The 72,089-nt window shown below is 34.0% G+C and overlaps 3 protein-coding genes across 4 annotated transcripts; 1 reads left to right on the plus strand and 2 right to left on the minus strand.

The window, feature by feature from the left end:
• Nucleotides 1-22,276: 22,276 nt before the first annotated feature.
• Nucleotides 22,277-26,171, plus strand: LOC107926092 (E3 ubiquitin-protein ligase RGLG2). 2 transcript variants are annotated; one of them, XM_016856886.2, is made up of 12 exons: nucleotides 22,277-22,598; nucleotides 23,197-23,581; nucleotides 23,749-23,833; nucleotides 23,912-24,052; nucleotides 24,135-24,248; nucleotides 24,331-24,428; nucleotides 24,715-24,794; nucleotides 24,873-24,978; nucleotides 25,097-25,224; nucleotides 25,309-25,546; nucleotides 25,737-25,793; nucleotides 25,902-26,171. In XM_016856886.2, the coding sequence occupies exons 2-12, from the start codon at nucleotides 23,270-23,272 to the stop codon at nucleotides 25,983-25,985; spliced, it is 1,443 nt and encodes a 480-aa protein (XP_016712375.2). In that variant the 5' UTR covers nucleotides 22,277-22,598; nucleotides 23,197-23,269; the 3' UTR covers nucleotides 25,986-26,171. The 2 variants fall into 2 exon arrangements, with proteins under 2 accessions (XP_016712375.2, XP_016712377.2); XM_016856888.2 differs by lacking the exon at nucleotides 22,277-22,598 and adding an exon at nucleotides 22,915-23,021.
• An 878-nt stretch (nucleotides 26,172-27,049) lies between these two features.
• On the minus strand, nucleotides 27,050-29,754 carry LOC107925972 (proteasome subunit beta type-7-B). Its single transcript, XM_016856744.2, has 8 exons — nucleotides 29,259-29,754; nucleotides 28,519-28,660; nucleotides 28,262-28,358; nucleotides 28,102-28,171; nucleotides 27,898-28,002; nucleotides 27,591-27,689; nucleotides 27,410-27,497; nucleotides 27,050-27,318 (listed from the first exon to the last, which is right to left on the minus strand). Exons 1-8 carry the CDS (start codon nucleotides 29,400-29,402, stop codon nucleotides 27,239-27,241), a joined length of 825 nt encoding a protein of 274 aa, XP_016712233.1. The 5' UTR covers nucleotides 29,403-29,754; the 3' UTR covers nucleotides 27,050-27,238.
• Nucleotides 29,755-36,674: 6,920 nt separating this feature from the next.
• Nucleotides 36,675-39,538, minus strand: LOC107926035 (cytochrome P450 724B1). The gene is made up of 9 exons (XM_016856803.2): nucleotides 39,299-39,538; nucleotides 38,833-39,157; nucleotides 38,605-38,757; nucleotides 38,152-38,391; nucleotides 37,961-38,047; nucleotides 37,779-37,857; nucleotides 37,550-37,656; nucleotides 37,211-37,329; nucleotides 36,675-36,922 (listed from the first exon to the last, which is right to left on the minus strand). Exons 1-9 carry the CDS (start codon nucleotides 39,499-39,501, stop codon nucleotides 36,808-36,810), a joined length of 1,428 nt encoding a protein of 475 aa, XP_016712292.1. The 5' UTR covers nucleotides 39,502-39,538; the 3' UTR covers nucleotides 36,675-36,807.
• Nucleotides 39,539-72,089: the final 32,551 nt, after the last annotated feature.

The following is a 72,089-nucleotide window of genomic DNA, read 5'->3' on the forward strand; positions in this document are numbered from 1 at the left end:
AGCCTTATTTCTCACCCAAACTTGTCTTCCACCTACATCAACATTTTAACACATTCATCAACCAATTCAAGACTTTTAAACCAAGCCAAAACCAAGTCTTAATCTTGACATTTTACACATACAACCAATGTATACTTAGGCTCCTCAATAGTCAATTTATTATTATGCCATTCTAAAACTTATACTTACCTAGATACCAAATGCATATATGCATAATCATATTCATATTTCAAACATGATAATACCATATATATATCAAAACATGACCATTATAAGTCATTCCAATGGCTATTTACAACCAAAACATGTGTATGCCAACATTAGACCAATTTAACCTACACATGCCATTATATCCTAATTAAAGTTTGTTATTTATACCAAAAATAGCTGAAGGATAGTATGATCTTGCTCCGACCCGCTCCAACCTTTATGAGCTTCTGAGTATTATAAAATAGATAAAATAAAACAGAGTAAGCATTTAATGCTTAGTAAGTTCGTATAACGGGAAATTAACTTTCCATTCATATCCATTTAAAATAAAAATACAAAGTACATCCAAATCAAATTAATCAATAACCTAATACATATACATCCTTAAGCAAGTCAGTCATATATTTCAAATGTATTTCAAGTAAGTAACAGAGATGAGCTCATCGTATAAACATTTCCATATATTTTCAGATAGATATAATTATTAATTCATTCAGACCTTATCTTATCTTATATCAGAACTTTGCTTGTTGAACCTTATGAAATATCGATGGACATCGGTTAGTACACATGAAGTGTACGAATCTGTAATTCGTCAATTCATATACAGGAGTGTTCATAAGAACACTTAAACGGGAAGCACTCTCTCAAGCCATATAACAAGAAGCTTATGTGAGCCATGTAACAGGAAGCTCATAAGAGTCATATTCAGGAAGCTCATGCGACCCTGTAACACCCCTTACCCGTGTTCCTTGCCGGAAAAGAGTGTGAGGTATTACTAGAACTCAAATACTCATAATTGTTCCAATTGAGATACTTTATTACAATTTTTTTTTAAAATTTCGACAGCATTTCTGCTTATATTTACATAAAACCCCCTGCAAATTTCAAAATTTCAACCAAACCAATCCCAATAATTCAACCAATACATTTATATATTTAAACATAGTTAAATCATTCACAGCATTCTAAGTAACCTTGTTAATAATCTAAAGAAAAACAACCTTTCAATTAATATCCACTAACATTTTAAACCAAATAATAATTAATAGATATATATTATATATCACTTTACATTAAGTCATCTATACATGCCATAATTCAAAAGTATTGGTTACAAAATACCAAAAGATATAGATAGTGTGGATGATATTCCGACTCTGTCCAATTTCCGAGCTGTTTTGATATCACTATAAAATAAAGAAAAGAATAAAGGATAAGCATGTAGCTTAGTAAGTAAGTATATGAAAAATAAACAAATTTCTAACATGATTTCAATGAAACATAATTTTATTCACACATAAATTTCATTGTTTGTTCAATTTCCAACAAGCTATTTTTCTGCGTCACGGTTACTAATTTATTTTTATCTAAAGCTACATTGCTCCAAATTAAGTTCCATAAATTTTTCTTGAAACTAAACTCATCTACCTTTCTACCACAAAATTTTCAAAAGTTTTGGTTTTGCAAATTAGTACAGTTTATTCTTTAAACTTTCCCCTGTTTCACTACTCAATAGCTCTGACCTCTCTTTACTAAAATTTACTTAACTCTCTGTAAAAAATTCAAACGATGTTCTTGTTTGTTTCTCTTGAAAATAAACTCATTTAGGAATTCAAGCATGTAAATTTCAAGCCATAATTATTTTTGTACAATTTTTCTTAATTTTCCAAAGTTGAAACAGGGGATTTCGAAATCAATTCAACCCTGTCTCACTAAAATTCAAATATTTCAAAATATATAACTCTTTTGCTTGCTCTGTTTCTTTCATGTATAATAGACTCATGCAGATTCAATTTCATATATTATTCAACCTCTAATTCAATTTCCACCATTTATGGTTATTTTTGAAAGTTGCTCAACTGTTGTTGTTCAAAACTATTTTATTTCAAAATTTACTCTTTTGTAGTTTTGAAATTTCATACCATCTTCACATGGGTCGACTAAGTATCAAACCCAATATTCCTCACATAATCTTGTCCATTTCGTATATACATTCACCTTTCCAATTCCCTATTGAACACTCGGAATATTATTCGTTACTTGGTGGATTCAGCACTTAGCAACCTCCATAAATTCAGTGATATGGGGAATCAGCACATAGCAACCCCTTTCACAATTAAGGATTCGGTGGAATCAGCACTTAGCAACCACCTTTATATTCAGTGATACGGGGAATCAGCACTTAGCAACCCCTTTCACAATCAAAGATATGGTGGGATCAACACCTAGCAACCACCTTTAGAGTCAATAATTCAGGGAATCAGCACTTAGCAACCCCTTTTTATTCAGTATATTCCGGCCTATTTCGAGTGTTAAACCGAAAACTTTGTTTTTCAACATTTTACCTCCTTTCCCAACTTAACCATATTTTTAGGATCTATATTGAATATTTATTCTATATTCAATCAAATCTTCACAATATATTGAATAACATTAAAATATTGCATTAATTCATATGCATACTTACCTTGGTGCAAAATATTGTAATTTCGTGATTGACTCCACGATCTTTTCCTTTCTTCGTTTGAGATTGTCTTCTCGGATTTCTTGATCTATAATAGCAAATTTAGCTTATTTAATATTCAAATTTATTAAAACAGTCCTCGACTCAACTTTTTGTAAAATTACGATTTTATCCCCAAACTTTTGCATATTTACATTTTTGTCCCAAAGCTCGAAAATTAAATTTAATTCCTTATTATTATGTTTTAGAACATGCTGAACACTTTTTCCTTCTATGACAACATCAAATTCTCACTCTAACATATACTTATGAACATTAAATATTTTTACTAATTATGTTAATTTACCCGTTTTTGCTTAAAATTGCTTAGCAAAAGTTGTTTAACATAATTTATAGCTTCATATTCTACCATAAATCAGAAAAATAAACACATTTTACCTATGGGTATTTTTCCAAATATGAACCCTAACATGAATTAATGGTAGAATAAGCTAAACCGAGCTACTAGGATCCCAAAAATGCAAAAAACATTAAAAACGGGGCTAAGATGCACTTACTATGAGCTTGAGAAAGTGAAGAAACCCTAGCTATGGTGTCTTCCAAAATTCGGCAGCAACTAATGAAGATGGATACCATTTTTCCATCTTTTTCCCATTTTAATTCTTTTTTATTACCAAATGACTAAAACGCCCTTACTTAAAAAAAATCTATTTCACTAATCCTATGCCCATTTTTGTCCATCAATTAACTAATGGTCTAATTACTACATAAGAACCTCAAATTTAAAATTTCATAACAATTGGACACCTCTAACATGTAGAACCCAACTTTTGCACTTTTTACAATTTAGTCCTTTTAACTAAATTGAGTGCCCAAACGTCGAAATTTTCAAACGAAATTTTTATGAAATTTTTCCGTGAAATTTTAGACCATAAAAATATAATAATAATATTTTCCCTCGTCGAATTTGTGTTCTCGAAACCACTGTTCCGACTAGGCCCAAAATCGGGCTGTTATAGATCCAATATCGGGTAGCTCCGAAGAGCCATTAACAGGAAGCTCTGGATAGCTTAATATCGGGAAGTTCAAGCGAGCCTTATCGGGAAGCTCACAAAGAGACATAATCGGGAAGCTCATAAGAGCTGTGGTTTGTCCACAACACATGTGGAATCACAACTAATCGAGGTGCTCCGAAGAGCTATTAACGGGAAGCTCGCAAGAACTATTTAACGGGAAGCTCGAGAGCGCTAATAACGAGACGCTCTTTCGAGTTGTGTTGTGTTCGCAACATATGTAAGACTACAACCAATACGGGAAACTTGTATCCATCAATTTTCATTTGTTCAAACTGGACTTAACATTTATCGGGAATTTTCGGATATTTAATCAATTTCATATACATGACAATTATACAATTCACATATATAACATTTAATTCAAACATATAAATGTACACAATTTAGTTACACGAACTTACCTCGACACATGTTCTTATATGAGAATCTATTAATCCGATACTTTTTGTTTTCCTCGATCCAATTCTGTATTAGGTCTATCCGGATCTATATAAGTAAATTTAACTCAATTTAATACAATTCATATTCAATCAATCCAATTCATATTTTAGGCAAAAGTACCATTTTGCCCCTATATTTGTAATTAATTCTAATTTCGTCTCTAGGCTTGAAAAATGAAATTCATGCAATTTAATCCTTATTCCAAGCCTAGCCGATTTTTTCATATAAGAATATCAGTCCATTTATTTCACAAAAAGTTAAAAAATTTCCATGAATTTTACATCTTTTCAATTTATCCCTAAATCACAATTTTATGAAAATTTCCTTTTACAAAAGTTGTTTATCTATCAACAACCTTTCATTTTCTACCATAAATTTCAAAATTGCAGCATACTCATCCATGGAAAAATTTTAATACTTTGATAACTTTGTAAATTGATCCCCAAAATAACTAGATTAGGTTATTACGATCTTGAAAATATAAAAATTACTAAAAACGAGACAAGATTACTTACCCAATTAAGCTTGCTTGAATTTTTTTCTCTTAGCTAGGGTTTTCATAGAAAATTTGGGAAAGATGATGAAAATAAAATTATTTTATTCATTTAATTAACTTATCATATTTTAATTTTTCAACTTTCCAATTTCATCCTTTTCTTTTCTTCGATTTCCATGGATGAGTCATTATAATTATCTACTAACTCCTCTTAATGGTCTAATTGCCATATACGAACCTCAAATTTTGAATTCCATAGCTATTTGATCCCTCTAGCTACTAGAATTCAACTTTTACATTTCATGCAATTTGGTCATTACTAACAATTAAACATGAAATCGCTAACATTTTCTTAACGAAATTTTCATACGTTATTCCTATCATAATGCAAACCATGCAATACTATTAAAATAATTTTTCTTTCTGACTTGAATTTGTGGTCCCAAAACCACTGTTTCGATTTCACTGAAAACGGGCTGTTACATACTTCCCCCATTTGGTGGCAATGTAAAAAAATAGGCCACCAGAGCTCACCAAGAGGCCCTATTTAATTGCCCCACTACAACCCCATAAGAATTCAAAATTTCCATGAAGAATGGAAGCAAAGGCAGGTGAAAGCCTGCCTCGAATACATATGGTAGTACCAAAAAATATAACAAATTACCTTCCTTCAACCCACCTCACTCAAACAATGATTCCCTCAAGATTGAAAATCTATACCTAAAGTTAGAAAAGCATTCAATCACCTTATATCTCAATAAGTGCCACATCTTCTCCATGGTGGTTGTACATTCAAACTCATCACTTTCAATAAGGACATCCTTGAATCCTTTTGGTGCCATAACTTTTGAAAGATGATCCAAATAGAGCAAAAAGAAAGAACAAGAACCAAAGAAGAAGGATAGCAAAATACAAAGCAAACTTACCAATTTAAACTCTAATTGTTTGAAAGTAAACTTTCCAAAATTTGCAAAAAGTAAGGCATATCAAAAGCAAAGATGAACTTAGATGAATTGGAAAGACTTCAAAAAATTCCTTCAAAGTAAGCATAAAACAACAAGATAAGAGTAAATAAAAACAATCCATAACTCTCTCTATTTATAAAGAAGGGGGCGACCATTCAGTCACACTTAATGAATAACATCCGAGAAAACACGCGCCACCCTCGCGCACAATTCTCAACAAACAAAAGATATTAACCACTTACGATGAGACATGCAATTCGCTTGCATCACCATTACTATTGCCTTAGTTACCAAATACGTGCGTTGCCATTCTAACATATGCCCTCATAACTTCTTCATCGCGCCTAAATTCAGAGCTTGCTTTAAGTGGTAAACTTAAATTTCAAAAATTTAAAATTTTAAAGTCATAAATTTTACAAATAATTCATTTTTAAAATTGCATGAAACTCAGATAAGTCCGAACTAATACCAACGAACCTACCCTTTCAATAGACTTAGCGGACTTTATTTATCAACAAACTTGGGAATGTCACTTTATAACCTTCCTTTGTTTAAGGGAGCATTGTTTTACCACATCTGTAAGTCCCCTACATGTGTCCCTAGTAGGCGAACCTCATATCATACATGTATTGATGTTGTCCCGAGACTAACTAAAAATACGACAAAGGCAAGTGCACCTATCGATAAATAGTATAGCTACGGTGAGCAGAGATATCGTATCCACAATGACTAAAAGTACTAGTAATTACCATTTTCCTATTATTTAGCCAATAAATTGGAGAGATTGGTTTAAACTAAACTTACTAAATTAATCTAACTAAAGAACTCAACAGAGAATAAATCAGGAAAATAATTGAATAATAACCAATGAGAGAAACAATAACCAAGGAAGAATCCTCCTAGACTTCATCTATTATTATGCATTTGAATTAAATGATTTATTCACTTGGTATTTTAATCCGTAGAAATCCCTAAATTATGCTAATATCTCTTCCGAGAGTAAGAACAACTGACTCTAGGTATATTAATTGAAACTTCTTTCTAATTAAAACCCCTATTGTCGCATTAACTCGATCTATGGATTCCCCTATTAGATTTGACTCTAATATGGTAGATTTATGTCATTCTATTTCTAGGATTGCATATAACTCTACTGAATTATGCTAGATCTACTCTTAAACAGGGACTTTTCCTCCTCTGATTTAAGCACATTAAACATGAATTAACATCCCGGAAATATTAAAACAAGAGATAAGCACACATAACTGAGAATAAGAATCAACTATTTATCGCGTAAAATAGAAATCAAATAATAGAATTCATGATAGGGTTCATCTCCCCTAGTTATCTAAGGAATTAGTTCATAATTGTGAATAAAAACATCTTAAGGACAAAATAACCACAGGAAATAAAGAAACTCATAAAAAATTCAAAATAAATTAAAATAAGGTCTTCAATCTTAATGAAAATCTACTTCAGAGTTGGCTCCAATGGTGTTCTTCAAGTTGTTTTCTTTAATATTCTCTGATGACTCCCTATTCTCTTCTTCTATTTCGTATTTATAGACTTTAGAATACCCAGAAAGCCTAAAAATTATGTTTTTCCGCGTGTTTGGGATGCAAATCGCGAAATCGACACGGTCGCTTACACGGCCGTGTGTCCACCCCGTGTGGCTTACATGACCGTGTGTCCAGCCCGTGTGGCTCCTGAAATCTACTTTACTTGTCCAATTTTTGCTCGTTTTTCACTCATTTTGCTCCCAAATGTTGTCCTAAGTATAAAAACATGAATTTAAAGGATTAGAAGCATAAAATTCACTAAATTGCATAAATAATCATCCAAAAAACGCATGAAGAACGAGATTAAAATATGTTGCTTTTATCACTTATCATGTATCCTCATTAGACGAACAAGGGAATGAGATATAGTAATTTAGAGAAATAGTGATTCATAAAGTTACAAAATTTAAACTTAATGGATTAGTTTTGACAACCCAGTTAAAGCTTTTATATATATGTGCTCTGTGATCAGTTATAGTATAAATATAAAAAATAAAAATTATTATTCTATTTTTTAATTTATTATTATTATAAATTGAATATTATGAAAATAACAAATTATTATAACACTAACATAACAAATAGAAGATAGGGAAAATAAGAACCCCCAACCAATTCATATTACTCCAAATCTATTTGTGATACAAAAAACTTTTTAATGAAAAAGCTTTCAAGGCCGCATAATATTTTTCTTTTTCTAAACATTTTTTCGAATATGCTTTTTTGATGTAGAAGTACGTTTGTTTTGGAACCGTCATTCAAAAAAAAGTTATTAAGTGTGATAGTTTGATGTCAAAAACATCTATTTTTTTTAAAACAACATGATCGATATTTTGATGTCATTATTTATCTATTCCTATAGATTTTCTAAATTATAATTATATATATTACGATACAAATTGCATAAAAAATTAATAGAGATGGGAAAATCGCACGTCAAACAAACCTTATGCATCAGACAACATCGTGGTGAACTCTATCTAAGCAATCTCTGCTAGGAGCATATGAAACCTTGGACCTATTGATGGTCGTCTTAAGATATCACATCTTCGACCTAGAAGGTCATATCACCGTCAATTCCAGAAGACAAGAGATGACACAACCGCCAATGAACTCAAGACGCGTAGCATCCTTGTTTCCCACATATAAGCCCACTTATAGCACCGAAAATACCATTAAACACATAGCCAAACACTTAGAACCTTCTTCCTTCATCATTCTCATCCTTTCAATTCCCTTCACCGTCATCGAATCCAGCAACTCTTCACTCCAAACCAAGATGAACCTACATAAGCACAACTATCTACTCATTGTTTTTTTAAACAATCTTATTATGGGTTTTGATCATATCTGCTCTTTTTAACATGATGCCTAAAACTACCCATAGCCCATCCTCAACCTATAAATAGGAGGATAACGCGCTTCAGCACACTCAAAACCATGTCCTCCTGCATTGACAACAATGGCCATGCCAATCGAGTGAAGACTCAATTGACAACTATCTACTCTTTGTTAATTCCACTTGTCAACCGTATTTAATTAAAATATGTTAATTTTTATTTAATTTTGGGTTAAGTATAAAATTGGTATTGGAACTTATCCACTTCTCTCATATTTCTACTTATGGTTTTTTTGTCCCAGATTGGTGCCTGAACTTTTTTTTTTCCGTCAACTAAATTGGTACCCGAGTCTAACGCCGTTAACTTTTTGTTGATGTGGTAGGGTTGGCCAATTGCGCACCACCATGTGGCATCCTTTTGTACCTCTTTTTCTGTTCTTTTTTTTATTTTCCCTCATTTTCTTCCCTTTTCTTTTCTTCTTTTTCTTTTTCTTTTCCTAGCCTTACTTCTACACTTCTTTTTTTTCTTCTTTCTTCCTTCTGTCACCCTCCAAATTTCCCCTCACTTTCTCACCATCCAATCACCACCAAAATCACATCTCTTAATCCTCTTTCATTTTCCTCCCTATTTTTCAGCCACCATCAACAGTGGTAGAGCCAAGGGGGCTGGTAGGGGCCCCGACCCCCTTAAAATGGAAAAATTTTCATTTAGGCCCTTTATAATTTATAAAGTTTTAAATTAATAAAGATAAAATTACACTTTAACCCCCCCAAAATAATAAAAATTTGATTCAATCCTTTAAAAATTATAAAGATATAAACCATTAAAATAGTGAAATTGTATTTTTACTATCGTAAAAAATATACAATTTAATTCCACCCCCACCAACTTCTATTATTGCTCTTGTTTTCCATCCTACTTTCAAGTTTCACCATTAATTACTTTAAACCCAAACCAAAAGTACAGACAAAATCTACTCACAAAATTGATCTGCAAGTAAATTTTTCACCATCTAAAGCCTTTGTTTCATTTTGTTTTTCTTCTAGTTAAAAAATAAAAAGCATTCCAATACATGGAATCTTTAGGGTCAACAACTAAGTTTTCTCCAACATTTTCTTTTCGACCAAGGTTTGTTCAAAGCAACTTTTTGGAGACCACCAGAACCACCACACCCTTCGCTCGTCTACGCCATCATTGGCGGTGGAGCTAGCAACTGCGAGCCACCACTAGTATGTTTGTTGGGGTTTGGAAATTTTCTAGGTTCAATATTCTTAGAGACATTGATGGTTTTTTGTAATGTTAATTTTCTTCCAATTGATGGATTCGATTTTTTAGGGATTTTAGGTTCAAGGATTTTTTTTTGGTTTAATTATTTTGGTTAATAAATAAATTAATGAAAATTTAAAATTTTCATTTGAAAATTGAAGTCGAATTCATTTAAAATTTGCAAAAAAATTAAAGTTTCAAACATGAACATAAATGTGAATGATAATACAATATATGATTTTAGTGGATTTGGCCAACCATAGAACTTAAATGTTTTTATCGTGTAACTTTAAAAAAGAAAGAGAAGAAAGAACTTAGATATTTCTATCAGATTTTGTCTTTGTCGGTTAGTTTGAAAAGGGGAGGGGAAGTGGTGGGGGTTGGTTGATGGTGGCTGAAAAATGGGAAGGAAAATGAAATGGGTTTAAGATATGTAATTTTGGTGGTGATTGGATTGTGAGAAAGTGAGGGAAAATTTAGAGATTTTTTGATAGAAGAAAAAAGGAAGAAAGATGAAAAAGTGTAGAAGCAGGGCTAGAAAAAAATAAGAAAAGAGAAGAAAAAGGGAAGAAAAACAGAAAGAGGTATAAGAGAACACCACGTGACAACGCACAATGGACCAACGCTATCACGTTAGCAAAAATGGATTTCTTTCTTATAACAGAATGATAAACGTAATGATAACTTTTCTATCTTTTTTTTGTCACTCAGTTTTTATCAGCATAATATTTTTCCTATTTTTTTTCAATTATTGTTGGACTCTAGACTATATATATATTAGATAACCCGCAAAAATTTTTGATATATTTAATTGCAACCTTGATATAGACAAAGCGCTCTTTCGTCTCAAAATCTAAATAGAACAATCTTTATTATTTGAAGCGGTTCTTTCGGGCAGTTATCAAAAGAGGGTAATTGCTTCGAATTTGATCAATTGAGATATCTAGAAACAATATCAATAACAATAACAATACCAATATAACAATAATATATATTGTAACACCCTTAACCCATACTTGTAACCGAAACAGAGTTTCAGAGCATTATTAAGATTTACAGATCAAATACAGACATTTAAAATAATTAAATGATTCATATTAGAAACTACCATAATCAATCATATGTTCCCTTATATGAGCTCTCAAGGCCCAAATTATGCATTAGAAACAAGTCGGGACTAAATCAGGAACTCAGAGAATTTTTCGTAGAATATCAAAATTTTTCCATGATGTAGGGGACACACACCAGTTTGGCCAGGCCGTGTGTCTCACACGGTCAAAAGACACAACTGTGTGGCCTAGCCATATGGACGTTCAAAATAGGGACACACGGTCGTGTCCCAGCCCTTGTCCAAAATAGGGTGCTCACTGACTTAGGTCACACGGCCAAGCTACACGCCCGTGTGCTAGGTCGTGTGAGCATACTAACTTGCATTAAATAGGTGAAGGGGTCACACGGCCAAGTCACACGCCCATGTGCTAGGCCGTGTGAAATATTGTGAGCATTCTGTTTTGAAATTTTAAAAATACAGGGGACACACGGCTAAACCACACACCCATGTACTAAGCTGTGTGTTGAGACACACGCTCGTGTCTCTGCCCGTGTGGACAAAATAGGCCATTTCCAAGCCTTATTTCTCACCCCATTTTGTCTTCTATCTACATTATCACTTTAACACATCACAAACCAATACAGGATATTCATATCAAGCCAATATCAAGTCTTAAGCATAATATTATATCACATACAACCAAGTATATAAACTTACCTTATTTACCAAATTATCATATGTGTATTCAATTTACATTTCATTTCCATCCTTTCATCCACACATATATCAATTTGATGAGGCCAAATTCATATATATATCAAATTATACGAACACAAGCCATTCCAATGACAAATCATAAAAAAACATTTATATACCAACATTGGCCAAGTTAACCTATACATGCCATTATGCCATTATAATCAAATTATTCCAATCGCGGAGCTCTATCCGAAATAATGGAGACTGGCACTCCATGTAATTTGACAATTTCTGAAACATACAACCCTGCTAATTTGTCTAGGGAGAAATCTATTCGTACCGGAATAAAGTGTGCAGACTTTGTCAAACGATCAACGATTACCCAAATGACATCTTTGTTTTGGAGATAGGGGTAAACCCGATATAAAGTCTATAGTAACTCTTTTCTATTTTCATTCCGGTATCGTGACTAGCTGAAATAATCCCAAAGGTACCTGATGTTCAGCTTTAACTTGCTGACATATCAAACATCTAGATATGAATTCAGAAATATCACGCTTTATTCTCGACCACAAGTACATATTTTTCAAATCATTATTCATTTTATTACTCCCCGGATGAACAGACATAGTATCATTATGAGCTTCATGCAAAATTCTTTGTACAATTTTTGAATTCTTCGGTACATAAATTCTGCCTCGAAATAATAGACAATCATCAGGTCCAATCTGAAATTCTGAATCAAAAGTTGATTCACATTGTACCCGTTTAGCTTGCAACTCATTATAACTTTTCTGAGCTTTGCAGATCTGTTGCAAAAACATCGGTTTAGCTTTTAACTCAGCTAATATTGACCCATCATTGGACAATGACAATCGGGTATTCATTGCTCGTAAATTAAATAAAGACTTCCTACTCAGAGCATCAACAACCACATTTGTTATTCCCGGATGATAATCAATTACCAAATCATAATCTTTCAGTAATTCAAGCCACCTATGCTGTCTTAGATTCAAATATTTTTACGACATCAGATATTTTAAACTTTTATGATCAGTGAATATATAACACTTTTCACCGAATAAGTAGTGCCACCAAATTTTTAGCGTAAAAACAATAGCTGCCAATTTTAAGTCATGTATTGGGTAATTATTTTCATGTGGTTTTAGTTGTCTAGAAGCATAGACTATTACTTTACCTTCTTGCATCAAGACACAGCCTAAACCATTTAATGACACATCACTGTAAATCACAAATTCCTTACCCGATTTAGGCTAAACCAGAACTGGTGCTTCAGTCAACAAGGTTTTTAACTGGTCAAAACTTTGCTGATATTTACGAAACCATTCAAATTTCACATCTTTCTGTAACAACTGTGTCATCGATTAAGCTATCATTGAAAATCTTTTTACAAATCTTCGATAATAACAGGCTAATCCTAGAAAACTTTTGACTTCAGATACATTTTCGGTGGTTTCTTGTTAACAATTACTGAAATTTTATTTGGATAAACTCTAACAACTTCAGCAGATACTATATGTCCAAGAAAATCAACTTTTCGAAGCCAAAATTCACATTTGCTAAATTTAGCATACAGTTTTTTCTCACGCAGAGTTTGTAGAACAATTATCAAATGATTAACATGTTCGGTTTCATCTCGAGATATACCAGGATGTCATCAATAAATACCACAACAAATCTATCCAAATACGGTCTGAAAATTCTATTTATTAAATGCATAAATACCGCAGGTGCATTAGTTAAGCCAAACGGCATCACAAGGAATTCATAATGCCCGTACCTGGTTTTGAAGGTTGTTTTTGGCACATCTGAGTCTTTCACTCGTAACTGGTAGTAACCAGAACAAAGATAAATCTTTGAAAATGCTTTAGCACCTTTCAACTGACCAAACAAGTCATCAATACGAGGCAATGGATACTTATTCTTGATTGTAACTTTATTGAGCTGTCAGTAATCAATACATAATCTCAACGATCTATCCTTCTTCTTAATAAACAAAACTAGTGCACCCCACGGTGAAAAACTAGGTCGAGTGAAACCTCTATCAGTCAACTCTTGCAACTGTGATTTCAACTCTTTTAATTCTGTCGGAGCCATTCTGTAGGGTGCTGTTGATATCGGTGTTTTCCACATGACAGGATCTATAGAAAATTTAACTTCTCTGACTGGTGGTAATCCGGGTAATTCTTCCAGAAACACATCAGGATATTCACATACCATCGGCACTGATTTAATCTTGGATTTAGATACTTTAGTGTCCAACACATAAGCAAGATAAGCATTATAACATTTTCTGACATATTTCTGCGCTAACATGGCTGATATCACATTAGACAACCCATCCATTTTATCTGATTCAATACAGAGCATTTCACCATTCTAACATTTCAACACAATATGCTTTTGTTTACAATTCACCACGGTATCATGTTGAGCTAACCAGTCCATACCCAGAATCACATCAAATTCATTAAATGGTAATAATATCAAATCAGCTGGGAAATAATAACCCCGTATCATTAACGGACAATTCTGAAAAAATTATCAACCATCAGATACTGGCCTAGGGGGTTCGAAACTTTAACCACGAATTCAGTGGACTCAACAGGTAAATTTTTATTAAACAATAAATTCGTGCAAATATATGAATGTGTTGAACCAGGATCAATTAAAGCAATTATATCAGGATCAAGAAGAGAAAAAGTACCTGTAATAAACATCGGGTGTAGAGGCATCCTCACGTGCACGAATAGCATAGGTTCTAGCTGGTGTTCGTGCTTTAGATTTGACAGTTGAATCTTTTGTCGTACCCTGACTACCACTTACATTGTCGGGATTACGAGGTGGTCTACCTCTTGTAGCGGGGTTGCTCGGCCTTGAAGTTTGGACGGTATATTTTTCAAGCTTTTTCGGCAGTCTCTGAGATAGTGGTCAAAGGAACCACATTTAAAACAGGCTTCGCTTTTCATGCGGTACTCACCGAAATGCAGTTTATTGCAATGCTTGCATCTGGGTTTGGTGTTTTTAACACTACCCGCACTTGCTACAGATTAGACTGGAATGTTGAATACTTCTATCTCTACCCGAATATTTCGCAGAGCTAGTGGAACGATCATGATATTTTTTTAATTTTTTTTGAATTCGACTGTTGTGACTTCCCTGTAAATCTTTTACTTGAAGTTCTGGCTTTCATCTCAGCTTGTCTCTTTTTTTTACTTAGTTCTTTAGCTTTATGTGCTCGGTCAACTAGTACAACAAATTCTTTTAATTCAAGACTCCCAACTAGCAATTTTATATCTTCATTCAGACCCTCTTCAAACCAATTACACATGGCGATTTTAGTCTCGATACACTCTCTGACATATTTTCTCAGTTGGACAAATTCTCATTTATACCCAGATACAGTTATATGCCATTGTTTAAGGTTTAGAAATTCTTTTCTTTTCTGATCAAGGAATCTCTGACTGATATATTTTTTTTTAAGTTCAGTTTGAAAAAATTCCCATATAACCTTTTTTTTCGGTACAATAGAAATCAGTGTATTCCACCATTGGTAAGTCGAATCTTTTAACAGAGATATAGCACATTTTAGACATTCGGCTGACGTGGAAGATAATTCATCTAAAACCCTGATAGTGTTTTCTAGCTAGAATTCAGCCCTTTCAGGACCATCTTCAGCGGTAGCTCTAAATTCTTCTGCCTCATATTTACCAAATTTATCTACAAGTGGCTTACCGATTCTAACAAGTTCTGTACCTTGAGGCATTTCAGGAACCGATTGAGAAACAGGAGGGGATGGAGGTCGTTGTACAACCGGATTTATTCTTAATTCTATAAACCATTCGTTCATCATTTGGAAGAAGACTTCTTTAGCCTCTCCTTCTCAGCCCTCAGGTACGGGCCATCTACTACTTGAGGCTGCTCTTTGTACAGAAGCTTGAGCATTGCTTTCAGCTTATTCAGATTCAGCTCGGTTGGACGACATTACTATATGAACAACATGTTTTAAAATGGTCAAGAGATATTAAACTATCACATGTTATATAATGACATGTATAGCTAGACTTGTAAATGCTACGTTAGTTCGAGAATCAGCTAAACCGTAGCTTTGATACCAATAAATTTAACACCCCTAACCCATATCTGTCGCTAGAACAAGGTTTCAAAGCATTACCGAGATTTACAAATCAAACACCGACATTTAATATCATTAAATGATTCATATCAGAAACTATCACAATCAATTATATTGTCCCTTATATGAGCTCTCAAGGCCCAAATTATGCGTTAGAAACAAGTCGGGACTAAATCGGGAACTCAGAGAATTTTTTGCAAAATATCAAAATTTTTCCAAGGTGTAGGGGACACACGCTCGTGTGGCCAGGCTGTGTGGACATTCGAAATATGGACACACAACCCTGTCCTAGCCTGTGTCCAAAATAGGGTGCTCACTAACTTGGGTCACACGGCCAAGCCACACGCCCGTTTGCTAGGCCGTGTGAGCATACTAACTTGCACTAAATAGGTGGAAGGGTCACACGACCAAGTCACATGCCCATGTGCTAGGCCGTGTGAAAAATTGTGAGCATTCTGTTTTGAAATTTTAAAGATGTCGGGGACACACGGCCAAACCACACGCCTATGTGCTAGGCCGCGTGTTGAGACACACGCCCATGTCTCTGCCCGTGTGGACGAAATAGGCCATTTCCAAGTCTTATTTCTCACCCCATTTTGTCTTCCATCTACATTATCACTTTAACACATTCACAAACCAATACATGATATTCATATCTAGCCAATATCAAGTATTAAGCATAACATTATATCACATACAACCAAGTATATAAACTTACCTTATTAACCAAATTATCATATGTATATTCAATTTCCATTTCATTTCCATTCATTCATCCACACATATATCAATTTGATGAGGTTACATTCATATATATATATATATATATCAAATTATACCAACACAAGCCATTCCAATGGCAAATCATAAGAAAAACATTTACATACCAACACTGGCTAAGTTAACCTATACATGCCATTATAACCAAAAGTAATTTACTATTTATACCAAAATGAGCCGAAAGATAGTGTGATGTTGCTCCGACCAGCTTCCAATCAAATTGAGCTTTCGAATTACTATAAAATAGAGAAACTAAACAGAGTTAGCTTTTAAAGCTTAGTAAGTTTATATAACGGGAAAGTTAACGTACTATTCATTTACATTTAAGTGAAGCATACAAGACATACTCAAGTAAATTGGCCAAAAGCCCTAGCAGATATCCTTATCAATCATGTTACACATGTATTTCATATAAACATCAAGGAACATGTATGAGCTCAATAATAATCAAATTTCCATATACATAGTAAGTTTATATAACGGGAAAGTTAACTTACTATTCATTTACATTTAAGTTAAGCATACAAGACATACTCAAGCAAATTGGCCAAAAGCCCTAGCACATATCCTTATCAATCATGTTAGACATGTATTTCATATAAACATCAAGGAACATGTATGAGCTCAATAGTAATCAAATTTCCATATACATATACTTTCTTCATCATGTGTTCATATAACATGTACAAATCATATTTATGCATTCCAAGTATATATTCGTGATAATTCGTCTCAAATTCATATTGTTTCATATCAGAACTTTTCCCGTTGAATCATTTAAAATATCGATGGATACACGGGTAGTACACACAAAGTATACAAAACTGTAATCCTTCAATTCATATACATGAATGCTCATGTAAACATGTAAACGGGAAGCTCTTTCGAGCCATATACGGGAAGCTCATATGAGCTGTATAACAGGAATCTCATACGAGCCAATATTGAGAAGCTATAGAAAGCCAATTAATCGGGAAGCTCATGAAAGAGCCTTTAATCGGGAAGCTCCGAAGAGCTATATATTGGGACGCTCATAAGAGTTGTGGTGTGTCCACAACACATGTAGAATCATAACCAATCGAGATGCTCTGAAGAGCTATTAACGGGAAGCTCGCAAGAACCATATAACGGGAAGCTCATGAGAGCTAATAACGGGACGCTCTTTCCAACTGTGGTGTATCTGCAACATATGCACGACCACAACCAAATTGGGAACCTTGTATCTATCGAATTTCATTTATTCAAATGAGACTTAATACTTCTCAATCATTCAATTTTATATGCATGACAATTACACAATTCACATACACAACATTCAATTCAAACATATAAATATACAATTTAGTTACACGAACTGACCTCGACAAATGTTCGTGTTCACAAAAGCTATTAATCCGTTACTTTCTCTGTTTCTCGATTAAACTCCGTATTTGATCTATCTAGATCTATACGAATGAATTTAACATAAATTTAATACAATTCACATTCAATTCAATCCATTTCACATCTTAGACAAAATTATCATTTTGCCCCTATACTTTTGATTAATTACAATTTTGTCTTTAGGCTCAGAAAATGAAATTCATACAATTTAATCCTTATTCCAAGCCTAGCCAATTTTTACATATAACATTAGAAGCCCATGTATTTCATAAAATTCAAAATTTTTCAATGAATTTTATATATTTACAATTTAGTCCCTAAATCACAATTTCATGAAAATTCACTTTACAAAAGTTGTTTATCTATCAACAACCTTTCATTTTCTACTATAAAATTTCGTAATTCAACTATATTCATCCATGGAAAAATCCTATCACTTTGATAAATTTACAAATTAATCCCCGAGATAACTATATTAAGCTATTACGATCTCGAAAATATAAAAATTACTAAAAATGTGATAAGAAAACATACCTAATTGAGTCAAATAATTTTGCTCAAAACCCAATTTCCATGGCTAGGGTTTCCATATTTTTGTTTTAGGAAAGATGATAATATGATAATATTTTTCTTTATTTTATTATTTATCATCTTTTTATCTTTTACTTTCCAATTTAGTCCTTTTCTTTATTTAATTTTCCATTGATGAATCATCATACTTATCTACTAACTCCTCTTAATGGTCTATTCACCATATAAGGACCTCCAATTTTGAATTCCATAGCTATTCCCTTTAGTTACTAGAATTCAACTTTTGCACATTATGCAATTTGGTCCTTTTCATCAAATTAAACATATAATCGGTAAAATTTTTTTAATGAAATTTTCATACGAAATTCTTATCATAATGCAGACCATGCAATAACATATTAAGATAATTTTTCTTTCGAATTCAGATTTGTGGTCCCGAAACTACTGTTTCAATTTCACTAAAAAGGGGTTGTTACAACTCTCCCTCCTTAAAGAATTTTCATTCTTGAAAATCTTACTAGTAAAGAGGTTCGGATACCGCTTTCTCATAGTTTCCTCAAGTTCGTAGCTTCTTCTATACCGTGTTGTTGCCAGAGGACTTTTACTAAAGCTACGTTTTTATTTCTCAATTCTTTCATTTCACGTGCTAGAATTCTGATCGGTTCCTCACTTTAAGTCATATCGGGCTAAATTTCAACATCTGCCGGAGAAATAACATTTGAAGGGTCTGCCCTATATCGTCGTAACATAGACACGTGAAAGACATTGTGAATCTTTTCTAATTCTGATGGTAAAGCCAATCGGTACATGACAGGTCTAATTCTTTTAGTGATCTCATATGACCCAATAAATCATGGACTCAATTTTCCTTTACAACCAAACCGAAGAACTTTATTCCAAGGTGAAACTTTCAAGAATATCTTATCGCCAAATTGAAATTTTATTTCTTTACATTTAAGATCCGCATAAGATTTCTGACGATCAGAAGCCGTTTTTAAACTATATCAAATCACTTTCACTTTTTTTTCGGTTTCACGGATCAAATCAACTCCATGCATCTTTTTCTCACTGAGCTCAGTCCAATACAATGGATTCATACATTTATGACCATACAGAGCTTCATATGGTGCCATTTTAATGCTTGACTGATAATTATTATTGTATGCGAATTCAACTAACAGCAAATATTTTTCCCAATTGCCTTCAAATTCCAAAATACTGCACTGAAGCATATCTTCAAGAATCTGAATCACACACTCTGACTGACCATCCATCTGAGGATGAAATGCAGTACTGAAATGTAGTTGTGTACCCAGAGCTTCTTGTAACCTGTTCCAGAATCGGGATGTGAATTGCGGATCTCTATCCAAAATAATGGAGATTGGCACTCCATGTAATCTAACAATTTCTGAAACATACAACTCTACTAATCTGTCTAGGGAGAAATCTATACGTACCGGAATAAAGTGTGCAGACATTGTCAAACGATCAACGGTTACCCAAATGACATCTTTTTTTTTCGAAGATAGGGGTAAACCCGATACAAAGTCCATAGTAACTCTTTTCTCTTTCCATTCTGGTATCTTGACTGGTTGTAATAATCCTGAAGGTACCTGATGTTCATCTTTAACTTGTTGACATATCAAACATCTAGATATGAATTCAGAAATATCACGCTTCATTCTCGACCACCAGTACATCTTTTTCAAATCATTATACATTTTATTACTCCCCGGATGAACAAACATAGTACCATTATGAGCTTCATGCAAAATTCTCTGTATAATTTTTGAATTCTTCGGTACACAAATTTTGCCTCGAAATAACAGACAATCATCAGGTCTAATATGAAATTCTGAATCAGAAGTCGATTCACACTGTACCCATTTAGCTTGCAACTTATTATCATTTTTCTGAGCTTTGCAGATCTATTGCAGAAACATTGGTTTAGCTTTTAACTCAACTAAGATTGACCCATCATCGGACAATGACAATCGGGTATTCATTGCTCGTAAAGTAAATAGAGACTCCTTCTTAGAGCATCAACAACCACATTTGCTATTCCCGGATGATAATCAATTACCAAATCATAATCTTTCAGTAATTCAAGCCACCTACGCTGTCTTAAATTCAAATATTTTTACGATATCAGATATTTTAAGCTTTATGAACAGTGAATATATAACACTTTTCACCGAATAAGTAGTGTCGCCAAATTTTCAGCGTAAAAACAATAGCTGCCAATTCTAAGTCATGTATCGGGTAATTCTTTTCATGTGGTTTTAGCTGTCTAGAAGCATAGAATATTACTTTACCTTCTTGCATCAAAACACAACCTAGACCATTTAATGACGCATCACTGTAAATCACAAATTCCTTACCTGATTCAACCTGAACCAGAACTGGTGCTTCAGTCAACAGGGCTTTTAACTGGACAAAACTGTGCTGACATTTACCGGACCATTCAAATTTCAAATCTTTCTGTAACAACCGTGTCATCGGTGAAGCTATCATTGAAAATTCTTTTACAAATCTCTGATAATAACCGGCTAATCCTAGAAAACTTTTAACTTTAGATACATTTTTCGACGGTTTCTAGTTAACAATTGCTGAAATTTTATTTGGATCAACTCTAATACCTTCAACAGATACTGTATGTCCAAGAAAACCAACTTCCCAAAACCAAAATTCACATTTGCTAAATTTAGCATATAGTTGTTTCTCACGTAGAGTTTGCAGAACAATTCTCTTCTCAAAGTAATAGTGAGATCCTTTTCTAGTTAGACGAGGACTTCTATAAGATATAAGCTTTAACATAGGAAACTCTCGCATCTAAGACTCCTACCACCTCTGGTTACTCGGTCATTCTCCTCTTACACCCTTTTTTACTTGGGAACTTGTATATCTATTAAAGTTAAAGTAAGGTTTTGCCGCTATACAAAATGTAGTTTTTTGACGTAGTAGCAGCGAAAGGAACTTCATTTTGTCACCGGGGAATTTAAATTGAACTAAGGTAGTGTAAATTAGTTGGTGACAAATTTGAGCCTTGAGAAGGGACTTGAACCTTATGGTAGAGTAATACCGATACAGATTCCCTCAATTAGGGCTACTTATTAGAAAGTTATATGGTCCCACCAGAACAAACCCTAAGTAAGGGATGTTAATGGAGGATTCCTATCATTGAAGTGAAACTGGATTGTACAATTTATCAATCCCTTCGATATGCGATATCAGTATGTAAAGTTCATTTCTCTTATCGGCCCATTCAAAAGCTTTTGAAACTTCTGGTTTGAGGGACTTCACCGCTAACGAGCATCGATAAGCTATCGCAAGCAATCAAAAAAAGCTTTTCCCTTCCTTATATTATATATAATCCATCTCGGGCCCTTCCTCTGCCTACAGCTATGCTATCCCTATCACTGCTAAGGTAAGTTTTTTTTCCTGGATAAGATATGGAGATTTCTACCCTTTCCTTCCTTGTTTGAATTCCCGGTTGGTTCTGGTTGGAAAATTTAATCAAACAAAGGTCTTTTAAGCCCTTCTTTCCAATTCTATTTCCTAAGATTCGTCAATTTATCCGTTGTGGTTCAGAGTCTCGTACTTCTATTCGTATTTTTTATATAGATTTGGTGTTTAGACTCGGATACCAATCTGGAAAAAAATCATAAATATTAATTTAAGAGAAATGAACAAATTCGGGTACCAAATTTATATTTAATTCATTAATTTTTAATAGTTTTATAATTTTGTATGAATCAAGTTGAAGTTGAAGAATAATTCAACTAAAGAAAACAAAAAAAAATGTTTTGTATATTTTTATTTATTTGAGGAAAAAATGGAAAATTAGAAACAAGGGAAGTAAGAACAGAAACAGGAACAGGATTGAAATGCGTTTAGAGTTGAGTTTAGCTGGAATCGGTGGTTCACGTGTGCACATAAACAACACCGATAACTTCCAAAATTCGCGACTTCCATCCATGTGAACCCCATTTCGGCAGTTTAATATTTTAAAAAGGAAAGGAAAAAAAAAGCTTTTTAATATAAACAGAAAACATGGAAAAGATTATCTTCTTTTCAATCAATGGCTTATTATCTATGTTTTATCTCTAATTTCAAAAGTAAAAAAGATACCCAGATCCTCCATTGATGCTCTGCAAATTTCCCTACTTCAAGCAAAGGTATCGGACTCTCTTTTGACCCAGTTCCAAAAACTGTTCATGCTTCAGATCTTGAAAATCAGCTTTTTTTTAGAGAATTAAGCAATTAACAATTGACAAGCTTAATGGGTCTCTTTCAGAATTCACGGTTTTTTTTTTGGTTGACTACAGCCGCCGTTTTACTTTTCTTGTCGTCTTAAGTAATTTGTTTATGGTGGATAAGTTCCAAGTGCTAATAGATGACGCGTTAGTTTATCTGTTTTAGTCATTTTTGGAAGCATACTTTGCCGCCAGGGCTCTTCTTAAGCTGTTTTAAGGTCGGTGAAGTGGAAGCTTACGTTTCTGAATTGGTCTCTTTAATTTGGCTAAGAAGGAAAAGTTGACGTTTCCTGGAAAAATCTAATTTGCTTGGATCCTTATATTTATGTTAGAATACTTGCTTTGGTGGGTTTTCGATTTCGGTTCGTTTTGATTGGTTTAACTAGATTTCTTGTGCTCCATTGATATAGAGAAAAAGGAAAAAGGGTTTTGGAAAAGATTTAAATTGTTTGGTGATTTCATTCCTTAATTGCTGTTATTATTGTTGTTTGCGATTATATCTGGGTGGTTCTTTTTCCAGGTATTCTAGTATTTGGCCTGTAGTTGATTTTAATTGATTTTTCGGAGGAAAGAAGCAGCATTCTGTTTGGTTAATGGGGGGTAGTAGTTCCAAGGAGGGAAGTTGGAGGCAGGGTTCTTCCTATCATTCAAATCCACCTTCATGGGATTCTCATCAGGGGTATCCTCAGACATCATATGGTCAAGAAAACCATAGTTATCCGCCTCAGTATAGCTATGCAGAGCCGCAGTATTATCCGTATTCACAACCAGAGCCACAGCAGCATTATCCACCTCCGCAACCAGAGCCACAGTATCATCCATCTCCACAAGACCGTGTCGGCGACAAAAAGAAGCTACAAAGGAAGTATTCGAAAATTGCAGACAATTACAACTCCTTAGATCAGGTTAATATCTTCATTGCTTGCTTTTATTAGAAGCTTTTATGTATTTATGCTTTCTCCTTTTCTCCAGCCATTAAATGATTGTTGCTTAATATTATTCTATAGTTTATTTTCTATTGTTGTTGGTGAAGGAAATTTTAAGGTCACCTAAATCATTTTGTTGATTGCAGGTAACGGAAGCACTTGCTAATGCTGGTCTTGAATCTTCTAATCTCATTGTCGGTATCGATTTCACAAAGAGCAACGAGTGGACAGGTTAAGATCGACTTCTTATTGCTAGCAATGTCTGTCTTTAGCTGTAGTAGAGCTTGCTCAATCTGGCTTGTTTTGTAGGTAAAAGATCATTCAACAGAAGAAGTTTGCACCACATTGGAGATGGTTCAAATCCCTATGAACAAGCCATATCAATTATTGGGAAGACGTTAGCTGCCTTTGACGAGGACAACTTAATTCCTTGCTTCGGATTTGGTGATGGTACGTATTTAATTTGTTTTCCTTATCAGGATGCCTGTTTATTTAAATGGAGATGCTAAGAATTACTTATATTTGTTGGCAGCATCAACACATGATCAAGATGTCTTCAGTTTCTACCCAGACGAAAGATTTTGTAATGGATTTGAGGAAGTCTTGAGCCGCTATAGAGAACTTGTGCCTCATCTACGACTTGCAGGTTTCCATCTGTTTTTCATCTGTTATTTTGCATTAACGTTTGAAGCTTATCCAATCAAATAATTATTTCAATTTCTTGGCAGGCCCTACATCATTTGCTCCAATCATTGAAATGGCTATGACCATTGTTGAGCGAAGTGGTGGACAGTATCACGTGTTAGTGATAATTGCTGATGGGCAGGTATTTTGCTCCGTGTGAAGGTTTATACTTTATTTAAATTTAAGAAAACTCAATGTAGTACTTAGGCGATTAGCTTGAAAGCAAAAATTAGCAGAAAGGGCTCTTGGTCCAGATTGGCATGGAAAAAATGAATTAAAAAAAATGCTGGCATGATGGTTTACTGTACCACTTACTATTTTCTTTCATTGCATTATTACTTTTTTTATTAACCGTTTGATGGTTGTTTAGTAGATTTTGCTGTAGTTCCATATCGGTTTAATATCACTAAGGCTGATGATTTTTTCAGGTAACTCGAAGCGTTGATACTCAGCGTGGCCAGCTAAGTCCACAAGAGCAGAAGACTGTTGATGCCATAGTGCAAGCAAGGTAAAGATGGTGAAAACTTTTTCGCCTTTTTTTCCTGAATACAACCATTTTCTTTATTACATGTTTCTTCTATTGCAGCAAGCTTCCTTTGTCGATTATATTGGTTGGTGTTGGAGACGGACCTTGGGACATGATGAAGGAGTTTGATGATAACATTCCTGCTCGTGCGTTTGATAATTTTCAGGTAAAATCTGAGTGCATACAAGATTTTTTATGGTAGATATGTTCTTTTGGTCATTCGGTATTGTTAACATGCTTCAGTTATTAATGTTTTTCTCGTTTTGTTTCTCTCTTTCTCTTAGTTTGTGAATTTCACAGATATTATGTCAAAGAATATAGCTCCTTCACGGAAGGAGACGGAATTTGCTCTAGCCGCTTTAATGGAGATTCCTTCACAGTACAAAGCAACCATTGAGCTTAATATTCTGGGGTAATAATTCATTCTCTATTGGTCATTTTGAAAGGCTTTATATTACCAGTTTCGATGGTGATTTTCAATCTATTTGTTGTGCAGTGGTCGAAAGGGAAATATTCCTGAGAGAGTTCCATTACCTCCTCCTAGATACGGTGCATCATCTTTCAACAGCTTGAAAGCTTCCCATTCTACCAGTTTTAAATATGGTTCAGCATCTTTCAGCAGCGCAAAACCTTCTCATCCTACCAGTTTCAAACCAAGCGTCCCTCCATATCCCGCAGATACTACTCCTGTCAGCTCAGCTTCGCCAGCTCCAAGTTCTACATATGATAGCCAGGTATGAGAATGTAGTTGTTTAGTGAGTCCATATATCTTCTATTAATGAGAAGCTTCTCTCGCATTCCACTTTCGAGACCGAAAAGACCAAAGTCTTTAAGATTACGAACTCTTGGAGACTTATCCCTCACTTTACATATTTGGTTATTTATCATGAAGGCTAACATTTCCTTTGCTGTTGTTTTGAACAGCTTTGTCCTATTTGCCTTAGTAACTCAAGAGACATGGCATTTGGTTGTGGACATCAGGTAAATGTCTGTAATGATTAATTTATTTATTTATTGGCAGTCCAGTCCTTGGTTATAGATTATGGCTGATGAAGTGCTGACATAATTTAACCTTTTGATCTTTCTCAGACATGTGAAGGATGTGCGAAAGACCTCGAAACTTGCCCGATTTGTCGAAGTCCAATACAGACCAAAATAAAGCTCTACTTTTGATTCTTTTATTCTTCTTGAAAAAAAAATATACATTTCCCATGATTCTTTTGTTGATTTGTTATTTTTGTGATAGGTTTGAGGAAGTCAATATGTGGTGCCTATGACCAAAAGATGAGATGAAAAAAAATCTTCCTTTTGGATTTCTGATATTTCATTTTTGAATTATGATCAATGCTTCTTCCCATACGTTTTAGTCCAGAAATCACTTTTAGAAAATTGTTGTGATTGAAACGAATATGAAGTTTAACTACACAATTTTATTTATATTTGACTTAAATAATAATTTTTAATGCTTAATATGTACACACGATCTACATCAAGCAATTAAGCAATTAGGCCGTGGCCGAAAGTGTTGTACAATTGGGTTTGGTTTTACTTCATCACCTTTTTTTTTGCTTATGTTTAAGTTGACTTTCATCTCACATATTTCAATTGTTTTTAGTATTATATATCTAAAAATCGTACGATTAAAAATCCGTTTTATTTCATTTATTCCAACATAAGGATAGTTTAGCCAAAATCACAACTATTCATTCACTTTTGAACAGAAATAAAAAACTCCAATCTTTGATAATTTTGTCATCATGTAATTTAAAAACAATGCTAAACTGGTCATAAGAACAGTGCATTAAGCCAATAATGCCAATTATTGTTACTATATAGAAGTAAAACTGTAAAATTCATAATCGAGCGTCAAGCTTTAGCCACAAAGAAATTAACAGCAATGAAAAATAAAATATTTATTTAAATTACGGAAAAGGCAAACTCACAAAGAAATTTGTAGAACAACTCGACAGGATTTAGATTTTAGGAAAAAAAAAAAGAAAAGAAGATCAAACCCGTCAAGAGAGCTTCTGATGAAAGAGATCTGTAACCCAAGAAAAAGCAAACTAAATGAAGTAACACGAAATTTTGAAAAATGAGAATATGTTACCAGTTGTATAATCTTCCCCTCAGATTCTTCAGAGGGAAACCCGTGAAAGATGATAACAATGTCAACATGCCAACCAACAAGTGAACAAGGACTAATGAAACTAAAGAAGCAGATAACAAAGACTTTGGGCTGCTCTGAAATTCACTACTAACATTTCCATTTGAATCATTTAACTAAAATGTTAAAAACACCTCAAAAGATTCATTAGCCAACAAAATCTTAGGTGAAAACAAACAATTTCAGAATACTACTGATAAACACTTCTTTGACAGAGCATAAGTGAGGCTATAAAGATGATGTAGTAACATAAATAAGCGTGTCACTCTTCCATCACATCTCCTCCTCCTTCAATGATCTCAACTTTCTCCTTCAATGGCGTGATTTTTGTCAAGAGGACCTCTGTAATCATAGAAATTAAAAAATTAGCAAAGTAACCACTGAAATTATATAGTGAAAATGGATTGACATTGTAAAGCTTATTGTTATTAACCTGTCTTCTTTGGAAACGAATAGCCCTTGGAACTGGTGTAAGTGCGAGGGTTAGGTTGAAGATGGTTCCTCAAGTATTCTTTGCCGCCCTGAGGTATGATTCAAGAAAATGAGAAACTCACACCAAAATGAACATAAGATGTATTTTCCTAAAAAAACGTGGCTGGTGGCTAACAACATACCTTGGTAATTACACAAATATCGACATTGCTTCCACTTCCTAGGTCATTGAAGATACCAGAGCATATGGCCTCAGTTACAAGTTTTATTCCTTCATCTCTCTGATAAGAGAAGAATCAGTTGCCCAGATTCAATGGATCAAAATATAACGCTGTTAAGCTAATTTATTTTACTTTATACCACGAATGCAAGAACAATTACTTTTGATAAAAGATTTTACACCCAAACAAACTCATAGTTGCAAAACATGTGAAGGTGACTATCTCTTCAATCTTCAAGACACCAAAAGAATGGAACAGATGAACTTACGGTAAGGCCTTCTCTGTAATTTGATTCAAAAACTGCCATTGCTGCCAGAGAACCAGAACCCATCGTAGCAAATGGCAACGTGTCAGTAGATCCATGGGGGTATATCTGCAGATTTTTAACAATTGTAGTGATAAGAAACCAACTAATAAAGAAGAAAAAATGCTACTGTCATTTTGAAGCGCCAAACAGTTGAAGAGAACTTACAGTATGTAAATGGGGTCCGGTGACATCAACACCACCAAGTACCAGAGCAGCCGAAACATAGCCTTGATAGCTGGACAAATTATTAAGCAGTTACTCTCTATAGGCTTTGTATTATGAGTATGTTGTCAGTCAAAGAATATCAAAAGAGGCAAAACTTTACTTGAAAAGGTGTCTCTTGAGAAGGGTCAATGCTGTAACAACCCTAGACTCTCTACCAGTATGATAGCGATGTAACTGGAGCTGTGAGCTGACCATGTCTGGAGACACATATAAGACCATAACAATGGGTTAGCTACAGTAACATGAGAATTCTAATATAACAGTTTACCACTAGAGCTGTTCAAGCATGAAATTCAAAGAAACTACTGATGTTGGCAGAACCATTTCCAAGCATCAAAAACCAATTTCGGAAAGTACCAGTCACTGCCTCTGTGTCTGCAGCGGTTCCAGCTCCACAGCAATAAATGTTTGGTGCCATGTAATGAATTTTCTCACAATTCTTATCACAAACTATAGGCCCTTCAGTTGCTCTCGTGTCTGCTCCAAGAATAACACCATCCTATATAAAATTTCAAATAAGAACAATGGCATTGCCAAACTAGCGTCAAAATAGCCTACATTTACAAAACAAATACGGAGATTAGCTGCAAACATTTATGACAAAATGGTGCCATCTCTAGGTACTTTTCAAGTTCTGCCGAGCGTATTAATCAACAACAGTCATCTCAGTTTCTGTCCTATAACCCACAATTCCATTTGGTTAATCATTTATTTGCAGTGACAAATATCTCGACCTTAAAGTTGAGATACAAATCGTGAAAGCAGTCACTTGAGCAAAATCTTAAAGACTACTACTTTAACCAACTTTTTCCAACTTCAGCCTTTACATAACACTCTTGGAAGAATCAACAACTGGTTAATGACTAATGACATTCTAAAATTTAGCTTCTTTATTTCTATAACATTGATTCATTAGTATAATTCTTCCTTTCTACTCTTAAATCTAAAAACCAACAATAAAATCGAAAACAAAGAGTTTAAACTGCCCAGTATCAACCAATCAAAAACCCAAATTGAATATATAAATAGTACACTAAATACAAGTAAAACGAGCACAAAGATTAAAGCCCAGAATTCAATTTTCCCCAAAATAGTACCTGGAAAATCAAGCCAACAATTGTGGTACCAGTTTTCCGAAACGAAGGCGGATTAGCGCCTTTCTTTGCAAGCATCTCGTTTCTTTTACAAAGATCGAAGCTAAATCCGCCCTTCGGAGGCGTTTCGATCACCGATTTCGACATTTCTTTTGTTTATTTTTTTTCCTCAAATCGATTGATTATTTGACCTAAAAATAAAATTTGAATAAAATTTAAAAGCAAGGAAAGAACGGGTAGGGATTTGGCAGAATAGAAGGAAACCTATAAAGAGAAGGAAAGAGTTTTTTTCTGTTTTTTGCTAATAAGGGTACCGTTTTATAACTTATTTTCATATTATGCTTAACTTCAAAAGTTATTTATCCAAAGCGGCTTTGGATTTGTTTTCCTTTTCTTTTGCATACCTTTCCTTTGTTTCTAAATTTGAAAAAAAAAGAAAAAAAGGTTGATTGAATTTTTTTCTTTTAAAAATGAAGTCACAACCTGAAAATTGAACCAGGTAATTCAAGTATTTCAACATGTATATTTTAATACTTCTTTACAAAAAAAAAGTATAGGTTTACATTGTTTTTTAAATAAATATAAATAAATTTATTTAAAATCTTTTGATTAAGAGGATTGAGTTGGACTAAAGAAAAGAAAATTGTTTAAGGAATGAGACCCGGATGGAATTGATATAAAGAATGATGAAAAGGTGGTGAAAAACAATGTCAACCACGTAAATTGTTTTTGCAAGGAAGTGAAACATGATGAGAGCTTTAGTTCTTTGGAGTTGAAAAAAGTAGGGATTATGGTAGTTTGGCCCAAAGTTGCCCCTTGTCCTTATGCCATTGATAACATCGCCAATAAAATTATCCAAAGGATGATTTTTACATTCTTTAAAGGATTATTTAAGTTTAGAAAGGTCATCTATAGGTTGATTTTCATTCTGATTCTGCTTAGTTGCTTGTTCAATTGCAACTTCTTCTACAACAGTCTCCATTGGATCTTCATTAGAATACTCAACCACTAAAGAACTTTCAAGCTTATCTTTTAACCATTACATTAATGGAATCCATCACAGATTTAGTGTATTTATTGTACACTTTGTAAACCTTGTTATTTGTGGAATAACCAATGAATATGCCTTCATCGTTGTGTGCTTCAAACTTCCTTTTTTAGCTTATGTCTTAAAGTAAACAGCACACACTTCCAAACACATGGAAGTATCCCCACTGTTGGCCTCAACATTTGATAAGGTGTCATCCTTATTTAGGCCTTAGAGCTCCATTGATCACATGACAACTTGTATTCATAACTTTTTCTCAAAACTTTTGTGAAATCCCTTTGGCATTTAACATGATTAAAGCTATATTTTAGATGGTCTTGTTCCTCCTTTCAACAACCCCATTCCACTATGGAGTTTTGGGAGAAAAATCATGTTGAATGCGTGCACTATCACAAAATTTTGATAATTTTTCTTTATTGAATTCCTTTCCATGGTTGCTCCTTATCTTGACAATTTTCCCAATGAGCTAGCCTTTTTCATTAATTAGTTTCTTACACAACTTCTTGTAGGCACCAAATGTGTTAGATTTTTCACGCAAGAATCTAACCTATGTAAACCTAGAATAATTATCTACATATACAAGAACATATCTTTTACCTCTCAAGCTTTTATTCTATATCAACCTATCAAGTCCATGTGCTGAAGCTTTACAAATCAATTATTTGAATCAATTGTAATTAAGGATGCAACTTATGTTGTTGTTTCCCCTTTAAGCACTCAACACACATTTTGGGAATTGCTCCTTTTAACTTTAACAATCCTCTAACAACATTATATTTTACCAATCTTTGCAATCTTCTAAAGTGCACATGGCCAAGTCTCTCATGCCATAGCTTAAGACCTAAAGAGCTTTCTCGATTGCAAGTGAGTGGTTTTACTAACCTATAGCAATTTTTGAATATCTTGGCTCCTTCTATGATAAATTCATTTAACTTGTTAGTCACATTGTAGCTCTCTCAGTAAAATTCACCAACATGCATTGGTCATAAGGTTGGCTTATACTGATCGTGTTAGCATTTAAGCGCTCAACAAGGAACATATTCTAAAGCTTTTTCATTCCTTCTAGATTGGTCACACTTTTTCCAAGTATTTTACCTTTTCCTCCATCATAGAAGGTCAGCTTTCCTTCATGGTTTTCTTAGAACTCTTTTAGGTAGTCTTTACTCTTAGTCATATGCATGGAATTCATTATCAAAATAACATATATGTTCGGTGGAAGCCTTCAAGGATTATTGATTAACTAGAAAGAACTTTTGATCTTTTTTTTAAGACAAGTTTCTACTTTTGTTTTATGTTAATTGTAGCTTGAGTTACAACTAGTGATGCAACTAACTTCTTTCTTCTAAGATCCTTCAGCAGTTTGTAACATATGAGGTTGATATTTCCTGAGGCATTACAACAATAACACACTACTCTTCCCTTATACTTTTAGTTCTTAACAATGTAAGTAGCTTTAAGCTTCTGGGAGCTTCCAGGTTCATCAACAATTTTCTTTGCTTTCACAAAGGCTATTGGGGTCACATTTTCATCACTTATGCCCACATATCCTAAAAATCCATGGCTATGACTATGTCCTTTCTTGCAATAACAAGGATTTTATCCAACTTCTCACTCTTAGGACTTGCCTTTTTTTAAAATAGACTAGGTTGGGATCAACTTCTTCACAACTTCATTGAGTTTGGCTCCTTTTTCAGTTAACAAGTAGTCTTTCTCCTCAAGCTTTTTCATGAACCTACAATTATCCTATTTAAACATAGATTTCTCATTAATAAGCTGTACATTGATCTTACAAATCCAAGCCTATTTGTCAAGCATAGACTTGTAGGTTTCCATGAAATCTTTTGTTGATTTAACATCACTATCATTGATATCAGAATAAGTTGCAATTCTAGTTGTCACTTGGGAACTGAAGACACAATAATACTTAAGTGCTTATCATATACATCCTTTTCACTAGCTTACTCATCATCACTCCATGTCACACATAGATGCTTCTTCTTTAGTGTATCAACATACTCAGCTTGTATATGGTCACATCTCTCTCATTTGTGACATTGTATGCCTTTCTTTTTCACAATGGAGTTCTTTTCATTGGCAATATCTTTCTCTTTTCCTTTGTTAAAGCTCCGACCTCCTTCAAATACTTTGCTTTTTCCAAAGAACTTCTTAACCTTATTGAAGTTCTTAACTAAAAGGGTCAATTGCTTTTACAAATTCTTAATGGTAGTTGCAAGTCAAGAAGCATGTTGCAAAGCTATGTTCTCCTTTGTCTTGACTTTGCCCTTTTTAGTTTCCTTTAGAATCATATCAAATGTTTGTAGAGACCTAATCAACTTATCAATTCTCATTATGTTAGTGTCCTTAACTAGTTTCTCAATGGTTGTCACCTTGATGGAGAAACATTTTGTTAGAGACCTTAATAATTTCAGCACCAACTTGGTATTTGAGTACTTTTCATCAAGGATAAATACTTGGTAGTGTCACCTAACTTAGCATAGATATCAAACAAATATTCATCTTCTAGCATTCTCAAAATTTCAAACCCAGATGTTAACATTTAGAGTTTGGATTGCTTCACAATACAAACCCATTTATGAGCAGTCTCAAGAATGGTTAATGCTTTTGGAGCAATAGTGCACTTGGAGACGCTTCTAAATTTTTGAAGATCCATATTGTTAAATATGGCTTTAAGATCCTTTGAATTAAAGTTGGTTAGCTTATCCTTCTTAGCGGTCCAAGTAATTTTTGGCTTGGATGTCCTTGCACCATTAACTTTAGAGCTAGCAAAACAGGTTCGAGTCCGAAAGCTTGCTTGTGTCGATCCAAGCACATAACAATTCGAGTCTAAGAAAGCCTGAGCTCGTAACAGATTCAAGCTTGAGAAAATCTTAATTGGGAAAAGTTAGAGCCCCCCAGCTCGATGTGAACCCGAATATGAAAAAATTCAAACCCAAAAAATCTGAGTTCAAAATGGCCTGAGCTTAAGAAAGTTCGTGCCCGTAACAGATTCGAGCTTAAGAAAAATTGAGGTTGAGAAAGCTCAAGCTCGAGCTGATCCAATCCCGAAAAATTCAAATCCAAAATAAGCCTGATCCGAGCCTGTTTGAGTTGTCTGCTTTCTAGCTCTATTAACTTCAGTAGTTGGTGGATCCTAACTAGTGAGACAACTCTCCTCACCTTTTTATTTATGGACATAATGAATTCCCTCATGCATGCTTTCTAGTAAGCTTAGTTGGAGGCATCGAGTATAAGATATTTGAAAATCGAACTTCCTTCCACATCTCAACAATTCAATAACGGGATCTTTACCAAATTCATCTAGTGTCTAGTTTTGATACCAAATGTTAGTATTGAGTTATTGGTTTAATTGTATTTTAAGTTACAACTAAGGAACAACTAAAATTAGTGGATCCCAACTAGTGAGACAACTCTCCTCACCTTCTTATTTATGGACATAATGAATTCCCTCATGCATGCGTTCTAGTAAGCTTAGTTGGAGGCATCGAGTATAAGATATTTGGAAATCGAACTTCCTTCCACATCTCAACAATTCAATAACAGAATCTTTACCAAATTAGTCTAATGTCTAGATTTGAAACCAAATGTTAGTATTGAGTTACTGGTTTAATTGTATTTTAAGTTGCAACTAAGGAACAACTAAAATTGGAAAAATAAATAGGAAAACACATGAATTGGTTACACAATAAAAAAGCATTCATATCTGTGAAACATTACCCAGAGAGTAACCCACTATAATTCAATTGTACAAGATATGATTTAAGCTTAACTGACTCAACTCTTTTCAACCTCACCTCCATTATCTAACTTCAACTCTCCTACTAAGTCGTTCCTTTATAAAAATTTAGACCAAATTGATACAATAAATTTTTTTTTTTACAACACAAAAAAGCTCATGAATGTTCCTCATAGTTGAATAGACTGAGCTTTCAAGTTCACCCACAAAAATTAGTAAATAAATCTTCAATATATAAGCATTTGTAGACTTGTGAATCCAAGCTATATGAACGCCATAAACCACTAGATTTTTACCTCATTTAAACTTCTTGTTATGGTATAAAATAAATCCTATTCACTTTAACTTTTTTGCTTGTGGTATCTCTTTAAACAAAGACAATAAATCATACTAGAATTCTTCAAAATATTATGCAACTAGTAGGACTAACATACTTCACTGGAAGTATTTCAAAAACACTAAAAAAATTGTGTTTTGATGGAAGTTATTTTTGCCTTTAAACTTTATCACAGTGGAGTTGTGATACAATCAAAGGGGGTCTCCGTGGTAGTATATATAGATTTATATATTATTAATCTATCAAATATAAATCTATATAATATATGACTTGATCTCAGTCATACCAAACCAATAATATTGTTAAGATTTAAGGGAGTTGAATATAAATATGTGTTATATTATATGATTAGGTTGAATATTTTAAGGAATTTATATTTTATAAAATATATAGGGTAAACTATCTAGGTGGTTACCCAATTTTCAAGTAGATTTTATTTTGGTTACTCAACTTTAAAAACTTTCAATTTTATTACCAATATTTTGAAAATTTAAAATTTTAGTAACCCAATGTTAAATACTTAACGAGAAACTAATGTGGGCCTATTTTTATTGGCCTAATAATAAATTTAGCCCTTCAATGTTTACAAAAATTTGTCATTTAGTTCTAATTTTAAAAATTCAATTAATTTAGCCACGAACATTTATAAAATTTGTCAGTTTAATCCTAAATCCAAAAGTTAAAAAAAAAACAAAAAACAAAAGTATTTAAAAAAATCATTTTTGGATAAAAATGATAAAATTTATTTTTTAAAAATATAAAAAGCATAAATAAAAAACCAAAACATATGTATTAAAAATAATTTTATTAATATTAAATAAAATAAATTATAAATGATGCAGCTCTCAAAATTGCTTCTTCCCTAGCGGTAATTTACTTGCTCTTCATTGTCATCCTTTCTTCATTAGTCTTCAATTTCAAAACACATTTTAAGCGACCTTTAGCATAGGCACAGAGTTCTGACTGATTCGAACAGCCAAGTACACATTGCCTTGATCTTTTGCAATGAATTTTACTTACTTGTTGCCTAGGCCAAATTCATTCTAACTAAAGACATCCAGTTTTGTTTTGGCAACATGGTTGCCGAAGAATATAAAGCTTCCTATGAAATTGATTGGATGGATTGCAGTTGAACATTTTCAGAAAGGACTATGAATCAACAATTTTCCTTGCTGATAGTTGTAGTTCTACTACCTGATTTATTTCAGAGTAGCCTGGTAATGATTGTTTTCACTTTGGAATGGCTGCAATATGCAGGTGCTTACCATGTTATAGGTGAGAAGATTTACAATCTGTGTGCTGCTCACATTAATTTAGGGGATTTGGTAAAATGGGCTGTGATCAGGGTGTCTTCTAGATTCAAACCCTGCCAAATAAAATGATTTTTATCATAATTATCATCTTTTTATGTGAATATTTATTTGGTAACTCGTATGTGTGAAATGAAATCTTAAGTTTACACAATATCCTGAATTCTATATAATGAAGCTGATTTTTACTGCAAGGGAAGAAGTGATTTTGAGAGTACTTACATTATTTATAATTTATTTTATTTAATATTAATATATTTATTTCCACACATATCCTTTTGGTTTTTTATTTATAATTTATTTATGCTTTTTAGATTTTAAAAATATCCTTTTTATATTTTTATTAAAAAATAATCTTCCTTTTTAAACTTTTAGATTTAGAATTAAATTGATAAATTTTGTAAATGTTCATGGCTAAATTTATTGAAACATTTAGAATTAGAACTAAATGATAAATTTTTGTAAATATTGAGGGTTAAATTTATTAAATTTAAAATTTAAAATAAATTAATAAAATATGTAAACATTAGAAGATTAAATTTGTTATTAGACCAATAAAAACAGCCTCACGTTAATTTCTCTTTATTTAATGGTAAGCGGCTAAAATTTTAAATTTTAAAAATATTAGTGATAGAAATTTAAAGTTTTTAAAATTGAATAATCAAAATAAAACTTAGTCGAAAGTTGGGTATGGTGATAAGAATTTCCTGGCTGATTCGCTTGCTAAAGCAGGTGCTAAAAGATCTTCTAGTTTTTGTGCTCGCTGGTAGTAATTGCTTAATTTTCGGGTTTTGTTTTTGTTTGGTTGTTTGCTTCAGCTTCTACTGTATCAATGTTTGGAACATTGGGGTCTGCCCCCCCATTTACTAATAATATGCCTTTCTGCTGAGAATATATTATATATATGAAGAATCCTATACTTATATTTGAATGTATTGAATATAGATATATTAACAAGATAAGAAACCAATTGCATTAATTCCTACATGACAAAGGCTTTTTCCATACCCCTGAACTTTACATCTGAAATTTACCAGTCTTTCAATGGAAACAACCATGACAAAGGCTCAAACGCTAATGTATGTATACTTAAATACTACATGTCAGGTTTCTATCTTTCCAGCCTTGGCTTGTATTGGCTCAATCTCCAAAAGTAGGCCTCTCCTGAACTCCACATAAGGGTATGCAAGAGGGGAATCATCTGCCATTGTTTTCCACCTTTTTGGAAAAAAGAAAAGAAGCAAATCCCACATCCAATTACGATTCATAAGAGAAAGTAATCGATATATATTAATGCAGTTTGACATAAATGTACACAAAAATGATGCCTAAATCCCCATACATATAATGATACAGGAGAAATATGAGTCCCGGTCATTATAAAAGAAAGATCAAAGCTAATTATTGTGCTGGTTCCTAAGTGGGAAGCAATGACCATAGAGGATCCATTTAACATATATATATATATGATGGGAATTTTAAATTTTATTGATGCTCAAATTTTACCTATAATTGAGGACAAGATGATGAAGGAAGAAAGCAATTTCTACTTTAGCAAGGTCAGCCCCGGGACATAACCGAGGACCACCACCAAATGGCATCACTTTTTTGCTTGTTGCTTTATCCTGTGTCATCCAAATGGCCGACTATTGAATTACACAAACAACAGAACATAACAAAATAAATATATTGTTTTTCTTTTAGTCTAATGCATATGCATGGCTCGCTTTTCTATGTCGACCAACCACCATACCTATAGATATATTACCTGCATCTAGATGAATAATGATATCTTCTTTTTTTTTTCTGTTTCATTTATTTTCTTATATATATACAAACACTTACAGTCCATCTCCAAGGGTTAAACTCCATAGGATTTTCGTGAAGAGATGGATCAAAGTGAACTGCAGTCAACACTGGAAGTATCTTCCATCCCGAGGGAATGAAATATCCTACAACAGTTAAATATATGTAAAAATCTGTATATATATAACTCTCTCCCAAATGTAATAGCATATATGATTATGAAACAAAATCATATATAGAGAATGGATGAAGGGTTGTCGTTATTAACCTTTAAATTTGACATCTTGAAGAGCAACCCGGTGCACAAATTTGACTACATTTCCACATCTTAGCGATTCGTAAATAACCTATATATATATATTCATATATAAGAAAAGGCTACCATTTTAAGTTTTGTCCTTTGATATATGTTGTACATACAAATGTCTTGTAAATGAAATACTTTCTTACATTGCAAGTGAATTCCATTTTCTGGTAATCTTCCCAATTCAAGGATTCACCATTTTCTTTGTTTTTCCTTATTGCATTATGTTCTTGCTGGCATAAACAATATTGTGAGAAAAGTAAAATGTACAGAGAAAGAAAGAAAAGTTTAATTGATGCATGCATGGAAGAAAGAGAGAGAGAGAGAAAAGTGTTACCTTTAAATGTGCTAAAACATTTGGATAAAGGGAAAGAAAGTAGACAATCAAGGCCATGAGTGTTGCAGTTGTTTCATAACCAGCAAGCAACATGTCCAAGACAATGCTTACTGTTTTCTCATCACTTAGATTCTCTTTCGACAAAATTGCATCCAAGAAATCTCCTTTAACAAGCCCCAACTGCTCCTTTCTCCTTTCTTTTATGATCTCCCTAACAGTTGCAGAAAGCCTTGCCCTAGCCTGCAATATATACATATAGTGAAAGATGGAAAGGGTGACTTTAGGTATCATGTCATTAGAGAACTTGAAGTGTAGAGCAATATTAGCCCTAAATTTGGAAATATAAACCACAAAAGTGAACAAGACATCATGACACGAATAAATATGTGTCAAAATCTATATAATGTTGCTTATGAAAATAAAAAAATACAAGAAAATGGTTCTAATCAGTACCTTCACTGCACTGGCATAAGGTGTACCAGGGAGGTAAACTGGCAAAGACACGAAGCCTTTCATGTAAGTTAGAAAATCTTCCAGGATCTTGAAGGCTAGTGGCTCTTCTGGTTCAATACTTAAAAGATGCTTCACCATAAGATTGAGTGTGAACTGTTTATAAGAAAACAAGATTGTTAATCATGGATATTAAGGCATGTATAGCTTTTGACATCTTATTAATCCCACCTTTTTAACTTCTTTATAGAAGCCAATTTCCTTGCAATTTTTCCATGAATTCATCATTGAGATAGTCATCTTTTCCACACAGTCAAGGAACTCCGGGTTCGATTTCGAGGAAGTGATGAAACTGACGCCAATATTTCGCAGCTTCTTATGAACATCCCCAGAAACAATAAGCAAAGAGAATTTGCCAAGAATGCCGTGCATGGCCTTGGGGTAGCTCACCTTAAATAACTTCTCTTCATTTTGAAGAACAACCATGTTAAGTTCATGGTCGCAGGAAACTATAGTTGGGGAGCCAAATAGATGAGATTTGAACACTCTCCCATACCTGTCTAGCAGCAATGAATGCAAACATTTTCAGTATCATTCATTAAATATTTGCAAATGTTTATATTGTTACAACTAACAATGAAAGTGAGTGTAACAATAGTGATTAATCTTGATCGCTGCTTATAATTAAACTTGTTACCTTGAGCAATGTTCTTGCAGAAAACTTCCCATGGAGTTTGAGCTGTGAGGCTTAAGGAAACCAAGAGTCTCCCCAAACAAAGGCCACCCCATACTTCCACGGGGTAAATTTGCAGGCTTCTTTCTTGCAAGTACTTGTAGTAGTAAATAGAATCCTAGTCCAAGCAAGAAAGCTGATAAAATTAAAGGAAAGAAACCAAACATTTTTTACAGCAAAGTATGTCTACTAGTTTAACTTCTTTTCGTAAGGGCTAGATTTATGTGTATTTAAACCCAAATTAATGGCATCTGGATTCTGGTTTTTTTTTTTGAAATAATTTAATTTTCAATATTTCAAAAAAAGTTGAAAATGGTCAAAACATTGGGACCGTGTGTTTTTTTGGAGTTAATATATGAGCTGGATTTAAATTTAAAGCCTCTTTTATGGTAAACTTTATTTTATTAATTGATATAAAAGGAAAACATGTGAGCAAATATATCAATAAGATCTGTCTAGCTTATTTAAAAAAAAAAAAATCTGTCATAATATGTATAGTGTTTCGGAAATTAAATTGGTTTTAATTGGATAAATTTTTTATGGAAAGTAAAGTAAAAATTTGATAGTCGAAAAATATGACAACATAAACATTAAAGTGAATTATTTGTACTTTTTCTTCAGTTTTCTCAAAAATTGAACTAGATTATGTTCTTCTCATGGCCAGAGAAGAGAAGCCATTATCATGTTCCCACTAAATTAATGATTAAAAAGAAACATCAAATATATATATATGGCTTACCAAATCTTCTCCCTTTTAAGTCGTATATACGTTGATATAAGGTTGGGGTTGTAGCAGCTCATGATGGTTCATTCGGTAGACGAAAAGTCATAGGTGATTAAGTGTGATTAAAATTTAAGTTTTTTTTTAGGAAGATTAGAGTTCGAGAGGAGAAAGAGTGATAGTTGAGAATGTGAATAGCGTGAGTTGTTTTGTTTCGATGTTTAGGTTTTTTTATAAAGGGGCGCATTTGGTTATTCTCAAGACGCCATGTGTCATCCTATATTGATTTCAAACTCTCTGGAATTTAATTTCTCATAGGAATGGGTTGTCATAGGTGTTTGGTTTGTGTCAAGGGTGTGGCCTCGCAATGTGAGTCCGCTAGGTCTAGGGCCTAAGAGATTATGGGCTTGTAGAGTCTTGAGCTTGGCATTAACTAGTGAGATTGGCAGGACATGAAATGAGCTTCCTAGGTATAGGTATAACAATTTCCTCATGATTGAAAGGAGGTTATAAAGTGACCTCTCCCTAAACATTGATTGTTTTGTGGCCTGCTCTTTGTCTTGGTGAGGATTGTTTCAATGGTTATGAGATGATTAACATTGTTGTGAAGTATAGGCTTTTCTGAGCTAAGGTCTTACTAGGATTTGTAGGTGGATGGACTTAGAAAAAATTTGGTGTGTTTTAGGGGTTGTGGATTTTTACAATATTTGAATTTTTAATGAATGTTGATTTGTTGGGAGTGTGGTTTGAGGTGAGATATGCGTCACATTTGTCGTAATGTTAACTATTGTTGCGTACTAGGCCATATGTCACCTTTTTATTACTTATGCCTAGCGAGCTTGCCTCATGTCTTGCCAACTTCTCTAGTCAACACTATGTACTAGAACCATTTTGTAAGTTAGGAGCACTTACGAGGCTAATATCCCGTGAACTTAAGATTTTGCAAGCCCATGACCTCGCAAGTCCAAGAACTCACGAACTTATTGTTGGATCTGGTGCCCTAAGTGTAGTATATTTGTTTATACATTTGTAATTTTTTCGAACAGATTGGTTAATAAAATTATTCATGAATTACATTAACATCCTTTGTATAATGTCCTTATGTGGTTTTTTCATGTAAAAAAATAGAAGTCAATATTAACTCATTGGTTGTTTAATGTTTAACTAATACTAAGCGGTATTACGTGGTTGGATCGTAATACAAAAAGAAAACTTATATTAATAGACGAACCAAAACATGTCATTAGTCTAATCAGAAATGAACAAATTGATTGAAAGACTAATATGTCGTTTATCAAGTCCAATTAGGGAGATGCTTTGTATTGGGCATCGGAGTTGATGACTCCCTGAAGATAGATATATAGATGTGACTGACTGGACTGACAGTACAATGATTGGACCCAAGCAAAAAGATCCTGAATTCGTTTATGGATTTATTCACTTGTGACGTTTATAGTGTGGTATACCTTAGTTCTGAGTGGATGATGGATTATGTATGAGTGAATCATATACTTTGATGTAAGAAAAAGTCTGAGTTCAAATAGATAAGGAATCGAAAGTTGGTACGTTAGGTATACAACTTTTGCAATATGTAGCATAATTCAAAATAGTGGAATTCATAGCCCAAAAAATGAGTAAATGATATCCTCTCATTGACATTACTTGATAGATGGAAAGAAAAATGTGGCCACGGGTCGTTTTCTTTGTGATAAATGACTTAATTACTATTTGGTAGCAGTTGACTTTTCATGAAGGAAGATGTAATGGTTATCATGAGATAAAATAGGATCATATTGAGAGAATGAGTTTATCTCAAAGATATTAAGGATATCCTATGAGGGTAACACAATTATGACAAGGTCATTGGACGAACATTGATAGCTTTTGTAATGATATATAATTAGGGAGAGCTCAGTCACATTACTATAGTGAAATGACTTCATGATTAAATGGGTTTATAATTAATAGGCAAAAAGCTAGAATTCAATTATAAATAATTTGAGCCCTAATCACATATGTCCAATCAGACCCTCCGTTAGCTCGTTGAAACCAGAAATAAATTGCATGTTGAATCAAATGAACAAAAATGGATAGAAATGATAAAGTTAGAGAAACATGTAACATTCAGAAATGATTGTGGTTTTCTTACGAAGTATGAAAATGATCTTAGAAATAATTTATGGTTTTTCAAATAAATAAATAAATAAATAATTGGAGTTAAAAAATTGAAATAAATTAATTGGTTATTGTGAATCTGTTGAATTAGAAAAATTAAATATATTTTCTCACAGATTCTTTTACGGTAAAGTTTTCGTAATTTTAATGGAATTAGAATCGAGTTGAGAAAATTATTTAATTGAAAAATTAATTTAAAATTATTATTTTCAGAAATAGAAAAACGTGTATTGAGTTGGATTGAATTATAGACGATTAGCCATATTACTGATACATACACTTTCCACAAAGTCTTAGACAGATAGATACATGCTTGAATAAGCAACTCACCCATTACATATTAATAAAAAAATGATTTCCCATATAGAAACGAGTTCATATACACGAACTATTTCGCGGACTTCCCTAGGGAGGAATCCCATGTATAACTATCATGTAAGCGAATCTGGCGAACTATCATGTCTTACATAGGCGGACTCATAAAATGCGAATTCCTAAAAGGAATTCTTCATATAGAAACGAATTTACATACGCGAACTATGTCGCGAGCCTCAACTGGATTATGCCATGTAGGCGAATCTGACAAACCTCCCTAGATTATGCCATATAGGCGATCTGGCAGACCTCCCTGAATTATGCCATGGCCATGGATTTGCTTTTATTCATACGACTTAAAGCCTTAGACTCTGCAGAGTCTCATACTATCCTTAAAAGGCTTTCATACTACCCGTAAAGGGCTTTCATAACTATGTTCACGTATTCTCCATACAAACCAACTGAACCTCCTCAAATCCTCCTTGTTAATTTGAACACATACGTGTTCCCCCGCAAGGCTGGAACAATTCACCAATCTCGGTTTGCATTCACATGCCATACCGGAGGTAAAATGTGTAACATATCGTATTCTCTGTTACTCCTCCCATTTCAACCACACTTCGACAGACCTCCATTACTCCGCATATCATTCATATACATGTATTTCATACACAAGCACTCAACCAATACCACGGTTAATACACGGCATATTATTATGCCAAATAGTTCATCTACACAACATGGTTAAACTTATAACTAACCATGCATTTGCATATCAACACACATCATGCAACACGATACATCAACATTTAGTTGTAGAATAAACTCATCATTTGCGAAAGACTAAGTTAAACATATCCAGTACACGATACTAAAAAAGTGAACAACCATTTAAGACCTGAGTTCTGGAATTCACTAGGAAGCCGACATCGAATCCATCTACTTTGATTTTCCCTTATTTCTTGAGCTTCCTTAGCCACTAAACATAACAACCAAATCGGAAATTCAACGAAGATAATTCACAATTATAAGAACCATGATTTGTTTGCTTGTAAAGGCAATTTAATGATTATCCACAAATTTAACCATTACAAAACATAATCAATGGATTGTGTTGGCTCAAATAATCAAACCAAAATTGCCAAGAGGGGGTGAATTGACTTTTAAAAATTTTTGAAATCTATAGAGAAATGATAGAAAATTTTGACACAAGAATTTAGAGTGGTTCGACCCCAATTTCCTATTCTACTACCTTAACTTTCCACTACTAAGGATTTTCCCAAATTCACTAATTTGATAACCTGTGAGGATAATGTTTAACCTTACAAACTCCTTTAATGTTTCTACCCAAACCTTAAGATACAAACCCTCTCAAAGAGATGTAAAGAAGCAAACAAAGAAATAATCCTTACAAGATCAATGTGCTTGCAAATTAAGCTCAATTATAATGAAAAACAATTAATCAAATAGAGTGGAAATAAAGCTCACAAGTGTGTGAAGGAAAAATATGAAAATATTTGGCACAAAGTGTAATGTCCCAAAATCAAGCCTAGTAGTTTTGGATTAGTAGAATTGGGTTTTTTTTAACTGGTGGTTGAGTCAGATTACTAAAATAGGGTTGTAAACGAGTAATTTAAGTATGTGACTGTCATAATCAGATTTTTATTTTATTATTTAGCTTAAAACAAAATTTAATTTTGAGATCTAATTTAAAAAAATGATTTTAATTGAGTCAAGACCGAATTGAAAAAGAGGAGAAACAAGGACTGACCTAAAGAGAAAATTGCCCAATTTTTGAAAATTGTTCTTCTTTAAGTCATTCACGTCTTATTCCTTTCAAAACACCAAATCATTCAAAATTTTTCCAAAACCTAAAATTAGGAAGTTCTTTCAAAATTAATTCATTACTTCAGATTTATTAACTTTCCAAACACCAAAATAACCCCCAATTTCAAACAAAAATCGTATTTTCTTCCTCAAAATTGTCATTATTCTTCTTGAGTTCAAATCCTGAATTAGAGTTGTAGATTGTCATTTTCATCAAATTAAGGTAATATTATGATATTTTAGGATTAAATGAAGAGTGCTATTAATTCAGTTTAAGTTTTAAACGATTGTATGGATATTTATTTAGATTTGATGTTTTAAAAGTAAGCTTGGATTAAAAAATGGTATATCTTGAAATCTCGGGTAAAATTGTGTCTTCAAAGTGATTTTTAATTCATTCTATCCTAATTAGAAGGTATTTCACTCAATTTGATAGTTCATAACTGAATTTTTAAGAATCAAAAGTTTTCCCCTTTTTCATATTCTTGAAAGCTTCAATTTTTTGGGAAAATTTAGGATAACTGATTTAGGTGAAATTAATGGTTTAGATATGAAATTAATGTTATTTAGGATATTTGGAATTGAAATGGAGGTTTAGATATGAGATTAAGACGTCAAAACTTTAATTTCGGCAAAACTAGCTAGTTTTGGATAGTGGGAAAGAAGTGACTTGAATTGTGTTTTCCTTGTTGTTTGGTTGTGTTCAAGGCTATTTTTGATGAGTCTGGAATGTGTTTGTTATGTGTGTTAAGTTCCGGATCAATCAAGATCCATTTTGAGCAAGTCTAAAGGCAAGGAAAAACTTGTTTGAGCTTTCGGCTTGTAAGCGGAAGTATGATTGGTGACTGTTTGGAGTCACTGTTGGTATGATCAATTTATAGCATTAATCGAGAGCTTAGGAATAGCCTAAAACCCTATCCTAAATTCTGATTGTAAGCCTTTCTTATATTGTTTCTTTGTTGTGAAATCACGTTTAATGAATGTTAACTTGTGGATTGAGATGTTGATATAATAGGTAATGTGTGTGAATACTTGTATGTGATAGACTGATTTTAATGCATACACATGTGGTCAGATATGTGATGGCTCAATGAGTATAGTTGTGGCATTTAAGGTGCAATTAAATGTTAATCCGATAAGCATACATTGTGTACAAGTTTGTGATATGAATTGATGATTATGAACAGAGATTATGTGCATTAAAACAATAATTAAGTGTGTGTATTTGTGGATATTTTGGCCTTGTGATCTCTTGAAACCGTTGGATATAGTTGACATGCCATAGGATTGTGAGTACTCATCTTTGTGTTTTGTGAGTTGGACATTGAGGCCCCGGGATAGATTGGAGGGATAAGGGAATGTCGAGCTAAGCTCTATTCACCGGGATAGGTTAGTGTGTTGGAGAGTGGTTAACATTATTCTACACTTATGTGATATGTTAGACTCTTTGAGTCATCGGTGTGATGGAGATCCGTGCATCCAATGTGTGATAATAGAGTCCACTTTTATGTTTCATGTTTCCAAGTTGCCAAATTATCATAAATTGATTAATATATGAAAATGTTGTGTGTAAATTCATGTAAATATATAAGCTAGACTTGTGAGTCATCAAAGCACGAATATGTTGTTTTGCCTTGATGAATTATATATATAAGTTGAGTCTAATTGCATGTGAGAGTATATGCTAGTTTTATGAAATTTTGACTTGATGAAGAAATGGTTATGAGTGAGTCGTAGTATGCTCTTGCTTGACATATGACGCCGTGTAAGCTTGTGGTAATTCTAAACATTCACTGAGCTTATTTAAGCTCACACTCCACATGAACATCTTGTAGATAAGTAGTTTTTTTGGTCTGAGTGGAGCGGCAAAGGAAATGATCTAAGCAAGGCAATATTTTTGAGTAGTTGGTTTTTGCGATTCTTTTGAACTCACTGAATAAAGGCAATGTGGGTTAGAGTTTTAGTTTTGATTATTAATATTATTTTATTAATTCTATATTGGTGTTAGATTGATGGAATATGGATGTTGTTTTGGACTTCGTTTGTGACTAAATTGACGTTTGAGATTAAGTTTGATAATGTATGTTAGATATTCTTATTTAAATGTATGGATGTAGCACGATAAATGTTTAAAGGATGTTAATAAGTTCAGTTAAATTAGATTATAATTGTGTGTTGAGTAGAATATTGTTTTGAGCATGTATAACATTTTAACTTGCGAATTTTTGGTATGTTGGGAAAATGTATCGATACTTGGTATATGAATATCGATACCTCGAAGTTGAGATGTTTTCAAAATTTGACAGAATCTAACTTTGGTATCGATACCCATATACAAGTATCAATACTTGTGATAAAAATATTAATACCTGCTCATTCGATATCGGTACCTATGTGGTTTTTCAAGATTTATTAAAAATGAACCTTAATTGCGGTGAAAACTATTTTTATTGTTGTTTAAATGTTCAAATTAGCCATGAACTTTTCTCAAAATGTTAATTTTAGTAGCCGTTGCTCTTATTCTAAACTATATACTCATGTGATTAAGTTTTGTTGGTTGATGTAGCATCTTATAACTCGGGTCTAGAGACCAGGCTGGGTGTGGGGTGTTACACGAAGGTTGTTTGATTTATCTTTTTGCTTGAATATGTTTTCTTGTTGTTGTAGGATATTTGGAAGTTGGTATTTATACCCCCTTAATTTATTTCTAACCGTTGTGGTTGTTGGAGATATGAATATGGCCGTTGGGGATGTGAAAACCAATGCAATTAATTCACCTGCAACAACAAGTATCGATACCAACTAAAAAGGTATTGATAATTTTTACATTAAATGCAGAGTTTAGTGACTGTTGGAGTTGAAATATCGATACCAATGTTACGACTTTGGTCCTCCAATGTTGTGACTTTGGGACCAATGAGCTTGCATTGTGGTTGTTGGACGAAAAATTCGTCTAAGAGTTGGAGCAGCTTCGATATCGTGATTTCATGCTAAATATTGCAACATTCTGGCCAATCCACTAACTCCTTAGCTTCAGATGTTTCCTACATCCTCAGTAAATCTTAAAACTAGAGTAAATATCATGTAAAACACTTGATTACGAGCTCAAGTAGTGAAAAGAACCTAATTTTCCATAATAAACTATGGCAGATCATTCATACACACACTTGGGTAACCATCTCCTTTATTATTTTCATGTTCTTTATTGTCATTGAGTGAGATTTATCATTGTAATATCTTCATTTCAGAGGTGTCTTTGATCCTTCTTATTTCTCATCTTTGTAAGGGTTTGCTTAAGGTTTTTGGGTAGAAAACCTGAAAAGAAGTGGCTCTATCTTGCCTAGTGAAAAGATAGTGTTTTGTAGAGGTTAAACCTTGTCCTTGGAAGGTTTAAATCTAGTGAATTTGAGAAATCCTTAGACATGGTAAGCTAAGGTAGATGAGGTAGGCAATTGGGGCTGAACTACTATAAATTTTTAAGTCTCCATTGTTTGCCATAGTTTGTTAAATTTTTTAAAATACCAATTCACTCACCTCTTAATGGTTATTGAGCTTAAAAATGATCATAAATTGAACTCTCAAACTCAAAATAAGGTATTTGAAAATTCACTGCAAAGCTAAGAGAAAACTATTTGATCTGTATGAAGACAACTCAACCTATAAATGCCTAGATCCCATCCAAAAATGCGTCACAAGTTTTATGATCTTCTAAACATGAAAAACATCAAATTTGGTGAAATTAATTTGATAAATTTCAACCATTTCGTACATGCATCATATTAATTCTAGGTGATAGGTAGGTTAATAGAAATCCTAAAAGGAACGTACAGTTGAGAAAAATCTCAACTCTATCTAAGAAATCTAGTAGAAAATTACCCAAAGAATAGCTTCGAGCATAACGACCAATTGATGAGCACATTGCACTAAGTAAGAAGTTGGTAAACCATTAAACTACTTAGGGTCTTCAAGAAGGTGGTGGCAACGACACTTGCACTATTAGTACTTGGCCTAAATCTGAAAGTGCATCTAAGTTATTAATCCGAGATTAGGTTGAATTCGGAATAATTTATTAATTTCCATTAATTAAAAAATATCATGGCCATTTCCATTGTGAATTGAAATGAATAGTAACTCAATATTTTATTACTTTTTCTATTGCATTTTTCTTATATTGCTCATTATTGATTCTATTTTAATTATTTCTTCTTTAATTATATTAGTAGTTTAGTTATTTAGTGAGTTGAGTAAGTAGTTCAAATCATCTGTAGCCATTTTCGTATGGATTCGATCCTCATAATACTTCTTAATGGATTTATTTTGTTGTGATCATTACTTGACACGAATACTATATCCTTGTAGTTATGGAAGGAATAATGAACATCATTTTAAGGTCTAATTGAATATCTTTTTTGAATTAAATTTATACACATTATTCGCACCAATAAACTAGAACATGCAATACATTATTCAACTTTATGTTTGAAACTAAATCTATAATACTAACGAAGATGGGGCTTGGCACATACAAGTATCTCATTGATCTACCGTAATTCGGTGTGATAGATTAAACTAGTTTTCGTACTTGAAGAGCTTGAATACGAGCAATTTTAGTATGTTTTACTTATGTTTTCTTAGTTTAGTTCAATTCAATAAAAAGTGAATTTTGAGTCTTTTATTGACCTTAGGGGCTGACTGATGCCTAAAGGTGAGCTAACGAACTTAGTAAGTGTGCAGGCGACCATTCAAAGGCATTGGAACTCAAAGTTGGTCACTATGTTGCAACAAGGGGAGTTCGATATCGCAACATAAAGAGAAGAATGTCAAGATTGCTATATTGCCTTTGGTGTCGCAACATAGCCAAGGGATGTTACAACACACCCCTGAAGCTAGCCCTAAACTATGCATATTGTCTTCGATGTCGTGACATAGGAACAAGGGTGTTGCGACATCAATCCCATACGAGAAGCACTTACGATCCAGGGGCATTTTGGTTTGCACAATAAATACTAAACATGAGAACGTCGACTAACCTAGGGTTAAGGACAACAACAACCCTAACTCTATAAATAGGTTTTTAAAACAGTTGTTGAAGGACAACTTTTACATTCTAGGTTTTTTCTTTGTAAATTTAGTCTTTAGTTTTTCCTTTATTTTAGGCTTTAGGTTTATTATCAGTTCTTTTCTATTTCGTGTTCATCGAAGAATATGAGTTGTAATTGTAATCAAACTACTGTGGATTCTACGCTTCAATCAATAAAATTCAGGATTCTCTTAACCTTTTCTCTTGATTTATTATTTATGCTTACATTTATTATCAAGGTTATTGTGTTCATGAGATCCATAATGAACTAATCCTTTTATGGGAGATTACTGAGTGGAGGTGTGACTAATTAATTTCAATGTAGGGTTTCTTAGTGGATTAGCTATTTCATATGGCCTATCCGTGAACACCTTAGGAAGTCATTTAGGTGGGAATTAACCCCAAATTGGTATGGCCTATCCGTGAATAGCTTAGCCTCGAACCGATTTGGATTGTGAGGTCGAGAGATAAGTAGTTCTTGTCGGCTCATTAGTTTAATGAAAGATAAAGAGATCCTGCTGGGGTAGTGACTAGTTGATTGAATAGAAACCCAAAATAGGAATTAGTTATGATCACCAAAGTGAGCTAATCACTCATACTTAGATTTGATTAAGTTAGAATTCATTGTTCCGAAGTTCCTTTTATTTTTTTATTTTTATTTCATTATTTATAAAAGCCCCAAAATATTTATTTTTTAGGTTTTATCATACTATAATTTATTAGAACTACTAATTACTTCTATTTGCAATTAGGATAACATTAATTTAGTACTCGCCTCCCTTGGGTACGATCCTTGTAGCAGCTCATTTTTCAATGGTGTAAGAAACAGTGGTTTCGGGGCCACCAAATCTTTTGAGTAATTTTTTAAATATTATATTTAATATTTACGATTTAATTGTGACTTTGAAAAGGTTTTTGATATGGTGATTTTTGTTTTATAAGCGATTTATTAAGTTCAAGTGGTAAGACCCTAAGTTCAACTTATTTTAGAAAGTGAGTTATTGGGACCTCATTTCTATTAATCAAGTCGTAAATATTTTTATAAATATTTACGGAGTGTCATTAAGGTGGTACTAAAGTTTCATTGAAAAATTTTAACGTTTCGATAGTTAATTAATTAAAAAGAACTAAATCGTAAAAGAAGTAAAATTTGATCACTATTTAATTTGGTGATTAAATGGTTAATTGAATAAGGAAAAATGTACTTAAATGGTAATTAGGCCATTCAAGAGGTTAGGGAATGGTTTTTGGCAAATAAAAGCATGAAATTGGATGATAATTTAAGTGCACAAAACAGTAATTTTGTAATTAAATTAATTAAAATAAAAACCAAAATGTTATGTCATCATTTTGGTGTCTTCTTCATGAATGGAAAGAAGAAGGATGCCATGGTTATGGAAGCTAGGTTCGGCCATGTTTCATTCCTTGCATGTAAGCCCCTAAACTATCAGTTTCTTATAATTTTTATGTTTTTGAGATCGTTGCAATTAGGTCCAGCTAGCCCGTACCTTCGATTTTGAAATTGTTAAAGATTTTGAATGTTTCCATTGATGAACCTTGTGATTTTTTATGTTAGATGATGAATTTGTAATGTTGATTGATAATTAAAAATATTTTGTTAAGTGATTTTTGATGAATTTATCAATTAGGGACTAAATTATTAAAATAATAAAAATACAAGGGTTTGTTGTGAAATTATAAAATAAATGGGTTGTATTGAATTCTATGAATATTTGGATAGCTTGATTTTGTATTAAAAATGGTTAAATTGCATGTTTTGGGCTCAGGGACTAAATTGAATAAAAGTAAAACTTTAAGGGCAATTTTGTAAAAATGTAAAAAATGACCAAATTGCATGAATACATTTTTTACTTCATAAATTGATAAATTGAATGAAATTACAAATTTAGATCAAGATCAAATGGAAAATTAAGAAAATTACCAAAATGCCCATAAACTGTGGTATTTCTGCAATTTAGCCAGGTAAGTTCGTATGTTTAAATAGCATTTTAAATTGTTTTTTAAATGCTATTATGTTATATTATCATATCATGTCTCGACAGAAAATCCAACGATGTATTGACAAACCTCAGATTATGAAAAGGGATAGCTTCGGCTATCGATTATGAAAAAGGATGGTGACGACCATCAACTATGATAAAGGATGGTGACGACCATCAAATATGAAAAGGGATAGCTTCGAATATCGAATGTGAAAATGGATAACTTCGACTATCGATTATGAAAAGGGATGGTGACGACCGTCAGCTATGAAAAGAGATGATGACGGTCATCGATTAATGAAAAGGGATGGTTTCGACCATCGAATATGAAAAGGGACGGTTACAACCATTGTTTAGCACACCTATACAAGCTTCGGTAAGGATTCTGAGTGACTTCACTATGACAAATATGGAAAGGTATGATGTGCCATTGATCAAAGTATGAATATTCATGATTATGAAATGTATGATTTAAGTGATGATATATTTATGTATCATATATTACCCTTTGATGATACTATTAAGTTATGTGTTTAATCACTAGCTTGTGACTATGGTAAATGTTATGTTTATGTCTTTTGTGTTATGTTGTGTTCAATATGAACCAAGACATGTGTGTATGAAAATTATTGAAATGGTGTTACATAAAAAAACATGATATGTTATAAAAAATGATAAATCCAATTGAATCATGTTTAAGTATAATAGTTATCCGTGTAAAATTCATATGAATCATGTTTATATGAAATAAAATATGTTGTTGAGGTGCTTAGGCTTGTACCGAGCTATTGGTTGGATTGTATTATGTTAGTTTTCAAGAAATGCATTGAAATGGTAATTGACCAAATGGAAAGATACTTAGGTGCATGAAAGGGTGGTAAGAATTGAAGTATTCAATTTCTTATGAAATGGTTTATTGTATAGTTGATTTTAAAAGAGTCATACTTAAATGCACTAGTTTATGGTTATAATTGATGTTTATGCTCATGTCTTGTGTGTTACACAAATGAAATGATTGAGAATAGGTGAATGAAATGGTAAGTAAGTAAATGAAATGGATTACCATTTTAAGAAAAGGGAGATGATTATGTAATTAAACGTATGAGACATTTTCATGTTATAAATCGAAAGTGTTCAGGTTATTAATGAACCTATTCATTTGTGAGATGATATTTATATAGATTGGTAAATCTTGGAGCATTAATATAGGTTTATTCATGACATATAAAAGTCATATTTGAAATTAAATGTTATGTTTAAAATTTATGTGAGCTTATTTAGCATTCATTGCTTACGTGGTTGTCTTTCTCTTACTTTATAGATTATCTGAAGCTCGATCGAGTTGAAAGCTAGTCGAGGATCCATCACACTATCCATCGGATATATCAGTACCTATGGATATTGTAAAGTTCGGTTATAATAGCATGTATCGGCTTTTTGGTTGCTAAAGTTGCCATATTCTTGGCTTGTATTAAGGACTTTTTGTGTTAATGTAAACTTAGTTTGTTATGTAAATATTTAGTCTTAAGGTGGTTGTTACCTTTGATCATGATGCTTAGATGATTAAGGATGAAATGGTAGTCTAAAATGGAAGCTATAAATGTATTGTGATATATTGGAAACATTCTGAATTGGTACCTTATTTTATATAAAATATATGTATACTTTGGTGCTAATTTTTGAATGGAAATTTTGGTACCAATTAGTATGTTTAGTAGGTGAACTCAATGGTTGGTTATTGATGTAAGATTAGCTCAAGTTTAGTTGACCATTTTAGTCAAATCGAGGTTGTATTTATAATAGATTAAATGTTGAGTTTGAGGTGCCCCATGGGCATATTGGTTGTATGTTTGTATACTTTAATTTTATAGCTTGATTATGTTTGAATTTGGTGCCTTGTTATGGCTTGTACCTATATGAAATTTTGGTTGTAGGTTTATGGCATGTTGGGTGAGAAAAATGGCTTGTAAAATAGCCTATTTTCGTCCACACGGGCAGAGACACGAGCGTGTGTCTCAGCAGGCCAGGTGACACGGCCGTTGTTGTCCCTTGTAGCTTTCAAGGGGTTGCAAGTTAGATTGTTACACGGCCTGGCACACGTAGGGGTGTTCATTCGGTTAACCGACCGGTTAACTGACCCGAAATTACTATAACCGAATTAACCGACCTTCCAAAAATTTTAACCGTTAACCGAACCGATTTTTTTAAAAAAAATTTAACCGAACCGAAATTTTTTCGGTTAATAAGGTCGGTTAACCGAATTAACCGAAAATTATGTATTTTTTATTTTTGGTTAAAAATTACCCGAATTACCCGAATTACCTGAATTACCCGAATTAACCGAATTAACCGAATTAACCGAATTACCGAAAAATACCCGAATTTTTTTTATTTTTTATTTTTAAAATTTAAAAAATTTATAAATTATTAAAGTAAATTGGGTTTTAGACTTTAGTAAATTGGGTTGTCTTTTAGTTTTAGTTTTATTGGATTGGGTAATTGGGTAAACTTTAGTTTTAGTTTTATTGGGTTGGGTAATTGAGTTTGGGTTGGGTTGGATAATTTTATTTATTAATTTTTTCGGTTAACCGAAAATTTTCGGTTAACCGACCGGTTTCGAACCGAATTAACCGTTAACCGAAAAATCATAAAAAAATTAACCGACCCCCGACCGAAAAAATTCGGTTAACCGACCGATTAACCGAATTCGGTCGAATTTTTTCGGTTTTACCCGAATTATGCACACCCCTAGGCACACGGGCGTGTGAGGTTACTTCGAAGGGTACATGGCCTAGCACACGGGAGTGTGGCTTGGCTGTGTGACCAAGTTAGAGAGTTACACGGGCACAGACACGGGCTGGGACACGGTTGTGTGTCCCTATTTCGATTGCCCACACGGCCTGGCCACACGGTCGTGTGATCCCTGCAGCTTTGAAATTTTTCATTATTTTTCGAAAAATTTTTTGAGTGTCCGATTTAGTACCGACTTATTTCTAATGCATATTTTGGGCCGCTAGGGCTCGTATCTTAGAAAATATGAGTGATTTTGATTGGTTTTTTATATGAATATTGATATGTTGTGAAATATTTGAAATTCTATTTGTTTGTACTATAAACTCAGGTAATACTTTGTAACCCTATTCTGACGCCGAATACAGGTTCCGGGTGTTACAATCATCAGAGTAGTTACCTGCTTCGTTGTAACTATATTACAACCTAACCCGTATACTTGCAGACACCGCTTCAATTCCATTTCTTTTAGTTACAGTATTCACACTCTGGACATTAGTACATCCGAATGAGGTCACTTACTTTGATCCTTAGCAAAATGAGGAAGCACTTAGAGCAAATCTGGACTTATTTGAGAAAATGAAGGACCAATTAGAAATAATGCTTGCCACAAGAACTCGATAAGTAGCCAACCATTATAACTAGAATAGACAATGTCAAGTTGGCAATATAGTTATGAGGAACATAGAAGTTAGCCTACCCACAAAACAATAGGAAAAGATGGCTCCTAGTTAAAAAGGTTCGAACAAAGTTGCTAGGGTCATGGGTTTTGTAGTGTTCAAACTCACCCAAATGAATAGAGAAATAGTCCCTAGGACTTGGAATACAAGGCATATAAGGAATTTTTATCTACAAAATGTTTCCACATGTTCTTTTAAGTGGAAAAGTTATGATAAATGAAATCATATTTACCGCACAAACATGCAGTGATTATGAAAAAGTAGTTTTTCAAATCTCTCGGCCTTCCAATGTCACGTACTTCTTAATGTATTAAGAATTCTTAAGCACTTAGCTTTCAAAGCTCTCAACCTTTTTTCAAAGCTCTCAACCTTCCAAGGTCACATACTTTTTCAAATACTTAGCCTTCTCTAGCACTCAGCTTGTTAGAACTTTTTACCTTCCAGGCACTTAGCTTTTCAAAGCTTTTGACCTTCAAAGGTTGCGTACTTCTTAAAGTACTTAGCCCTCTCAAGAACTTACCTTTTCAAATATTTTGGCCTTTCAAGGTTGCATACTTCTTAAAGTATTCAGCCTCCTCAAGCACTCTCCTTTTCAAAGATTTTGACCTTCTAAGGTCTCAAACTCTTTAAAGTATTTAATCATCTCAAGAACTTTTGTTTTCAAAGCTCTTGACCTTCTAAGCTCATGTACTTCTTAAAGTACTTAACCTTTTCAAGAACCCAAATTTTTAAAGCACTCAACCTTCCAAGGTTGTGTACTTCTTAAAATATTTAACCTTCTCAAGACCTTGGCTTCTTAAAACCTTCAACCTACCAAGGTTGCACATTTCTTAAAATCTTAACCTCCTATGCACTTGGTTTTTTTAAGCCTTTGATTTCTTGAGGTTGTAAACAACTCAAAGGTACTTTGTTCCCACAAATGCCTAAACCTTGTAATCATTCACATTATAAAAAGGATGAATAAGTGAATCATTACATGTAAAAAGAACTAATAAGATACAAAAAATTCCAAAAAATTATATGAAAATACTCGAAAGAAATTAGCACAAATAATATTTATAGAGATAAATTTTAATTAAAAAAGATTATAAAAGCTATTTTATACAAATAAAATACAAAGTCAAACAACAAAGTAAAAAAAAACTATTGAGCTTCAACTTTCCCAATGGGAACGTTAATAGAAGGCTCAACAATAGGTTCATATTGGCACCAATGACAATGGATAGCTTGCTAAACAAGCTCACCCTTATCAAGGACCTCAACATCTGGAATCTGAAGGAGAGGAAGAGGCAACAATATTAGATCCTTCATCTTCTCTTTATGTTGCTCCCACTCAATGCAAAATGGAAAAAATAGATCAAAGTTTACCTATAAGTAATTCCGTTTGGAAAAATCCAAATTGTGCATGTTGATTGGAACTTTCCCCACTTGAACTGTCAAGCATGTGCCTTACATAAATCAAAGTCTCACCTTTTTGTATTTGATTGATGAGGTCATTGTTAAATTTTCAACATGTCTCACAATTCCATGATCAACTTATCCTTGTTGGTAAGCTTGATGAAATACTTCCCTTGTGGACTTTCTAATCTCTTACAATAATTTTCAAACTAGGCCTACAACTCTTTTTATTATCTCTTCTAGAGACCCCTAGTACTTAAGATGCGGAGTAGCTTGGGCAAGCTCTACATTATCCTTTGTGAGATTTGTCAGAAAAAAAAGAAACCTTTTTCACCTATTTTGTGGCCTCATCCACAACTTTATTAAAAGCCTCCTGAAGAGTTTTATTCTCCTCCTCCAACTTTTCCTTTTCCTAATTAAGGGTATTCTCCCTTTCAAGATCACAATGAAGTCGATCATGTAAACTAGCCACCATCAAACAATAATCAGAACATGAATAATCCAATAAGTTCGCTAGCATTATTAGTATCGTTAAAATCTCACTACATCGGAGTGTATCACGATAATAGTTGGACATTCTCATTATGTCAATAGTTGTAAGCACTTCTCTTGGTTCATAGGAAAGGAATCGAACCAAGTACTTGCTTGCCCTTACCTTACGTACCAATATGAACATTAAACTCATTCAAAATAGGGTTTAACACTTTTATTGCGATCGAAATTGCTACACTGAAAATACATATAGCATCTGAGCCTTGTAGAATAGGGCCAGTAACTTGAACCTTATACCCTCACTATAGTTCAAATTGAAAAACTCACATGGAAATCCTTAAAGTTGGGCATGGAAATAAGAATGCAATGCAGTAATCTTAAGGTGGCTTTTGCAATATCACCCATTCGGCGCTTTTGCCTTGGTCATAATTGCACCTTAGCAAACTCGTTAGATGAATAAATGTTTCATTAACAATGCGAGCTAGCCAAAGTTCCAAGTGCAACCACTTGCAGTTAAGGATTCAAGTAAACTATTGGATAGTTGGAGAAAAAGTCACTACAAATTGTCTTAGGTTTGCATAATTTCCAAAATCCATGACCCATGCTAAATGAGGTACATTAAGGGGAACCTCCTCCTCATCGGAGCTAATCTCTATTATGTAGTTACAAAAAGAGCTCGTCATAATATCTCACCTGCAAGATTGATGACCTAGCACTTTTTATTGCGTACTCCCGCATTAGAAACAACAAATATGTTAGGTTCAACATGAGAACTTTTAACAACTATAGAACTTTAAAATTCATCCCTATCAACCCTATAAATGAGATCTAAGGGTATTGGTGAGATAGAAAAACCCAAGGCTCAACAATATGACCATTTATGCTCAAGGAAACCAACATATAACACCAAGAAATTTTAGGGCTCTTGCTCCTGACCTAAAAGAACCTTCACAAGGAAATAGTCATTCTCGATGTAATTAAGGCACATGCTATTGTGTGATAATCTCACCTCCTCATTTGTGAGCCCTCTCTCCAAGTCCTTACCTTTGTAGCTGTTAGGCTTCCTCTCTTTTAAACAATAGAGGTAGAAATTCCTTGCAATAATCAATTTCTCTACCTCTAAAGAATTACCTATGCATATCTTGTCGAACTATCTTACTGTGAATTATTCATTTAATGATGGCCTTTGGTCACAAGTGTTGCTTGCATAGAATTGCCACCTTATCAAAAAAGAAAACTCTTTGGAGAAGTTGTGGAGGATCAAAATAAACTTCTACATTTTAAGAAAGAGGTTGCTCATGTGGTTTGTGAGAACGTGATCAATGAATAACCCATTTTTTTCTTTACCTCTTGGTGAAATACAACATCCCCTACATCTTTCGATCTTTCCTCTAACTTGCCAATGTTAGAATGAAGAAATTTTGAACAGGAAAGTTCTCCACAAGCACAACAATCTAAGAAAAATGCTACTAGGTTCCACCAAGACATCCCTAGGAGATGCTTAAGAGTTATACGGTATATTTGTAGCACCTTGCAAAAGAAAGGGTGTAAAGGAAAATGGAATCTTACCTCAAATACGTACAACGAAAAAAAAAGAAGGCAAGGCTCCCATATGGATTCTCTAGCAAATCACTAAATGTGTAGGTCATGGAGGATGGTTGAACTCGAATTTTTGATTATGTAAATGCAAACTGCAATATCGTAACAACCTTTCCACTTCCTTTTCATTAGCAGTGCACCATACTGTTAGCCAACCATAATTACATCCTTTAATCTCTTTCGTTTGGAATCTTGTGAAATAGTAGATGATGAAATCACTCCAATTTTATCTCAACAAGCCATTACCACTAACAATTGTAGAAAGTGACAAAACAAAAATAAGAAAATAAGAAAAAAATCTAACCCAGAGAAATAAAGGTAGCTTTCTCATTGAAAGGAAGCAACTAAATAGAGAAAGTCTATTTGGTATAAAGCACTGGAAGCAATACGAAAGTTCAAGGAAATTTAGGCAATCTTAAACATAAGTAGTTGGACCATGTGAAATTCAAAAAAAGAGTATCCTCCTTTTTATAAACAACAAAAGAACAAAAAGTTCTCTGAAAGTTTCATGGGTAACGAGCAATGCCCCAAGCACATAATGCCACACCCTAAAAAAATCGTCCTTGAGGCCATAAGAAGGCAATATATGGCCTAGTAAACAACAACAATCATCTCTTTCCCAACTGTTATGCCAGTTGTAATGCACATCTTACATCAAATTACACTCTCATCAATCAACATTCACTTCAAAAAGTTTAAAGATTTTCAAGATTCAAAACCTTTGAAATGCACCATAATTTTTCTAAGCCCATGCACCTATATCTTTAGGGAGACCGCACCTTGAAAAGATGAATACATCACAATAGAGTCAATCACCTCACAACCATCAAAATAATCCTCAGTCTCTCTAAGAAAAATAGTAGGTCATAGAACAATCAATGTCTTGAGATGCCACTTTATAACTCTCCCTTCCAGTAGGGTCAATTATTATACCTACACTTAACAAACTCATTTTACTTTGTTGACTTTTTTGGTCAATGCCATGGGCTAGAATAATCTTACAAGCTAGGAGCACCTACAAGGCCAAAACCCTTCAAGCTCAAGACTCTGTGAGCCTATAACCTTGCAAACTCACATCATGGGGTCACACCTCCGTAATGGATGGAACATCTTCCATTTCTACATCATGCATATTCATTGGTTTAACATGATAGCCCATACATATGAGGACAAGACACCAGTAGGTTGGTTGAATTCCAAGGAGTATGGAATCAATATGGGACAACACGTGGCCTCTTTGGAATGACCAGAGGTTCCCTCTTTTAAGGCCCACGAACATTAGAACAAGAAAAATAACTCTTAATTATCTCTCTTCCTTTATTGAACTCTAATCTTCTTAGGGAACCCAAATTTCAACCACTCTTAATCACGTACAACTTTCTGCCCACTAAGTGAAATGTCACAAATTGCTACGATTCCAACCTATGTATTCAACAATATACATTTAATTTAAGTAAAAATAAATTTTATTGATTAAACAAATTAAGTTTAGACTAAAACATGTCATTTCAAACCTAAGCTTATTTAAATTGAATTAGAACACTTCTCTCAAAAGAATTCTCCTTAAAAGAGCGAAGTATTAAGATGCTACTAAATTCTATATTGTAATTAGGCCATCCAAGATCTAAAATAATTTTCCTTTTTGTTCCAAAAAGAATTAGGGCAAAGGTTTGGACACTTGTAGAAAATGGAACAGGTTCCCTAAAGGAACAAAAAAGAGGGTCCATTGTGGTTGGTGAATACCCTTTTTGCTAGCTAAAGACAACAACACCTTTCGAAAGCCTTCTCTTTTTTCTTTTTCTTTTTTTTTTTTGTAATCTTTTATACTTCTGTAAAAAAAATAGTGCTTGATGGAGATGTTTGTGATAGTCACCCGACCAAAAACTTGCCTATTTGCCTGCGATCATATAAACATTTTTAAGGTTTTGCGATTGATTAGTTCTTAACTATTAGCAGTTTTAAAGAGAAATCATGAATTATATATCAGTTACGGATTATGTATTAGACTTTAGTACATAAATATACTCATTATTTTCAACATGTAGGCATCTTTTGAATAAAACCTTAAGATTTAATGGGCTAAAATAGTTAGTGCCCATGGAAATTTTTACACTTAAAAAATTCTTATAGGCGGGTGCAAATCATGATATTTGATATTAAAACTTACTTTGGGATATTAAATAATTGTTACTAGAGTTCAACTAAATATATATAGCACTTAAACATAAGGAGTCGATTTGGCGCAAAAAATCAAGGAAATTATGGCTGAAGGCAAGAGATCGACATATAACATGTGTAAAAAGGCAACAAGAATTAGAGCTGGGAGAAATGCTTTAGTGGGGATCCAAAAATGGTTAAGGAGAAGTCGGTTGTAAACCAAGAGGGTGAAAAATGAATTTGAGACTGGATTTTTGTAGGTTTCAGTCGAGCGAGGTGGGTATGATGTTTTCTGAATGGTGTGTATTTTGGAGATGTGGGTGTTGTCATGGTACCCTTTTAATTAAAACATTTCTTATTTTATGAGAAAAAAAAAGGGGGTTTATATCATGTTTAACTTACTTGAGATATTTTGTAAACAAAATTGTGATACTCCAATGAGTCAAAGTAGATAATAGTTTATAGGTTGTGTGGTCTAACACGAAAAAAATTGCATTTACTATTGATTTTTAAAAATGATTGCAAGAGTATTGGATAATATTTTGGTCGGTTGCTTGAATATTAGTGTTAATAATAATTATAAATGTTTGCATGGTGCACGTGCAATGGATGATGGACCCATAGGCAATCAAATGGTTGGCATTAGAAGAACTAATTAGCTGTATATCATTCATTATTCAAGTTTCATGATTGCATGCCTCTTTGATCTTGGCATTTCCCATTCTCACTTTTTCTTTTCTTCAACTAGTAGTTAAAATTTGAGGTTATTTTTTCTCTAACTTTGAACCTTGAAAAACCCTCTTATTTTGTTGTTGTATTGTCTTGTTATATTTATGTTTTTTATTTATAATTAATTTGAATTTTGTCGGGGTTGTGTTGTCTCATTGTTGGTTGTTGGTTGATCATTTGTGAGGCGTATATGTCCCACTATGTTTGATATATATTGAGATATATCGATAAAATATTAATCTTGACTTTGAAATGGAATATTATAAAATATTGTTAAAAATTATTTAACATTGGCTTAGGACTTAGGAGCATGCACATTTTAAAATGAATGTAATGAAAGCAAGCTGGCCCATGCATGGCATATGGTACCCAAAGTCTATTAACACAATAGCGATATTTTATGAAAATTTTGGAGTTTTAAAGCAATAAGTTTATACAATTGAGTCAACAAAATCTTGCTACTAAATCCTTCACAAATATAATTTGGGTTAGATGAACTTAAATAATAAATTCAGGGTTATATTTTTTATGATTAAATTTAAAATTTAAATTATAAAAATAATCGTTTAATTATTAGTGTGTTTCTATTTTAGTCACCTAAATTTAAAATTTTTATTTTCGTTACTAACGTTATTGAAATTTAATATTTGGTTAGTCTTCTATTAAATCACTAAAATAGCATTTTTCTATTGACGTAATAACAAATTTAGACATTCAATACTTGCAGATTTTATTAATGTTGTCCTAAATCCAAAAAGAAATATATGAAATTTATTTATTAAAATAAGAATTTTAATAAATAAAACAATTTAAGGCAAAAAAACAATAAAGAATACTTACGCTGATTTAACTTTTTTTTTCAATATTAAAGACCAACATGTTCAGGTTGGATAGAAAACTTTAGTCGAAGGTTGAAAAGGGTGAAAATCGATGTCTTTAGGTTATTATGATATAAGTATGTACCCCAAATTCCAACCCAAAAACATGTTGGGCTTAACCTTTTACAAGGCCCATTTGACAAGCCCAAAAGATCACGAAATTGAAGCCCAACTTTGGATGTGATACATGCATTGATGGGGTAAATTTTATTAACTTAAATTCATCAAAATTGTTGTTTTCCAAGCTCAAAAGATCAATCAATTTGCGACAAGTTTTTGTATGGGATCCAAGCATTTTTGGGTTGAGACGTCTTCATATCGATCTAAAAGCTATCTCTTAGCTTCGAAATGCATTTTGAATAACTCGGTTTTGAGTCTGAGAACTCAAATTATAGTCATCTTAGTGAAGGCTACGTGAGCAGAATTTCTAGACGGGATTATTACAGGAAATTACGAATTTTGAGCTTTAGTTCGAGTTTCAATCATATTGAGTTCGATTTTAAGGCTTAATTATATTTTTTTAGGTTTTCTATTTTTCTATTTTTTATTCCAAATTTAAGAATATTTTTTAGTATTTTTAATTGTTTAGAAGATTTACGTTTCTTAGTCAATAAGAAAGTTTAGTTCAACTTAAACTACTTCTTGTCTAGATAAAGTTTTATTATACTTAGGAGTTTTATCATTCATTAGAATCTATTTCTTTTGTGTTTTTTTAGAAGTAGTTTTCTTCTTGATTTTCTTCTTGAAGTTGTGGGAAGCACCCTTCACTCTCCAATTTACTAGGGTTTGACCTTAGGGGATTGGATAGAGGCATTTGTGAAGCGTGTTGAAGTTTCTTCTTCAAAGGATTTCATAAGATATCGACTTTTCATCACCTTCTACTGAATCTTTTTCTATCTCTCTATTATTTTTATTAATCTTGACTATGTTCCTTTGAATCTTTTTATGATTCTCCCTGTCTTGTTTAATTTAGGTGTCAAGATCCTAAAGTTTCTTTTCAAAAAACTTGAATCAAAGTTCAAGAGACCTTGATCTCCCAATCCATTTGATCTTTTCCATTCTTTTCTTTGTTTTCTAATCTACTTAAAACAAAAGTTGTTTGATGATTCTTTTCTTGCATTTCAGGTTACTTGGTTGCTAAGATAGGAGTTTTCCTAATTTGATTTGGTTTTCCCTCATGCCAAACAACTTGAACTCAATCCTATTCATTGTGTTTTTATCACACATTTATCGTGCACCAGAGTATTTTAATTGTTAAAAGAAGTGTTTCGTGCTATCTTCATTAATCATATTGTGCAAGATAGGGTACTTATGTGTCCAAACAACTTTTTGTATATTGTTACTTGGGTAGCTAATAAATTGTTTAATGTGAAAGATCAAAAGTGCCAGTCAAATACCAATAATTAACAAAGAAATTAAATATGTTTGTTTTTATTATTTTTTATTTGAGTTACTATGCTTTTAGATTAATTATAAGCATATATTAAATGTTAGAATGTATTGGATCACCATTGAGCTTGTAGAAGCTTAGTGCTTCGTATTGTTTTTCTGTAACACCCCAAACCCGGCCTGGACGTTATGACCGAATCTGGTGATGTCACATGGTAGTGAGTTTGAAAACCGTAACTTGTGTTGGGAAACCGTAACTTAGCTTAAAACATTTTCCGTTTAGAATATTTTCATTATTACTTATTAATTCTAATACCGTGTTAATTAATTATTCGAAAGCTTTCAAAACATTTAATCTATGCAGAAGCTTTTAAAACAGATGGCGTAATCGTAAGTATTTTGTTAAAACGTTTGGTTCTTTTGAAAACTCGAGTTTTCCTAAAACTAGTAGTTATAAATTAAGCGTCCCAAATTTAAGAAAAATCCATAGAGGCCATATTTACAATACAATTCCCAAATGAAATTTAAAATCATCGTTAAGTATGACACAGTAAAAAGCGGTCGTGTGGCCACAGTTGAGTCATTCGCCTCTCCGATTCGCCTAAGTTTGGGGATCACCTGTACATATAAAATAGAAGGGTGAGTTTACGAAAACTCAATGTGTAATCCCCATATAAACAAGCAGCCAGAATGCAATCATAGTCTAGGCCTAAGCCCATTTCAGTAACAGTTCCAATTTTAGTTAGGGCCTTAGCCCATTACAGTAACAATATTCAGTACAATAACAATTATGTAGTATCAATTCCTACCCAGCCAGCCTCTACACTCCAACTCCGTCCAACCCTACACTCCATGTGGGGATATAATCAACCCACCCATCCCTACACTAATATGCAGCTGAGCTGCAAGTAAGTTAGGCTCGAAGCCTTCTAGAACACTTCCTCCGATCAATAATAACCCATCTCCAAGCCATGCATCATAAATCATGTCATGTCATATCATGGTATCATACATGCATTCAGTACAGTTTAACAGCATGCTCTATACACAGCCATCAATATATATATCGTTCATGAATATAATAGTTATTCAGTCAATTGGGGGACTAGGTAAGTTTACCGACCCTACAAAAGGTTCACAGCCGTCTCGAATGACCCGTGCAACCTTAACATCAAAACAGTGAAAAATGGGCCCACATGCCCATGTTTTCGGCACATCAAAATGGCCTTGGCCGTGTGAATACGAAGCGTAACCCAATACGTTCCACACGCACGTGTGGGCTTACGCGCCCAAGTGGCCCACACGACCCAACTCAACCTGGCCCATAAATCGCACATGGCCAGCCTCGTCGATCTCATGCCCATGTTCGGTCACACAACCTACCACACGGGCGACCACAAGCCCGTGTGGCGTCGACAGCCCCACTTTTTAGCTTTTCACCGCTATTTGTGTTTTAGAGTTGTGTTTACGGTATTATGGTGTCGCAGCAAAAACACTTTCGAGACCAGTAATACATACAACTGAACATTTCAACTTAATCGTTAATCTCAACTCGTGATTAGCACAACAACACAAAGCCAAATGTACTTCCAAATCAATCGCATGATCCTACCTTATGAACCACGAACGTTTCGTTCTATAATTTAGCACCACCCTAGCCCTTCACTCCAGACTTTCAGCTGTCATCATAGTTAACAAAAGGTACCCAATTACTTATTTAAAAACCAAACATTTAAAACACCATTAATAATCTTAAATCAACGATTTAAGCAAGACCCCCATTCTGAAGGCGATTCAATAGGCATGATTCACTTACCAATGATAAACATTGTCCTTAACGCTCCAACCTCAGCAGTAGCACAAACTGATCACTGTCTTTCGTCTACCACAAGTACAACAATCCCTTTAGTCACCAACCAAGAAAAAAAAGACAAGAGGTGGAAACATTACTTACCGAACGCACAACAACAAAACGAGAATGACGAGTTGCGGCACATAAAAGAGGTCAAAGAAAGAATAGATTAATGGAGAAGCCAAAGCAGAAGGAGAAGGAAGTTTTCCAGCAAGCAATCGGCAGCAACAATGAGAGATAGGAGGGGAAAACAATCAGTAGAAAATTCAAGTAAGAATAATCCGTACAAAGAACTAGGATTAGTCGACAAAAACAAAAGAGAGGAAAACAAAAAGCCAAGAGGAAAATTCGGCAGAGAAAACCAAAAGCAGAGAAGGAAAAAAACTGTCAGAATACTGGAAGAATGAGGAAAGATAGCTGAATTTGCCACTACCAGTTCGACTCTATCCAACCTCTTCCACCCATAATTTTCTCCCCAAATCCCTCAAACACAATCCCTCCAAACAGCAAATTTAAACCTCAATCCAACTCTTCAGAATTTCGATCAAACTATAACATCCACACGGCACAAGCAGTAGGAATTTGCGCAAGGATCCGAACCCCAAACCTCTTGCTCCTTTGCTCTCTATTTAACCCCCAGACCAGCAGGCCCATTTTGATATATTTTACCAATTTTTATTTAAAAGCCTACTGACTAGAGATAGAGGTTTATTCATTTAAAAATAAAACTTTGCCCAAGCTGAGGCTTAAACTTGGGACCTCTCAGACACTTTCTCGAACACTTAACCACTGAAGCATACATACAATTGTGTCACAAACATATGAAAAAATATATAAGAGATTTTGGGGCATTACAACTCTACCCCCTAAAAGAAAATTTCGGCCTCGAAATTTTACCTGATCAGAATAGATTGGGATACTGCTAACACATCGCATCCTCAGGCTCCCACGTAGCCTCCTCGATGCTATGATTATGCCAGAGAACTTTAACCAATGGAATAGAATTCCTCCTTAGAACTTTTACATCACGATCCAGTATCTGAACTGGCTCCTCCTCGAAAGTTAAATCTGGTATAACCTCAATCTCCTCTACTGGAACAATATGCGTGGGATCAGAGCGGTAGCACCTCAACATAGAGACATGGAACACGTCATGAATCTGATCCAATTCCAGAGGTAACTCCAACTAGTAAGCAATTGGTCCCACTCGCTTGAGCACACGGTAAGGTCCAATAAATCTAGGGCTCAACTTGCCCTTGCGACCAAATCTCAGTACCTTCATCCATGGCGAGACCTTGAGAAAAATGAAGTCTCCCACAGAATACTCAATCTCTCGACGCTTCAAATCACTATAGGACTTCTGCCTATTAAGTACCGCTTTTAGTCGATCTTGAATCAGTCTAACTTTATCCTCGGTATCAGAAACTAGTTCAGGGCCCAGAACATGCTGCTCACCCAACTCAGTCCAACATGAAGGTGTGCGGCACCTACGACCATATAATGCCTCGTAGGGTGCCATCTGAATGCTAGACTAATAGCTGTTGTTATAAGCAAATTCTGCTAGCGGCAGGTAATCCTCCCAACTGCCTCAAAAGTCAATCACATAACTTCTCAACATATCCTTCAGTATCTGAATCACCCTCTCTGACTGACCGTCAGTTTCAGGATTGAACGTAATACTGAAGTCTAATCTTGTACCCAGAGCTTCATGTAGCTTCTTCCAAAACCAAGACGTGAAGCGAGGATCCCTATCAGATATTATTGAAATTGATATCCGATGTAGTATCACTATCTCAGACACATACGATTTAGCCAGCTTTTGCAAAGAGTAGTCAGTACAAACCGGGATGAAATAGGCAGACTTGGTCAATCAATCCATGATGACCCATACAGAATCTTTCTTAGTGGGTGTGAGGGGTAACCCACTAATGAATCCATAGTTACACGCTTCTACTTCCAAAGTGAAATCTTAACTGGCTGCAACAACCCCGAAGATAACTGATCCTCAGTCTTAACCTACTGGCATGTAAGACATTTAGCCACAAATAGGGGTGTTCAGTCGGTTAATCGACCGGTTAACCACCCGAAATAACATTAACCGAATTAACCGACCTTTTAAAATTTTAACCTTTAACCGAACCGAAATTTTTTCAAAAAAATTAACCGAATCAAATTTTTTTCGGTTAACCGAATTAACTGAAAATTATATATTTTTTATTTTTGGTTAAAAATTAACCGAATTACTCGAATTAACCGAATTACCCGAATTACCCGAATTGAATCACTACATAATTAAAAACATTACATAAGTATTTGAATCACTAACATTACATAAGTTTGAAATTAACACATAATTGAATTTTTATTTTTATTTGTTAAATTATTTGTAATTTTTATGATTGGGTTGAGTTGGGTAATTGGGTTGGGTTGGATACTTGGGTTTGGATTGGGTTTAGGTGAATAGTGGGCCTATTTATATATTATAATTTTATTTATTAATTTTTCGGTTAAACTGAAAAATTTTGGTTAACCAAACAGTTTCAAACCGAATTAACCGTTAACCAAAAAATTAAAAAATAATTAATCGAACCCCCACCAAAAATATTTGATTAACCGACTGATTAACCAAATTCGGTCGGTTAACCAATTTTTTTGGTTTTACCTGAGTTTTGCACTCCCCTAGCCACAAATTCGGTAACCTCTCGCTTAAGACCTGGCCACCAGTATAACTAACGAAGGTCACGGTACATCTTATTTCCACCCGGATGCATAGCATAAGGGCTACTATGCGCCTCTCTCAAAATAGACTGCCTCAATTCAGTATCTTTCGATGCACAAATTCTCCCACGAAAATAGAGTACCTCTTCGCTATTCAGTCCAAAATCCTCGGTATTCCCACTCTCAACCTATCGGAAACGAAGACCCAACAACTCATCCTCTATCTGTTTACCTTTAATCTGCTCTATCCACGTCAGTTTAACTTAAAGTTCAGCCAATAGACTACCATCATCAAATAAACTGAGGCAAGCAAACATTACCCTCAAGTTAGTCATAGCTCTACGGCTCAGTGCGTTGGCCACCACATTAGCCTTACTAGGATGGTATTCAATAGTACAATCATAGTCCTTAAGCAGCTCAATCCATCTATGCCGCCTAAGATTCAACTCCTCCTATGTGAGATGGTACTTGAGGCTCTTATGATCAGTATAAATGATACACTTCTCACCATACAAGTAATGCCTCCAGATTTTCAGTGCAAATACCACTGCAGCCAACTCCAAGTCATGCGTAGGATAATTCGCATTATGAGTCTTAAGCTGACGAGATGCATACGCTACCACCTTACCCTCTTGCATCAACACACATCCTAAATCAACATGTGCGTCGTTGTAAATAGTAAACTCCTTTTCAAACTCTAGCTGTATTAGAACAGGGGCCTCAGCCAGTACAGTCTTGAGCATCTCAAAGCTCTCTTGCTGCAAATTAGTCCAGTTAAACGGGACACCCTTACATAGCAGATTAGTCAATAGTGTGGCAATCAGAGAAATCCCCTCCATAAAACGCCAATAATATCCTGCCAGTCCCAGAAAACTGCGATCTCAGATACAGTCTTAGGCTGCTTACAGCCTCAATCCTTCGAGGATTGACTCTAATCCCCTCAGCAGAAACCACATATTCCAGAAACATTACTTCACTTAACCAGAACTCAAATTTACTAAACTTGGCGTATAGTTGTTTTGCTCGCTGAATCTATAGAACCACTCTGAGGTGTTCATCGTGCTCATCCTCAGTTCTCGAATACACCAGTATATCGTTAATAAACACCACCACAAACTAATCCAGATAGAGCTAGAACACTCGGTTCATCAGACCCATACAAGTTGCTGGTGCATTCGTCAATCCAAATGGCGTCACTAGGAACTCGTAATGATTGTATCGAGTCCTAAATGTTGTCTTGTATACATCAATCTCCTTAACCCTCAACTGATGATATCCTAATCGAAGGTCAATCTTGGAGAAAATCGAAGCCTCTTAGAACTGATCAAATAGATCATCTATCATTGGTAAGGGATACTTATTCTTGATTGTCAACTTGTTTAATTGTTGATAGTTAATACACATACGCATGAATCTATAATTCTTTTTCACAAACAGAACCGGTGCTCCCCATAGAGACACACTAGGGCGGATGAACCTACGATCCAGTAACTCTTGAATCTGAGCCTCAAGCTCCACAAGCTCTTTCTGTGTCATTCTATAGGAAGTGATGGACACTAGAGCTATACCAAGAAGGAGCTCAATCTTGAACTCTACTTCACAATTCAAAGGTAACCCAAGTAGCTCTTCAGGAAAAATGTTTGAAAAGTCTTTAACCGTCCTGATATCCTTAACCAAAGAATCCTCATAATCTGAAACACTGATGTAGGTCAGATACGTTTCACATCCCTTACGAACCAACTTTTTTGCCCTCAATGCAGAAATCATATTCGATAAATAGTTCTGACATACCCCAATTAAGACTACCTTGCTATCGTCCTCAGTTCTCAGTACAACCCTTTTTATGGCACAATCTAAGCTCACCCAGTGTTTAACCAACCAGTTCATTCCCAGTATCAGATCAAACTCTCCAAAAGGCAGTTCTATCAAATCAACTAGAAAAATAGCCTATTGAACCTCTAAAGGAACGTCTCTAAACAACTTATTTACTTTTACTGATTGTCCTAGTAAACTCAGTATAGTCACCTCACTCGCAGTGCTCTCAACCAAGATACCCAAATTCTCGGTCATAACACTAACTATATAGGAGTGAGTGGATCCTATATCTATCAGTGCAGTATAAGGTACATTATAAATAAAGAACGTCGTCGTGGTAACGTCTGGAACATCTCCATCCTCTAGGCGACATGCAGCATAAATTAGAGTCGGCTGCCTCGCCTTAGTATGACCAGCACCTCTACTCGGTGCTCTCTGACCATGGCCCAACCCATTACGACCTCTAGCCTGACCACATCTTCTCAGTTGCTGTTGAGCTACTCCTGGTGGTGGTGCAATACCAATATCCAGAGCTTGCATCTGACCGAACCTCCACAGACACTCTCTAATACAATGCTCTAATGAAATGCACCTCAAACAAGCCCCAGTTCTTTTTCAACACTCGCCCTGATGGCATCTACCATAGTCAGTACACAGTGACTATCTAGTAGCAGCAATGGGAGCCCGAACTCTGATTGGCCCATCAACTCTAGCCTTTTTTTAGGCTTCTGAATGGAACTCGAGCGCTCTGAATCCTTCTTATTCTTACCTCTCTCTCTGTCACAGTTCTGTGCTCAGTACGCTTCACTTTCTCGGTGATCTTCGCCTTATCAACCAATGTAGCAAAATCTCGCTCCCTTTATGGTGCTATCAAAACCCTCAAATTATCCCTGAGGCCATCCTCAAAGTGAACACATCGTCTGTACTCTGTCGCCCCCATACCACATGCATAGCGGCTCAGTCGTAAAAACTCGACCTCAAACTCGGCCACTTATCTATCTCATTGAGTCAAATTTAAGAACTCTCTCCTACGGGCATCCACATAGCTGGCCCCCACATATTTCCCCTGAAAAGTAGTCTTAAAGAACTCCCAGGTCAGTCGGGCTGAGTACCCTCTTTAACCGTGAGCCACCACTGATATGCCTCATCTCGTAGTAGCGGTACAGTACTCTTCAATTTTTGCTTAGTTGTGCAATCTAGGTCATCCATAATTCTCTCTGTGGCCTCTATCCAGTACTCAGCCACATTAGGGCCAACTTCAATAATACCCCTGAAAAGCCCAACTCCGTTAGATCGGAGTTGTTCCGTAACTGACCCGCAGCTTCTAGCTTCAGTATTGGGCCCAGCGACCCTCTCTAAAATCTTCAACATGGCCTGGGACAGTGCGTCATCCCCAGTCACTCGATCATGAGACTCGGTCTTACTCACAGGTGAAGCCGGTGTCTCATTTGTATCCAAATTAGGCAGATTGCCAAATGATGAAGACCCAGCTTGAGCACCTCTACTGTCTCTACCATGGCCTCTTGTACCCCGTCCGTAAGTACCTCTGGTGCTTATTGTCTAATTGTTTTCTATTTGTATTAACAGTTTTATGCATTAGTTTACAGTTCCAGTGTTTATTGACAGATATTTTATGAAAACAGTATCAGAAGTGTAAAGTTTGTTTCATACATCGTAGTGTCGAACAATATCTATCAGTTTTACTACAGTCTCAGTCTACACTATTTTAAGTGTTTTCAGTAAAATATATTTATAGTAGTCTCAATATATACTACTTATAACAGTTTCAAGATGTACTATCAAAAATAGTTTTAGAAATCTTACTAGATCAGTACCGGAGACTCGGTGTACCACACTTTCAATAAAAACATTTAGATATCGATTCCCAGAAATCACGTCTTAAAAATCCACATCCTCAGTCGAGTTTTACAACCTGGCTCTGATACCACTAAATGTAACGCTCTAAACACGGCCTAGCCGTTATGGCCGAATCTGGTGATGTCACATGGTAGTGAGTTTGAAAACCGTAACTTGTGTTGGGAAACTGTAACTTAGCTTAAAACATTTTCTGTTTAGAATCTTTTCATTATTATTTATTAATTCTAATACCGTGTTAATTAATTATTCGAAAGCTTTC

The sequence above is a fragment of the Gossypium hirsutum genome, chromosome D04 (genome assembly GCF_007990345.1).
Source record: "Gossypium hirsutum isolate 1008001.06 chromosome D04, Gossypium_hirsutum_v2.1, whole genome shotgun sequence".
Lineage (NCBI taxonomy): Eukaryota > Viridiplantae > Streptophyta > Magnoliopsida > Malvales > Malvaceae > Gossypium > Gossypium hirsutum.

What these genes read in the sequence shown, in the direction of transcription:
- LOC107926092 (XM_016856886.2), top strand. Translation starts at nt 23,270, where the DNA reads ATGGGGGGTAGTAGTTCCAAGGAGGGAAGTTGGAGGCAGGGTTCTTCC. An exon ending in GTGCGTTTGATAATTTTCAG is followed by an intron (nt 24,979 to 25,096) that starts GTAAAATCTGAG and finishes TCTTTCTCTTAG; the next exon opens with TTTGTGAATTTCACAGATAT. An exon ending in GTTCTACATATGATAGCCAG is followed by an intron (nt 25,547 to 25,736) that starts GTATGAGAATGT and finishes TGTTTTGAACAG; the next exon opens with CTTTGTCCTATTTGCCTTAG.
- LOC107925972 (XM_016856744.2), bottom strand. Translation starts at nt 29,402, where the DNA reads ATGTCGAAATCGGTGATCGAAACGCCTCCGAAGGGCGGATTTAGCTTC. An exon ending in TTGTTGGCTTGATTTTCCAG is followed by an intron (nt 28,661 to 29,258) that starts GTACTATTTTGG and finishes AATTTTATATAG; the next exon opens with GATGGTGTTATTCTTGGAGC. An exon ending in ATTACAGAGAAGGCCTTACC is followed by an intron (nt 27,690 to 27,897) that starts GTAAGTTCATCT and finishes TTCTCTTATCAG; the next exon opens with AGAGATGAAGGAATAAAACT.
- LOC107926035 (XM_016856803.2), bottom strand. Translation starts at nt 39,501, where the DNA reads ATGTTTGGTTTCTTTCCTTTAATTTTATCAGCTTTCTTGCTTGGACTA. An exon ending in CTGCAAGAACATTGCTCAAG is followed by an intron (nt 39,158 to 39,298) that starts GTAACAAGTTTA and finishes GCTGCTAGACAG; the next exon opens with GTATGGGAGAGTGTTCAAAT. An exon ending in AAATGGAATTCACTTGCAAT is followed by an intron (nt 37,858 to 37,960) that starts GTAAGAAAGTAT and finishes ATATATATATAG; the next exon opens with GTTATTTACGAATCGCTAAG.